The sequence below is a fragment of the Triticum urartu genome, chromosome 6A (assembly GCF_056163025.1).
Source record: "Triticum urartu cultivar PI428250 chromosome 6A, HENAU_Tu73, whole genome shotgun sequence".
NCBI classification, from domain to species: Eukaryota; Viridiplantae; Streptophyta; class Magnoliopsida; order Poales; family Poaceae; genus Triticum; species Triticum urartu.
In genome coordinates this window covers 602,552,589-602,624,677 of record NC_141878.1, presented here as the reverse complement: position 1 = coordinate 602,624,677, position 72,089 = coordinate 602,552,589, and the positions used below count along the sequence as shown (strand labels likewise).

The window sequence follows — 72,089 nt, the reverse complement described above, 5'->3', positions numbered from 1 at the left end:
CCCTTGCTGCTCCCCTCCCCCTCCCACCAAGTGCATATAGATGAGTGTGTCAGATAATCGAATCGCAAAAGTACAATCAACACATTTTCTTTCTTCGATGATTCTATTATTGAACCCAACTTACAAGTCACATATGTTATGGCCTAGAAGTTTCAATAAATATTGTTGCCCTAATATATACTAGAAACCACTATCAGAATATTTCTTAGCATGTATATGATTTAGAAAAATATAACATGATATTCAATAATATTAGAATATATATGTATATATACATATGAACACACAAATATATATACAAATACATGTGTATATAATATAGAGTTTATGCAATATTAGAAAATTAATTCGAAGAATTTTTTTAACAAGAGACTTTTTGGTACATTATACAATTTAAATTTACAGAATCAAAATTTTCAATGATATATATTACAAGTGTATAAAAAGGAATAATATAACTATAATTTGGAAACATTGTTATTTGGATAAGTATCAAAATTATATTAATTCAAAATTTAATATGGTATACATAGTTTCAAATAAGTATAAAAGTTTAGTATAAAAAAACAATTATTTAACGTCGTGATTACGCTGTTTACATGCAATTTTGCTGTTTTAGCGCACATGATAGAATATCTTACAAATAGAAAGTTTTTAGAAAAGCAAGGCTATTAATTAAAACCACAACCAAAAATTATGGTTGCGAGCAATCTACAGAATTCATTTGCTTACAGAAACAAAAGCAAGAACAGAATTGGTGCCAGACTGATTGTGTTGGTACAATACAACAACTACAGTATTTTCTAAAAGAATTGGAAATGCCCAGTTCTTAATGAAATTAATGAAGCGCCTCATGTAATCAGTAATTAGGTTACAAAAGCATGAAGGAATTTGAAACAAATTCAATTTGAAATGACCCACTATTTCGAACAATACTTACTTTGAGGTGGGAGCCTGAAGAACTGGACGTGTTTTATTCTATGCTATTTTGGCTTGCCCCGTCCGAGCCTGTTGAAGAATTGGTATCAATGCCCCTTTGGATTGCCCCTTTTATGGTCTGCTGCTGCCCCACCCTTCCCGTTGTTTCCATCCAGGGAGGCGTCCATACTACCGCCTGCTGATGCCACTCCACTGAGCAGATGACAAGACCTTACACTGACCTGCCGATCAATTAAAAGAGGCTCAGTTAATTTGGAGTAATAAATAAATAACACCAAAGAATATTTAAATAACAAAAAAACTAGTGGAAATAAAATTGAATATATCTCCAAAACAGAGAATCAGAACCTCAAAGTGGTACCAATACAATTGTGCCCAAGTCAAGTCTTCAACCAAGTTAGATTTCTTTTGACACCTGATTTTGGCAAGATACAGAGTGAAAGGGTTTTCAGCATGAGAAAGTTTCATATCGTTGAGTGGAACAACTTTTATGTTTAGGCTATCGCCATTCGACCTCATCTTAGTGGCCGAAGCTGTACTCCGAGTGACAAAATTTAATGTTCTGAGTGCTTTTCGGCCGATTACACCCTCAATATGACCTCAAATGAAGGAGTGCTCTAAAGGAATTGTCTTCGTCTCGTCGAGACGATCGATTTTCATAAATAAATCATCTCAATCCGAGTTCATATGCAAAATTTATAGTCAATACGGTCTGGACAGGCCAGAGACCAAAATATTACGCTTGACACCAGACACATGTTGATGAGTGTCTGATGCAATGCGTGAGCAATTTGGCCCTCAAGACGGCCTTGAATCGGAAAACCTTCAACACAGAAAAGTTTCGCCTCGTCGAGCCGATTGATTTTCATATATAATTCGTCTCAATCCGTGGTCTTATGAGGCCTGGAGAGACAAGACAAGATCAGGCTGTGTTTTCAGTCGGAAATCCGAGTGAAAAAGTTTACCATCCGAGTGAAAATTCATGGTCGAGTGAAAATTTACCGGTCGAGTGAAAGTTTGCTGACCGGATGAACTTATTATTATCCAAGTGGAAATATAGTCATCCGAGTGGAAATATGGTCATCCGAGTGAAATTGTCCTCCAGGTGAAAATATTCCGAGTGAAAGAATTACCATCGGGACGAAAACTAGCCGATTGAGTAAGATAGTGCCTTCCGAGTGGAAATTGTTGGGATTCGTAGTAATTTCATAAAATTTCCTACGCACACGCAAGATCATGGTGATGCATAGCAACGAGAGGGGAGAGTGTTGTCTACGTACCCACGCAGACCGACTGCGGAAGCGTTGACGCAACGTAGAGGAAGTAGTCGTACGTCTTCCCGATCCGACCGATCCAAGCACCGTTACTCCGGCACCTCCGAGTTCTTAGCACACGTACAGCTCGATGACGCTCCCCGGGCTCCGATCCAGCAAAGCTTTGGGGATGAGTTTCGTCAGCACAACGGCATGGTGACGATGATGATGTTCTACCGACGCAGGGCTTCGCCTAAGCACTACAACGATATGATCGAGGTGGAATATGGTGGCAGGGGGCACCGCACACGGCTAAGGAACGATCACGTGGATCAACTTGTGTGTCCTAGGGTGCCCCCTGCCCCCGTATATAAAGGAGCAAGGGGGAGGCCGGCCGGCCCTATGGGGCGCGCCAAGGGGAGGGGGAGTCCTCCTCCTAGTGGGAGTAGGACTCTCCTTTCCTAATCCAATTAGGAAACCCTAAGGGGGAAGGAAAGAGGGGGAGAGGGAGAGGGAAAGAGGGGCCGCGCCCCCCCTCCCTAGTCCAATTCGGACTCCCCATGTGGGGGGGCGCCACTTCCTAGGCCGCAGCCCTCTCTCTCCCCTAAGGCCCAATAAGGCCCATTACTTCCCCGGAGGGTTCCGGTAACCCTTCCGGTACTCCGGTTTTCTCCGAAATCACCCGGAACACTTCCGGTGTCCGAATATAGCCGTCCAATATATCAATCTTTATGTCTCGACCATTTCGAGACTCCTCATCATGTCCGTGATCACATCCGGGACTCCGAACTAACTTCGGTACATCAAAATGCATAAACTCATAATAACTGTCATCGTAACGTTAAGCGTGCGGACCCTACGGTTCGAGAATAATGTAGACATGACCGAGACACGTCTCCGGTCAATAACCAATAGCGGGACCTGGATGCCCATATTGGCTCCTACATATTCTACGAAGATCTTTATCGGTCAGACCGCATAACAACATACGTTGTTCCCTTTGTCATCAGTATGTTACTTGCCCGAGATTAGATCGTCGGTATCCAATACCTAGTTCAATCTCATTACCGGCAAGTCTCTTTACTCGTTCTGTAATACATCATCCCGCAACTAACTCATTAGTTGCAATGCTTGCAAGGCTTATGTGATGTGCATTACCGAGAGGGCCCAGAGATACCTCTCCGATAATCGGAGTGACAAATCCTAATCTCGAAATACGCCAACCCAACATCTACCTTTGGAGACACCTGTAGAGCTCCTTTATAATCACCCAGTTACGTTGTGACGTTTGGTAGCACACAAAGTGTTCCTCCGGTAAACGGGAGTTGCATAATCTCATAGTCATAGGAACATGTATAAGTCATGAAGAAAGCAATAGCAACATACTAAACGATCGGGTGCTAAGCTAATGGAATGGGTCATGTCAATCAGATCATTCAACTAATGATGTGACCTCGTTAATCAAATAACAACACTTTGTTCATGGTTAGGAAACATAACCATCTTTGATTAACGAGCTAGTCAAGTAGAGGCATACTAGTGACACTAAGCTTGTCTATGTATTCACACATGTATTGTGTTTCCGGTTAATACAATTCTAGCATGAATAATAAACATTTATCATGATATAAGGAAATAAATAATAACTTTATTATTGCCTCTAGGGCATATTTCCTTCAGTCTCCCACTTGCACTAGAGTCAATAATCTAGATCACACCGCCATGTGATTTAACAGCAATAGTTCACATCACCATGTGATTAACACCCATAGTTCACATCGATATGTGATCAACACCCAAAGGGTTTACTAGAGTCAGTAATCTAGTTCACATCGCTATGTGATTAACACCCAAAGAGTACTAAGGTGTGATCATGTTTTGCTTGTGAGATAATTTTAGTCAACGGGTCTGTCACATTCAGATCCGTAAGTATTTTGCAAATTTCTATGTCTACAGTGCTCTGCACGGAGCTACTCTAGCTAATTGCTCCCACATTCAATATGTATCTAGACCAAGACTTAGAGTCATCTAGATTAGTGTCAAAACTTGTATCGACGTAACCCTTTATGACGAACCTTTTGTCACTTCCATAATCGAGAAACATATCCTTATTCCACTAAGGGTAATTTTGACCGCTGTCCAGTGATCTACTCCTAGATCAATATTGTACTCCCTTGCCAAACTCAGTGGTAGGGTATACAATAGATCTGGTACACAGCATGACACACTTTGTAGAACCTATGGCTGAGGCATAGGGAATGACTTTCATTCTCTTTCTATCTTCTGCCGTGGTCGGGCTTTGAGTCTTACTCAATTTCACACCTTGTAACACAGGCAAGAACTCTTTCTTTGACTGCTCCATTTTGAACTACTTCAAAATCTTGTCAAGGTTTGTACTTATTGAAAAAACTTATCAAGCGTCTTGATCTATCTCTATAGATCTTGATGCTCAATATGTAAGCAGCTTCACCGAGGTCTTTCTTTGAAAAACTCCTTTCAAACACTCCTTTATGCTTTGCAGAATAATTCTACATTATTTCCGATCAACAATATGTCATTCACATATACTTATCAGAAATGCTGTAGTGCTCCCACTCACTTTCTTGTAAATACAGGCTTCACCGCAAGTCTGTATAAAACTATATGCTTTGATCAACTTATCAAAGCGTATATTCCAACTCCGAGATGCTTGCACCAGTCCATAGATGGATCGCTGGAGCTTGCATATTTTGTTAGCACCTTTAGGATTGACAAAACCTTCTGGTTGCATCATATACAACTCTTCTTTAATAAATCCATTAAGGAATGTAGTTTTGTTTATCCATTTGCCAGATTTCATAAAACGCGGCAATTGCTAACATGATTCGGATAGACTTAAGCATCGCTACGGGTGAGAAGGTCTCATCGTAGTCAACCCCTTGAACTTGTCGAAAACCTTTTGCGACAAGTCGAGCTTTGTAGACAGTAACATTACCATCAGCGTCAGTCTTCTTCTTGAAGATCCATTTAATCTCAATGGCTTGCCGAACATCGGGCAAGTCAACCAAAGTCCATACTTTGTTCTCATACATGGATCCTATCTCAGATTTCATGGCTTCAAGCCATTTTGCGGAATCTGGGCTCACCATCGCTTCTTCATAGTTTGTAGGTTCATCATGATCTAGTAGCATGACTTCGAGAATAGGGTTACCGTACCACTCTGGTGCGGATCTCACTCTAGTTTACCTACGAGGTTTGGTAGTAACTTGATCTGAAGTTACATGATCATCATCATTAGCTTCCTCACTAATTGGTGTAGTAGTCACAGGAACAGATTTTTGTGATGAACTACTTTCCAATAAGGGAGAAGGTACAATTACCTTATCAAGTTTTCTACTTACCTCCCATTCACTTCTTTCGAGAGAAACTCCTTCTCTAGAAAGATTCCGAATTTAGCAACAAAAGTCTTGCCTTCGGATCTGTGATAGAAGGTGTACCCAACAGTCTTCTTTGGGTATCCTATGAAGACACATTTCTCCGATTTGGGTTTGAGCTTATCAGGATGAAACTTTTTCACATAAGCATCGTTGCCCCAAACTTTAAGAAACGACAACTTTGGTTTCTTGCCAAACCACAGTTCAGATTGTGTCGTCTCAACGGACTTAGATGGTGCCCCTTTTTAATGTGAATGCAGCTGTCTCTAATGCATGATCCCAAAACGATATTGGTAAATCGGTAAGAAACGTCATAGATTGTACTATATCCAATAAAGTACGGTTATGACGTTCAGACACACCATTATGCTGTGGTGTTCCAGGTGGCATGAGTTTGTGAAACTATTCCACATTGTTTTAATTGAAGACCAAACTCGTAACTCAAATATTCGTCTCCGTGATCAGATTGTAGAAACTTTTATTTTCTTGTCACGATGATTTTCCACTTCACTCTGAAATTCTTTGAACTTTTCAAATGTTTCAGACTTATGTTTCATGAAGTAGATATACCCATATATGCTCAAATCATCTGTGAAGGTCAGAAAATAATGATACCCGCTGCAAGCCTTAATATTCATCAGACCACATACATCAGTATGTATGATTTCCAACAAATCTGTTGCTCTCTCCATACTACCGGAGAACGGTGTTTTAGCCATCTTGCCCATGAGGCACGGTTCGCAAGTACCAAGTGATTCATAATCAAGTGGTTCCAAAAGTCCATCAGTATGGAGTTTCTTCATGCGCTTTATACCGATATGACCTAAACGGCAGTGCCACAAATAAGTTGCACTGTCATTATCAACTCTGCATCTTTTGGCTTCAACATTATGAATATGTGTGTTACTACTATCGAGATTCATCAAAAATAGACCACTTCTCAAAGGTGCATGACCATAAAAGATATTACTCATATAAATAGAACAACCATTATTCTCTGATTTAAATGAATAACCGTCTCGCATCAAACAAGATCCAGATATAATGTTCATGCTCAACGCTGGCACCAAATAACAATTATTTAGGTTCAACACTAATCCCGAAAGTATAGGGAGTGTGCGATGATGATCATATCAATCTTGGAACTATTTCCAACACTCATCGTCACTTCACCCTTAACTAGTTCTTGTTCATTCTGCAACTCCCGTTTTCGAGTTACTACTTTTAGCAACTGAACTAGTATCAAATACTGAGGGGTTGCTATAAACACTAGTAAAGTACACATCAATAATCATGTATATCAAATATACTTATGTTCACTTTGCCATCCTTCTTATCCGCCAATCACTTGGGGTAGTTCCGATTCCAGCGATCAGTCCCTTTGTAGTAGAAACACTTAGTCTCAGGCTTAGGACCAGACTTGGTCTTCTTCACTTGAGCAGCAACTTGCTTGCCGTTCTTCTTGAAGTTCCCCTTCTTCCCTTTTGCCCTTTTCTTGAAACTAGTGATCTTGTCAATCATCAACACTTGATGTTTTTCTTTAATTTCTACCTTCGTCAATTTCAGCATCACGAAGAGCTTGGGAATTACTTTTGTCGTCCCTTGCATATTATAGTTCATCACGAAGTTCTACTAACTTGGTGATGGTGACTAGAGAATTCTGTCAATCACTATCTTATCTAGAAGATTAACTCCCACTTGATTCAAGCGATTGTAGTACCCAGACAATCTGAGCACATGCTCACTAGTTGAGCGATTCTCCTCCATCTTTTGGCTATAGAACTTGTTGGAGACTTCATATCTCTCAACTCGGGTATTTGCTTGAAATATTAACTTCAACTCCTGTAACATCTCATATGGTCCATGACGTTCAAAACGTCTTTGAAGTCCCGATTCTAAGCCGTTAAGCATGGTGCACTAAACTATCAAGTAGTCATCATATTGAGCTTGGCCAAACGTTCATAACGTCTGCTTCTGCTCCTGCAATAGGTCTGTCACCTAGCGGTGCATCAAGGACATAATTCTTCTGTGCAGCAATGAGGATAAACCTCAGATCACGGATCCAATCCGCATCATTGCTACTAACATCTTTCAACACAATTTTCTCTAGGAACATATCAAAATAAACGTATGAAAGCAACAACGCGAGCTATTGATCTACAACATAGATATGCTAATACTACCAGGACTAAGTTCATGATAAATTAAAGTTCAATTAATCATATTACTTAAGAACTCCCACTTAGATAGACATCCCTCTAATCCTCTAAGTGATCACGTGATCCAAATCAACTAAACCATAACCGATCATCACGTGAAATGGAGTAGTTTTCAATGGTGAACATCGTTATGTTGATCATATCTACTATATGATTCACGCTTGACCTTTCGGTCTCCGTGTTCCGAGGCCATATCTGCATATGCTAGGCTCGTCAAGTTTAACCTGAGTATTCTGCATGTGCAAAACTGGCTTGCACCCGTTGTAGATGGACGTAGAGCTTATCACACCCGATCATCACGTGGTGTCTGGGCACGACGAACTTTGGCAACGATGCATACTCAGGGAGAACACTTCTTGATAATTTAGTGAGAGATCATCTTATAATGCTACCGTCAATCAAAGCAAGATAAGATGCATAAAAAGATAAACATCACATGCAATCAATATAAGTGATATGATATGGCCATCGTCATCTTGTGCCTGTGATCTCCATCTCCAAAGCACCGTCATGATCACCATCGTCACCGGCGCGACACCTTGATCTCCATCGTAGTATCCTTGTCGGCTCGCCAATCTTATGCTTCCACGACTATCGCTACCGCTTAGTGATAAAGTAAAGCATTACATCGCGATTGCATTGCATACAATAAAGCGATAACCATATGGCTCCTGCCAGTTGCCGATAACTCGGTTACAAAACATGATCATCTCATACAATAAAATTTAGCATCATGTCTTGGCCATATCACATCACAACATGCCCTGCAAAAACAAGTTAGACGTCCTCTACTTTGTTGTTGCAAGTTTTATGTGGCTGCTACGGGCTTAAGCAAGAACCAATCTCACCTACGCATCAAAACCACAATGATAGTTTGTCAATTTGACTCCGTTTTAACCTTCGCAAGGACCGGGCGTAGCCACACTCGGTTCAACTAAAGTTGGAGAAACAGTCACCCGCAAGTCACCTATGTGCAAAGCACGTCGGGGAAACCGGTCTCGCGTAAGCGTACGCATAATGTCGGTCCGGGCCGCTTCATCCAACAATACCGCCGAACCAAAGTATGACATGCTGGTAGGCAGTATGACTTATATCGCCCACAACTCACTTGTGTTCTACTCGTGCATATAATATCAAACCGTAAAACCTAGGCTCTGATACCACTGTTGGGATTCGTAGTAATTTCAAAAAAATTCCTATGCACACGCAAGATCATGGTGATGCATAGCAACGAGAGGGGAGAGTGTTGTTTACGTACCCACGCAGACCGACTGCGGAAGCGTTGACGCAACGTAGAGGAAGTAGTCATACGTCTTCCCGATCCGACCGATCCAAGCACCGTTACTCCGGCACCTCCGAGTTCTTAGCACACGTACAGCTCGATGACGCTCCCCGGGCTCCGATCCAGCAAAGCTTCGGGGATGAGTTTCGTCAGCACAACGGCATGGTGACGATAATGATGTTCTACCGACGCAGGGCTTCGCCTAAGCACTACAACGATATGATCGAGGTGGAATATGGTGGCAGGGGGCACCGCACACGGCTAAGGAAGGATCACGTGGATCAACTTGTGTGTCCTAGGGTGCCCCCCTGCCCCCGTATATAAAAGAGCAAGGGGGAGGCCGGCCGGCCCTATGGGGCGCGCCAAGGGGAGGGGGAGTCCTCCTCCTAGTGGGAGTAGGACTCTCCTTTCCTAATCCAATTAGGAAACCCTAAGGGGGAAGGAAAGAGGGGGAGAGGGAGACGGAAAGAGGGGACGCGCCCTCCCTCCCTAGTCCAATTCGGACTTCCCATGTGGGGGGGCGCCACCTCCTAGGCCGCAGCCCTCTCTCTCCCCTAAGGCCCAATAAGGCCCATTACTTCCCCGGAGGGTTCCGATAACCCTTCCGGTACTCCGGTTTTCTCCGAAATCACCCGGAACACTTCCGGTGTTCGAATATAGCCATCCAATATATCAATCTTTATGTCTCGACCATTTCGCGACTCCTCGTCATGTCCGTGATCACATCCGGGACTCCGAACTAACTTCGGTACATCAAAATGCATAAACTCATAATAGCTGTCATCATAACGTTAAGCGTCCGGACCCTACGGTTCGAGAACAATGTAGACATGACCGAGACACGTCTCCGGTCAATAACCAATAGCGGGACCTGGATGCCCATATTGGCTCCTACATATTCTACGAAGATCTTTATCGGTCAGACCGCATAACAACATACGTTGTTCCCTTTGTAATCGGTATGTTACTTGCCCGAGATTCGATCGTCGGTATCCAATACCTAGTTCAATCTCGTTACCGGCAAGTCTCTTTACTCGTTCTGTAATACATCATCCCGCAACTAACTCATTAGTTGCAATGCTTGCAAGGCTTATGTGATGTGCATTACCGAGAGGGCCCAGAGATACCTCTCCGATAATCGAAGTGACAAATCCTAATCTCGAAATACGCCAACCCAACATCTACCTTTGGAGACACCTGTAGAGCTCCTTTATAATCACCCAGTTACGTTGTGACGTTTGGTAGCACACAAAGTGTTCCTCCGGTAAACGGGAGTTGCATAATCTCATAGTCATAGGAACATGTATAAGTCATGAAGAAAGCAATAGCAACATACTAAACGATCGGGTGCTAAGCTAATGGAATGGGTCATGTCAATCAGATCATTCAACTAATTATGTGACCTCGTTAATCAAATAACAACACTTTGTTCATGGTTAGGAAACATAACCATCTTTGATTAACGAGCTAGTCAAGTAGAGGCATACTAGTGACACTAAGCTTGTCTATGTATTCACACATGTATTATGTTTCCGGTTAATACAATTCTAGCATGAATAATAAACATTTATCATGATATAAGGAAATAAATAATAACTTTATTATTGCCTCTAGGGCATATTTCCTTCAGAAATATAGTCATCCGAGTGGAGATATAGTCATCCGAGTGGAAATATAGTCATCCGAGTGAAAAGTTCAGTCGGAGGATCCGAGTGAAAGTATCTAATATCCGAGTGGATGAGCTCAAATCCGAGTGAAATTGAACATATGCTCAAAAGTTTATCAAAATGACCTCAGATGAAGAAGTGTTCAATATAGAAGTTGTGTGTATCATCAAGACGGTAAACTTTGATTTTGGAGTTATCATCATCACAGATAGTATATAGCCTACAAATTCACTACGAGACTCGGATAATCCAGTCTACCGCAAGACCGAGTCCGACTGAGAGATAAAGATGACCTCAGAAAGTATTCAAGATGGCCTTATTTGAAAAAGTGATCAACATGAGAGTTGTTCGTATTGTCGACACGCACAAGTTTGATATTTGGGCCATCTTGACCAGAGATCATATGCAAGCCCGGCGGCCCAAGCAAGAAGATAGACAAAGTTTGGGCCAGATTCAGACTGAATCCGAGTTGGAATAGAATTAGGACTCTAGGACGTGAATTGATGTAATTTTTCTTGTAATGAAAGCCTAGACGAATCCTTTACTTGTACGGGAAGTCCAGCCGCCTCTTATATATGTTGGGGGTGATGGCCGATTGAAAAACACACAATCGAACAAATCAATATACTACTTTTTCAGTCTACGTTTTATCTCTCCACCATTTTTCTCTCTCGTTCTTCGCTGTTCTTCGTGTTTGAGAGCTGCGAATCCCGAGGCTCTAGGGGCGAGCGAATCGACCTAGGGCAGCCCATAGCCGCCGCACTCCCTGACGGGGTCCCTCCCGGGGGTGTGGGGTTTTCGGGTCTGCAAAAGCGCCTGTCGACTGTCTTGCGTATCGCGCTGTCGGTCGGGTCTCCTTCGACGTGAGCTGCGTTGCATCACCCCCGGTGTCGAGGGTACACGTGATGTGTTCTTGTGTCAACACACTTTTTGGCGACTCCGCTGGGGAACGAAGATCAATCATCATCATCCACCATGTCCGATCTTCCCAAGCCATCTGAGGTAGACGCCGATAACATCATTAAACCCAGTCTTGATGAGGTGTCGGCCGATCATCGCCAAGTCTATGAGGAGTACAAGAAGGCACGTGAGGAGAAGGACCTGCAGGAGTTCCTTGCAAAATTCAAGAAGGATCGCCAAGGCAACATCACTCTGATTGAAGAAATCAAGTTCCCTCCTCTTCAAGCCGAGCAGGTTAAACCCTCTGTGAGTACTACTTTTTCTCCTGAGCAGTGGGCTGAGATTGAGAGTCGTATTGCTGATGGTAACAATCTAGTCTATCAAACTTTCATAGAAAATACTAATGCTCAGAAGAATATATCTCAATCGTCTAGTGGTAATGATGGTGTAGCTGCTAATGTGCAAAACCCTAATCTGTCTTTGCCCATCTCATTGGCTCCTCCCATGCCGATGACTTATTATCCTACCCAAACAAATCAGATTGTGGCTACACCCATTAATCCTATTATGAGCATGCCAGGTTCGGTGGCAACACCGAACCAAACCCTACCTACAGCTACATCCACTCGACCATTACCAAATTATGGGTCGACGTACATGCCACAATTCCTACCTACAGCTAGTAACCCTGCTCCTCCTATGCCATTGCCACAAGCTTCATCGTCCACTATGGATGATGGTCTAGCTAATCTTAGAGAGGAGATGGCTAAGATGCTTCGAGAGAATTTTGGAGTTGAGTTACCTCGGAATCGGATTTACCAAAAGCCGTACCCCGAGTACTTTGATGCCATCCAGTGCCCTCCAGGATATAAAATTCCAGATTTTGTTAAATTTAATGGAGAAGGCACAAAAACCACATGGGAGCATGTTAGTCAATACTTGGCACAATTGGGTGAGGCAGGCTCATTGAATGAATTGAAAGTGCATTTATTTCCTTTATCATTAACTGGTACTGCATTTTCATGGTTTTCTTCTTTACCCCATGGTTCCATTCGAGTTTGGTCGCAGCTAGAGCAGAAATTTCATGATCACTTTTATAGCGGCGACAATGAACTCAAGTTGTCACACCTAACATCGGTTAAACAAAAGCATGATGAATCGGTCTCCGATTACATCAAGAGATTTAGAGAAACAAAAAACCGGTGTTTTAGTTTGGTGATAACTGAGAGAGACTTGGCAGACCTAGTGCTGAGTGGTTTGAGAACTCCCATCAGAGAAAAGCTAGAAGGCTATGAGTTCTTAAATATCAACCAAGTCTTACAAAGGGCTTTGGCTCAGGAAAGCCGAAGCAAAGACCTCAAAGAAGTGCATAGATACAAAGCCGATCGTCCAAAGATGAATATGGTGGAAGATGATAGTGATCACTCGGACGATGAGGGTGATGTTTTTGCTACTGAATTTGTTTGGCCATCTAAGGCCAAACCCTTTACTTGTAATGATTTGAAACCGATTCATAAGAATCGTGATGAAGAGATGAAGTTTACTTTTAACATTGCTAAGTGTGATAAAATATTTGATGCTTTGCTGCAGGCTAAGATTATTAGAATATCTCATACTTTACCGCCGTTCGAAGAGCTAAAACGGCGTGCTTATTGCAAGTATCATAATTCTTTTTCTCATGCTACTAACGATTGCAATGTTTTTCGACGACAGATACAATCGGCCATTAATGACGGATGATTGAACTTTTCTAAGATGCAAGTTGATAAACAACCTTTCCCAATGAATACCATGGATTTGGAGGGGAAGAAACTACTCATTCGGCCAGAGGTAGCCGAATCTGCTAATAAAGCTAATGTCATTGTTGGTGAGCCCAGGAAAGACAAGGAGGTCAACAAGGTCTTGGGGAGACAGGTTGTGCTTGATAAGCAACCCGATGGCAAGGAAGTGATCAAAATCACCATCAAGAATCCTACACTCAGGGGGCAACCGCAAGTGCAAGAAAATACTTGTGTTAAATTTGTCAAGCCCAAGAGTCCAGAAATTGGCAAGTGGAAGAAGAATGAAGCTAAAGTGCAGCGCAAGCGGATCAAGCCAACTTTTGATATGTTGCTATCCAAGTATGCTAACCAGTCGGCCGGTTCTAGTTTCAATCGACCGACTCATCTGAAACAACCAAGGTCACCATCAACTGATATGTTCAGTCGGTATACAAAACAGAGTGGACCAAGGGCGCAGTTTTCAGAAGAGCAGAGGCAATCTGTGTGGGATCGACTTGATTACTCATATAATGGCCGACTCAACATCGGTGACTATCAGTCGGTTGGTCAATATATGCAACCGAGTGAAAATTATCCGAGTGTAAGAATGCACCCAGGTGGAAGCTATCCAAGTGAAAAAATGTGGCCAAGTAGATTACATCCGACTGACTTTCATCCGAGTGGATTCCATCCGAGTGAATTCCATCCGAATGACATCCATCCGAGTGGATTCCATCAGAGTAAAAAGTTGCGCCCGAGTGGAAATTTCATGCATCTGGAAAGTCAAAAAGAATGGCGTGTTAAATCACCAAGTGTTGCAACAGTTGAGTCGGGAAAAGGCAAGGAGAAAATGAATGCCGACTCACTTATCTTGGGCACCGAAACATTCGCCATACGGCAGCCGATTGTCCCTAGCAATCCGACTGAGCCGATACTTGCTATCGCGCCAAAGCACTCGGCTAATGACCATGAAGCAAGCACCAGCCAGGTAAAAACGAGAGATCCTAAATACACTCAGCCAAAGTGGTGTCCTCCAGGGCTAACAAAGACACAAAAGAGGAAACTACAGAGGTTAAGGAGTCAAGATGGCAGAACAAGAGGCTGAGAAGCAAAGGGATAAGTTGTTCAATGACATTCGTCCTATGGTACCTACAAAACAAGTGTGGAGGCCCAAACAAATACAAGATACAGTGGCCTCTACACCTATCACAGCAGCACCTACACTACCAAAAGAGGACGACGCAATCATTGCATCGTCTACGTTACCTATTGCTTCCTCTTCACTCGGACAAATTTCTGAATCGGTGGATGCACTTGAGGAGGAGGCTGATATGTTGGACTATGAGTCTACACCGGTTCATGAAGGTATGGATATCAATATGGTGTATTACTTACCTGCTGAGTTTCGTGCTGTAGATGAGGAAGGGGAGGTGGCTCAGCTGGATTTTGGCCCTAAAAACGCGATATTCGAGAAGCCAAAAGAACCAGTAACGCATCTGAAACCATTATATCTCAGAGGTCATATCAATGGGTCACCGCTCACTCGGATGCTTGTTGATGGTGGTGCTGTGGTAAATCTTATGCCCTATTCGGTCTTCAAGAAATTGGGTTTGCCTGATGAAGAATTGATCAAGACCAATATGGTGCTCAACGGATTTGAAGGCAAAGAGAAAACTGAAGCCAAAGGTGTGATGTATGTGGAGCTTACAATCGGAAGCAAAACTTTGGCTACTGCATTCTTTGTCGCTGAGGTGCAAGGTAACTACAACGTCATACTAGGCCGCGATTGGGTTCATGCAAACCAGTGCGTGCCATCCACTATGCATCAGTTTTTGATTCAGTGGGTTGATGATGAAGTAGAAGTCATTCATGCGGATAACTCAGCCTGTGTTGCTTTGGCCGATGCATCGGTGGATTGGCAACATCCCAATGCTACTTGCTTGACGGGACATGACTTATCAGAATTTGATTTTCTCAGCGCGACCAAGAATGGTTTTGTGCTCGTCTCTTTAAAGCCGACTGAATGCAATCGGCTCCAAGGTATGATATGTTTAAATGGATCCTAATTCCGAGTGGTAACAAAAACGTCTTGTAAAGTATCGGTCGAGTGAGAACGATATGTATGAGTCTATAGAGGAGTTGGATGACATGGATAAACTTGGACAAGGTTTTACATCAGCCGATCCGTTAGAAGAGGTAGATATTGGAGATGGTTCCGTCACTCGACCGACATTTATAAACAAAAATTTGAAAGCCGATTGTAAGGCTAAGTTAATCGAGCTATTAAAAGAATATGTTTGTTGCTTTGCATGGGAATATCATGAGATGCCAGGGTCAAGCCGAGAGCTAGTGGAGCATCGGTTGCCTATAAAGGCCGGTTTTAGACCTTACAAAGAGTCGGACAGAAAATTTAATCCGAAAACATATGACCGGATCAAGGAAGAGATCGGTCGACTGCTTGAAGCTAATTTCATTCGACCTTGCAGGTATGCCGAGTGGATTTCTAACATTGTCCTAGTGGAGAAGAAAGGATCCGGCAAGTTGAGGGTGTGCATTGATTTCAGAGATTTGAATAGGGCTACACCCAAAGATGAGTATCCTATGCCAATAGCCGATATGCTTATTAATGATGCTTCTGGACATAAGGTTATTAGCTTTCTAGATGGTAATGCCGGATACAATCAAATTTTTATGGCCGAAGAGGACATGTACAAAAAGGCTTTCCGATGTCCTGGTTTCCTTGGTTTATTCGAGTGGACAGTGATGACATTCGGATTAAAAAATGTTGGAGCCACATATCAAAGGGCCATGAATTTGATTTTTCATGATTTACTCGGTATCATACTTGAAGTTTATATTGATCATATTGTTGTCAAATCGGATGCTTTCGAATCTCACTTGGCCGATTTGCGTTTAGCTTTTGAAAGGATGAAAAAGTATGGACTGAAGATGAATCCTTTGAAGTGTGCTTTTGGCGTGTCAGCTGGCAAGTTTTTGGGTTTCATTATTCATGAAGATGGCATAGAGATTGATCCCAAAAAGATAGAGGCTATACAGAAAGTGGAGGCTCCAACATGCAAGAGAGATATGCAAAAGTTCCTTGGCAAGGTCAATTATTTGAGAAGATTCATAGCTAATCTATCAGGGAAAGTTGATGCATTTACTCCTATCCTTCGGTTGAAGAGTGATGCTGATTTCACTTGGGGGGCAAAACAGCAAGAAGCATTTGATATGATCAAGAGTTATTTGTGCACTCCTCCGGTGATGAAAGCACCCAAGCATAGGGAACCCTTCAGGCTTTACATTGCAGCGGAGGAAGGAGTTATTGGTGCTGTTCTAACTCAAGAGACCGAAGGAAAAGAGCATGCCATCACTTATTTGAGCCGCCGCTTATTGGACGCAGAGACAAGGTATACATTTATTGAGAAATTATGTCTATGCTTATATTATGCTTGCACAAAACTGAGACATTATTTAGTGCCGAGTGCTTGTGTAGTAGCTTGTCAAACCGATGTCATTAAATACATGTTGCATAGGCCAATTCTTAGTGGTAGAATTGGCAAGTGGGCTTATGCTTGATTGAATATGATTTGGCTTATGAATCTCTAAAGTCCATGAAAGGCCAAATTGTTGCTAATTTCATTGTTGAACATCGGATTAATGACAAGCATGATGTTGATATGAACCTTGTTTCATTAGTACCATGGAGATTATACTTTGATGGTTCAGTTTGTAGCAATGGCCAAGGTGTTGGTATTGTTTATATATCTCCTCATGGTGCTGTTTTTGAAGCCTCATGCCGCTTGGAATATTTTTGCACAAACAATCAAGCCGAATATGAAGCATTGTTATTCGGCCTAGAGATGTTACTTGCTATAGGTGTTACACATATTGAGGCTTATGGTGATTCGTTACTAGTGGTGCAGCAAATATCCAAAGTCTTTCAGTGTTTGGATGAATCACTTAATGTTTATCTTGATAAATGTCTAGATATAATCTCTACTTTGGATTGTTTTAGCATTGCACATATATCTAGACATGACAACTGGAAAGCAAATGAGTTGGCACAACAAGCATCTGGATACCATGTTGATCATGGCATGTTTCATATTTCTCAAAGTCCGATGTCTTGTCTTACCAGTGTAGAAGAGGCCGAACCAGAACCCACTAATTCGGTCATTGACAAAAAATCTAGTGCATATGACAATCCCGACTGGAGGAAGCCCATTGTTGATTACTTGTGCAATCCGAGTGAAAGGGTGGACAGGGCTGTTCGGCGTATGGCTTTCAAGTATACAATGAGAGATGATGGTCTTTATCGCCGAACAGTCGATGATGTTCTTCTAAAGTGTTTGGACGAGGACCAGGCAAGAGTTGCTATGGGAGAAGTACATGAAGGTATTTGTGGCACTCACCAGTCGGCTCCCAAGATGAAATGGTTATTGCGACGTGCTGGGTTTTATTGGCCGACTATGATTAATGATTGCTTCAGATATTATAAGGGGTGTGAAGCTTGTCAAAAGTTTGGTGATATTCAATTGGCTCCTGCTGCTATGTTACATCCTATTATCAAACCGTGGCCTTTCAGAGGTTGGGGTTTAGATTTCATTGGACAAATCCATCCGTCTTCCTCAAAAGGGCACCGGTTCGTATTGGTGGCAACTGATTATTTCACTAAATGGTCTGAAGCGGTACCTCTCAAGAACATGACGCATATGGAGGTAATTCAATTCATAACCGAGCACATTATTCATAGATTCGGTATTCCTCAAACGTTAACTACAGATCAAGGTTCATCTTTTATGTCACACCAAGTCAGAGAGTTTTCCGAATCTTATAATATAAAGTTGCTCAATTCCTCCCCGTATTATGCCCAAGCTAATGGACAAGCCGAGTCTAGCAATAAAATTTTAATCAAGCTCATCAAGAAGAAGATTGAGGATAATCCGAGGAGATGGCATGAGTTGTTGTCTGAAGCTTTATGGGCACATAGAATCTCAAGGCATGGTGCTACGAAAGTGACTCCATATGAGCTAGTATATGGTCAGGAGGCTGTTTTACCGGTGGAAGTAAATTTGAATGCTTTGAGAATAGCCAAACAAAATGATTTATCGGCAATAGACTTCTATAACTTGATGATGGACAACATTGATGAGGTTGCTGATAAACGTTTGGTTACTTTGAATGCCATAGAGAGAGATAAGTTGAGGGTGGCAAGGGCTTACAATAAGAAAGTTAAGTTGAAGAATTTTCAAGTTGGCGATCTCGTCTGGAAAGTGATTCTGCCGATTGGTTCAAGAGATAGAAAATTCGGGAAGTGGTCTCCAAGTTGGGAAGGTCCTTTTAGGATTACAAGAGTTGTTCCCGGAAATTCATATTTGGTGGAATCAATACAAGGGGCATTGTTACCTCGAGCTCTCAATGGCAAATATTTGAAGAAGTACCACCCGAGTGTGTGGCAGGAAGCCTAAGTAGGCAATGGCCGATATACAATTATCGCCCTTAGCACAAACATGGACGATACATAATTATCGCCCTGAGAAAAATAAATGGCCGATGGAGTGTTGACATCGTCCTTAGAACGAACACTATGCATATTATTTTTCGGCATGCAAGCTTTGCCGAAAAACAGGGGGGCATGTGTTGACACCTGATTTTGGCAAGATACAGAGTGAAAGGGTTTTCAGCATGAGAAAGTTTCATATCGTCGAGTGGAACAACTTTGATGTTTAGGCTATCGCCATTCGACCTCATCTCAGTGGCCGAAGCTGTACTCCGAGTGACAAAATTTAATGTTCTGAGTGCTTTTCGGCCGATTACGTCCTCAATATGACCTCAGATGAAGGAGTGCCCTAAAGGAATTGTCTTCGTCTCGTCGAGACGATCGATTTTCATAAATAAATCATCTCAATCCGAGTTCATATGCAAAAGTTATAGTCAATACGGTCTGGACAGGCCAGAGACCAAAATATTACGCTTGACACCAGACACATGTTGATGAGTGTCTGATGCAATGCGTGAGCAATTCGGCCCTCAAGACGGCCTTGAATCGGAAAACCTTCAACACAGAAAAGTTTCGTCTCGTCGAGCCGATCGATTTCCATATATAATTCGTCTCAATCCGAGGTCGTATGTGGCCTGGAGAGACAAGACAAGATCAGGCTGTGTTTTCAGTCGGAAATCCGAGTGAAAAAGTTTACCATCTGAGTGAAAATTTACGGTCGAGTGAAAATTTACCGGTCGAGTGAAAGTTTGCTGACCGGATGAACTTATTATTATCCAAGTAGAAATATAGTCATCCGAGTGGAAATATGGTCATCCGAGTGAAATTGTCCTCCAGGTGAAAATATTCTGAGTGAAAAAATTAGCATCGGGACGAAAACTAGCCGATTAAGTAAGATAGTGCCTTCCGAGTGGAAATATAGTCATCCGAGTGGAGATATAGTCATCCGAGTGGAAATATAGTCATCCGAGTGAAAAGTTCAGTCGGACGATCCGAGTGAAAGTATCTAATATCCGAGTGGATGAGCTCAAATCCGAGTGAAATTGAACATATGCTCGAAAGTTTAGCAAAATGACCTCAGATGAAGAAGTGTTCAATACAGAAGTTGTGCGTATCATCAAGACGGTAAACTTTGATTTTGGAGTTATTATCATCAGAGATAGTATATAGCCTACAAATTCACTACGAGACTCGGATAATCCAGTCTACCGCAAGACCGAGTCCGACTGAGAGATAAATATGACCTCAGAAAGTATTCAAGATGGCCTTATTTGAAAAAGTGATCAACATGAGAGTTGTTCGTATTGTCGACGCGCACAAGTTTGATATTTGGGCCGTCTTGACCGGAGATCATATGCAAGCCCGGCGGCCCACGCAAGAAGGAAGACAAAGTTTGGACCAGATTCAGACTGAATCCGAGTTGGAATAGAATTAGGACTCTAGGACGTGAATTGATGTAATTTTTCTTGTAAGGAAAGCCTAGACGAATCCTTTACTTGTACGGGAAGTCCAGACGCCTCTTATATATGTTGGGGGTGACGGCCGATTGAAAAACACACAATCGAACAAATCAATATACTACTTTTTCAGTCTACGTTTTATCTCTCCACCGTTTTTCTCTCTCGTTCTTCGCTGTTCTTCGTGTTTGAGAGCTGCGAATCCCGAGGCTCTAGGGGCGAGCGAATCGACTTAGGGCAGCCCATAGCCGCCGCACTCCCTGACGGGGTCCTTCCTGGGGGTGTGGGGTTTTCGGGTCTGCAAAAGCGCCCGTCGACTGTCTTGCGTATCGCGCTGTCGGTCGGGTCTCCTTCGACGTGAGCTGCGGTGCATCACCCCCGGCGTCGAGGGTACACGTGATGTGTTCATGTGTCAACAATTTCAAGTGCTACAAATACAATTATTCAGATTTCGAAGTAAGCAGATGAGTAGAATATCTTACAAACAGAAAGTTTTTAGAAAATCAAGGCTACTAATTAGAACCACAACCAAAAATTATGGTTGTGAGCAATCTACAGAATTCTTCTGCTTAAAGAAACAAAAGCAAGAACTGAATTGGTGTCAGACTGATTGTGTGGGTACAATACAACAACTACATTATTTTCTAAAAGAATTGGAAATGCCCAGTTCTTGATGAAATTAATGAAGCGCCATATTGCATCCTAATCGAGATGCAACAAGATGAACGAGCAGAAGGAAAGAAATAAATGATGCATCAGTGTGCTTGACATGTACCATTAGAAATAGCTTATTACAGCATAGTCAATCAAGTATAGAACTATGCTGAAAGCGCAAATTTTTCTAGGAAGCAAACATGCATATTTTAGATTCTAGTACTAAGCAGGAGGTCATGGAGAAGATGGCGACCAAACAGATTATATCCAAACTGCTGGACATCAAGATGCATATGCAGTTAAATAAGACTACAAGTAACAATAGCTTGTGATTTGATTTTGGATGTTACAAATTCTGCCAAACCCTTACTGGCATGGCTACTTTGACGGAAAAATCAAGGTATACAAATCAATAGATCTACAAACGAGACAACAGAACATAGATCTACCAAGCTCGTCCCCTGCATCTACAAATTTGGTCGTGAGCTCGCTCTGCAAATCCAAGAACCCTAGGAGAAGAGGGAAAGAAGAATGGGAGGAGGAGGTTCACCTAGCTCTCGCCGATCGTGGCTGGGAGGGGAAATGCTGCACCGGTATCCTCTGCTTGGTTGTGCCCCCTGCCCTTCGTCCTCGCCGCCTTGCCGCCCAATTGCACGAGAGACAGAGGAGTGAGCCCGAGCCGTTTCTTTTCCAACGAGGCGAGGGGAATTTGGGTAGACCAACGTTTGGCCCCGCTTGGTTTGTAGCAAAGCTGGCCACATGGGCCGGCCCGGCACGGCATGGCCCGGTCGAAGCGACCCAGTCCAGGTACGACACGGCCCACTACGGCACGCTTCCTTCACGGTCGTGTCGTGCTGGCACGCGGGCCTCACTTCCAGGCCCAGGCACGCCCATCTGCTATATGGGCCGGCACATTGGCCTGTTAAGCACGCCAGCCCGCCTTTTTTTGCTATTTAGGCATTTTATAGCTATGTTACGCCTTGGGCGTTATATAAAAGTATAAAAAAATAAAAACTAAACGGGTGTTTCGTGCCGGTCCGCGTGCCCAGCCTCCAGGCCCAGGCACGGCCCTTCAATAGTAACGTGCCGGCACGGCACGGCCCGTACCGTGCCGGGCCAAACAGTCGTGCTAAAGGGCCGGCACTCTAAGGCCGGCCCATATGGCCAGCTTTGGTTTGTAGGGATCTTTTAGGAATTTCACAGGATAGGATTTTTAAAGGAAAAAAAAATCCCATGAATCCCTTTGATTTGTACGAATGGATTCCTATTCCTTTGTAGGATAGGAATGAATCCTTCATTTCAAAGGAAAAAACATTAGCCTAGACTAAATGGAAAATTTTCTATCCTATGTATAGGATAGCTAGGAATTGAGATGCATGCCGTCTCACTTCCTATGGTTTTCCTGTTCCTATGATATTCCGATCCTATGAACCAAAGGAAGCAATGTGTTAATCTTTTTTAGTTAAATTTGACTTTCCTTTTGTGTAAAAAATTTGCGTTGAAATATTTGTTTGCCACCAAGAAATACATAGGCACAAATCATATTACTTTTCATGATTAGTTTCGTATCTTTCACGATATGTGTGTTGACTTTCAATGTGGGTTTGCCTTTATGTACCGAGGTGTCCTTCGCAACATGAAAGTTGCAATAATGGTGATCACACCTGACCCCATATTGTACACCCCTCAGATGCATGAACTACGGGAGCAAAAGAAGAACAATAACCCTCAAATAAGAACAACGGGTAATATAAGTAGGGTACTACAAGGAGCTGATACTGAGGAACCTCATAGAGCCAGTTACAAAATGGTCTGATCAGCAAGTTTGCAGCATGCATGATGTTGTTCACTCATTTGCTCAATTTGTGGCTAGAGATGAGGCACTAGCAGCTCACAGTGGAGATATTGGTTTCATTAGTAAACTTAGTGCACACAAGTTCCTTCGGTTGTCTATGGAAAAGAAAGTATCAGAATCAGATGGGTTGGACTGGAGTTCCTTACATGCACAAAAGACACTGAGAACACTAATATTAGTTGGCCCTATATCTATGAAGCCTAGTGATTCGATTGTTGATTTTCCCTGCCTACAAACTCTACATACAGAATCTGTAGATGTTGCTGTATTGGTTGAGTCTTTGGGGAAACTCAAGCACTTGAGGTACTTGTTCATATGGAAATCCGATATATCAAGTTTGCCAGATAACATTGGAAATATGAAATTTCTGCAGTTCATTTGCCTTGTAAAATGCCAGCAATCTGTGAAACTTCCACATAGCATTTTGAAGCTAGCGCAACTCAGGTATCTTAACTTTCATGACTCTAGTATAGATGGTATACCAAAGGGGTTCAGTGTTCTAACAAATCTAAGGAACCTATGTGGGTTTCCAACCCAGACAGATGGTGTCTGGTGTAGTTTGGATGAGTTTGGCCCTCTTTCTGAGCTCAGATCTCTTGGAGTGCAGAGATTGGAGAATGTGTCCGTTACCTCGTCTGCGGCAAAGGCAAAGCTTGGTGAGAAAGTTCATCTGACCCACTTGTTTTTATACTGCAGCAGTAGATTGGGAGATGACGGGCTGATTAAAGATGAAAAGGGTGTCTCTGAGGAAGAACAGCGACAAATTGCGGGTGTGTTTGATGAGCTCTGCCCTTCGCCTAGCTTAGAGTATCTTGATATAAATGGATTTTTTGGCCGACGGCTCCCAAGGTGGATGATGTCAAGATCAGCACCGGTCTTCAAGAGCTTGAGGATTATATTCATGCTTGATCTAGCTTGTTGCACCCAACTACCAGATTGCTTGTGTCAACTCCCATGTTTGCAGGACATTAAGATCCGTCGCGCTCCAGCCATCAAGCATGTTGACCTGAATTCCTGCAGTCCTACCAGACACCGGCTGCGTTTCCGAGATTGAGGGAGTTGGAGTTAACTGGAATGGTGGAATGGGAGGAGTGGGAGTGGGAGGAGCAGGTGCAAGCCATGCCTCTTTTGGAGGTGCTTGAGCTCGAAAATTGCAGATTGAGGTGTCTTCCTCCTGGCCTCGCCTCACATGCGAGGGCTTTAAAGTCTATATCTGCACAAAATAACCAGCACCTCATCTCACTAGAGAACTTTGCTTCTGTTGTTGAGCTGGAAGTGGCTCAAAGCCTGACTTGGAGAGGATCACTAATCTTCCCAATCTGCGGAAGCTTGAGATCGAGGCTCGTATTGGAGGATTATGCCATGGAAACACTTCCTGAATACATGCAAGATGTAAACCCAAGGCATTTTGAGTTATGCTGCAGCCTGACGTTGCTCACTTCCATAGCCGCGGGACAATCTGGCCCTGAGTGGGATAGGTTCAGTCATATCGACCATGTCAAGGCATATGCACCTGATGAGAACAATAAAAGGAAATGGTACGTGTTGTACACGAGGGAGCCCTGCAGCTTGGACACAAATGTCCGCCACTCCATATCTGCAGGTAAATTAACACAACGGTGTCACCTTATTTGTTGTTCCACTCTTAGTTGTTGTTCCACTCTGTTCATTTAACTCGTTCAGTTTATTCAGGGGATGAACAGGAGGACCAGCAAGTAATTTCATGAGGAATGAAGAGCAACAAGAAGTAGGCAGAAGATTTCAGCATTCTTTTGCATGGATCTTCATCAGATCTTGTGGAGGTGCATGGAGAGAGGTAGGTTCATTATTCAGCTTCGAACTAATAGTATAATTTTGCTTCCGTTGATGTATTTCACTTTAGTGTTGGCAGTTGCATGCCAATTTACTCTGTAGTCCTCATGATTTCGACGATGAAGTTAGTAGCTATGCTATACATGGAAATGAAAAACCTTATCCATGAAACCCAGGTGCATGGTCATATTTTGATGTGTGTTAAACATTGATGCAGGCAGGTTGAACGCAAGCAAGCTAGACGGGCCTTATAACCATCTTCACCTTGTTGGTTGGCCATATCAAGTGCGGTGCAGTGCGATCCTCCTACAACAAAACTCTGCAGCAAGACCAGTACTTGTGTGTTGATGCAACTACAAAATACACACCATAGACTGTGCCGGATCAAATGGTTCTGTTTTGATAATTACCGGAGTCATGCAAAGGAACTAATTAAGCGAGGAGCACAACTTCTGGCTATTTGTACTAGTACTTTTCAAGAAGTTATTCTTGGTACCAGCGGTAGCATTTGAAAGAAAAATACATGTAACTTACTACTCCTATTTGATTATGTATTGTGTGCATGCGCACAGCAAAGAACAGAGGTGACTGTCTAGGCTGTACCTGTGATAGATCAACTGATTTGACTTTATACCTGAATGTTCAGAACATTTTGCCTTGGAAATTGTTATCCATGCCAAGAGATGTGGTTTAGTGGTTGAATTCCACAATATTTTACCACGATAAATTTAGGAAAGCATGGTGTCCTACCAAGATGAGCCACAGAAATTTAGTCTTGTCAGTTGTGAATTTATGAGTATCTCAAGTGAGGGCTGGCGAGAGAGGCTACTGCGACCTACCTGTCTCTTGCGCCAGCGGCCACTCACTCTGTTTTTCTACTGTGTTCTGGTGAGCAGAGTGGGTTTCCGGTGAGCCCACCCGGTCATACGAGTCTGCGGAGATCACATTGTCACGTTGAGAACTACTATGGCAGGATAAAACCAGGGTTCCAATCTCCAACACCATTGGAAATAAGGACCAGCGACCAGACTCCAGAACCAACATCATGGTCTGCTTCAGTTATATGCTACAGTAGAAGATCTTCAAAACTAAAATGTCTTATATTTTGATACAGAGGGAGTACTTGATTGGCTGGCTGATGATCTTCCTCGAGCGTGGACACCGCTCCTCCTTCTCGGCCTGGGACATCTCTGCTGACATTATCCTCGTGAAATCATACTTGTTGAGGTACTCGATTCAGCAGCCGCTTGTCAAGGATGGGTACATAACTGAATGTTGCACCAGAGAATGAACAAAATGTGGGCATCTTTCACTTGGCATAACAAACCTTGACTAATTAAGACATTCCATTTTTCTAAACTCTTCGGTTACTAAATCGAAGACGTGTAGTTTCTTTTTTTTCTTGACATTAATGCCTTTCCTCTGACCCATTTTCCTCTGACGTAAACTACCTAAGGTTGCTCAGAGTTGAGCATGAAGGTTGCTCAGATCTGATTATGCAAGAAGAATGCTGCTTCAGTATCATGGTACAAACTATGGAAAAAGAAGAAGGCATGAAAAAACAGTACACCCAGAAACTCATGATGTACGAGTGTTACTGTTGCAAAAGGTACAAAACTGAAAACTCTCATTGTCAGTGGCATTGACAAGTGTTGCTAGCCAGTGACGCTGCATTTTGACAGACCATCAGCTTGTTCTTTGTCAGTGGCATGACTACTTGATGGACCAGCAGATTGTGTCATACTGATGGTATAGACTACAGAGAAAGAAGAAGGCCCCGAAAACAGAGCAACCAGAAACTCATATTATACAAGTGTTTCAGAAGGTACAAAACTAAAAACTATTTGCCAGAAAGCCTCCATGGTAAAGAAGAGTTTCACTAGTAGAAAAAGGGTCAAATGTGAAGCACATTAGTGCCGGTTTATAAAAAAACCGGCACTAATGTGCTCAATAGTACCGGTTCGTGGCGGCGATCAATAGTACCGGTTCGTGGCGAACCTTTAGTACCGGTTCATGCCATGAACCGGTACTAAAGAGGTTGTGGCAGCCTGCGGTCAGGCTATGGCCCCACCATCACCATTTAGTGCCGGTTCGTACCACGAACCGGTACTAATGAGGTTATGGCAAGTTGTTTTTAGTCCCACCTCGCTCCCCTAGCTAACAAGGCTTTTACCACCTTAAATATGTTTATTCTCAAACTATCACAAGCACTTGGTCTTCATTGAACTCTATGTGTAGAATTTGTGGCCGCAATATGAGCCTTCACCGGTTTATAAATCGTTGAGGACTCATATTGACAATTCAGATTGTACACAAAAAGATCATTGATGATCAAAGTATTTTTGATGTATAAGATCATATTGACAATTCAGACTATAAAGAAATATAAGATCATGATTTAAATGCTCTTATATTTTTTGCGTTCAGTATGCACCATTCAAAGCGACGCCATCAACTTTCAACCATTTCTGCCTTCATTTGCTATTTTTCATGCATTTAATGATTTTTTTGAGAACTAAATGACCTGGAAATTGAAAAGCACTACAAATGAACTCTGAAAAAGTTGAAACTTGGCATGGTATCATCATTTCACCCACATAGATTGTTCAAAAAAGTAGAAAGGGTTACGGCAAAAACTGGATGCACTTCATTTACAAACTGGACAATCTCTTTCGAAGTATTCGGGTTTCTGACGAAATTAAACTCATCTGTTACAAAGGCATTTCATTTTTTAAACTTATTACAACTCCAGACTTTCTGTGCATTCAGTATGCACCATTCAAAGCGACGCCATCAACTTTCAACCATTTCTGCCTTCATTTGATATTTTTCATGTATTTAATGATTTGTTTTGAGCTAAATGATACTAAACTTTGTGCAGCCAGCGCACCACCTTTAGTACCGGTTGGTGGCTCCAACCGGTACTAAAGGGTGAATGTACTACAGTTTCTTAGTAAGATGTTTTTTAGTCCCACCTCGCCAAGAGAGAGGGACTAGGAGCGGTTTATAAGCCCTGAGTGGAGAGACGATGAAGAAGAGGCTCAATGCTCACGTTGCTTAGCTTCAAGCCTTGAGGAATATGGTAGACTGCACGGAGCTATGTGTAGTGCAGTTTACACTATTCCGAAAGGCTTGAAGCTAATTAACGAGCATTGCAACTCTTTTTTATTTTTAATAACTTATTACAACTCCGGACTTCTTCTGTTATGGCAAAAACTAGATGTACTTCGTGTACAAACTGGACAATCTTTTTCAAAGTATCAGGGCCGGTTTCAGACGAAAACTCATCTGTTACACTGAAAGGCATGGTATATAAAAATAAATGAATAAAAGAAAATAAATAAAGCAGAAAAGAAAAATAGCAGAAAATAAAAAAAAACTATAGTAGAAAAGAAAAAAACTATATAAAAAAACTATTCAGAAATAAATAAAAGAAAATAAATATAACAGAAAAGAAAAAAACTACTCAGAAATAAATAGAAGAAAGAATAAAGCAGAAAAGAAAAAAACTATATCAAAAAATTTGGGGCGCTGCCCTGTGGGCCTGATAGACCACGGGCGTGCAATTTCAGGCCCACAAGGCCCAGCAGACTCACAGGACATCGCGCCGTAGTTAGGCACAGAAGCCTGCTTATAGAGGAGTTCGAAAGGGCAGCCGCGGCTGGGTTTATAAACCAGTGCGACTGCCCTTCACCCGTGAGGTGGGACTAAACTTTGTGCAGGCAGCGCACCACCTTTAGTACCGGTTGGAGCCACCAACCGGAACTAAAGGCCAACTTTGGCCAGGCCAAGAGGGGGGAAGAGCAGGCCTTTAGTACCGGTTGGTGGCTCCAACCGGTACTAAAGGCCTCTCCTATATATACAACACTTGTGAAAAATTTCAGTTAGTTCATGTTCCGTCTTCGTCGCCGCGCGCCCCGTCCCCGTCGCCGTCGTCGCGCCCCGGCCGTCCCCGCCCCCGTCGTCGCGCGCGCCCGGCCGTCCCCGTCCCCGTCGTCGCGCGCGGCGCCCCATTGCGTCGTCCCCTTCGTCACCCCCGTCGCGCCGCCGCCCGTACGCCGCCGTCCCCGTCGTCGCTCCCGTCGCGCCGCCGTCCGTACGCCGGCCGCCCGTACGCCGCCCCCCCGCTCGTACGTACACACATACACACACACACACACATTTTTTTACTTATTTTCTGTTTTTTAGATTAATGCATGTCAAATTATTAATTAGATGAATGTCAAATGTTAGATATGAATTAGATAGAAAAGTTAAATATTAATTAGGTATATGAGATTTGAACTAGTTGAATTAATATAACTAGTTTATTTTTAGTAAATTCTTAGTTGAATTAATTAATAGAACTTGTTGAATTAAGAGAACTAGTTGAATTAGTTGAAATAATAGAACTAGTAATGTTTCACCTATATATATAACTTAACTAGTTTATTTTTTCTGTTTTTTTAATTTTTTATATATATTTTTAGTTTATATAAATGTTAGATTAATGTCAAATGTTAGATGAATTAGATAGAAATATATGTTAGATATTAATGTCAAATGTTAGATGAATATTAGAATTAGTTAGATATTAATTAATGTTAGATAATAAGTGTTTAATGTTTCACCTATATGAACATAGGAAATGTCGTCTAACGATGAAAAAGATTTTATTATGTGTGAACACTGTGAAGACTAACGCGGCCTGTGCGACAGAAATTTCTTTGTTGATAATAGGCGCTTTAGCATCAAGCTGGATGAGACATTCGAAGTGGATACAGTAAGTCACAGCAGCAAGTATTTTTTCGTAATAAAGCATGACTTATGCTTCATTTATTTGAACTTATAATTTTAAATTTTCACTATTTTACTAGCGCATCCCCTGCCATGCTCGAATTTTTGTCTTGGATAAGATAGGTTTCAGTGCGATGAATGATATGGAGGTAAAGAGAGTTTACTTGAAGACCGAGCATGGGTATACTTTCAATGTCAAATTATACAATGCAGACACATACACCCATTTTGAATGCAAAACTTGGCAAGCACTATGCAAGGCTTATGCATTTGAGCCTGATATGGTTATCACCTTTGATATTCGTCCGGAAGATGATATTGAAGGTAATAGAGACATCTGGGTCGATGTGCAGACGCCTCCAGTTCTATCATTATGTGAGTTTTTCTCAACCATGTTTATGTCGTTGATATTGTTTATTCAAAAATAGTTGACAACTAATTTCTACTGTCAGCTTATTTCGGTTCAAGCAAACATGTCCGGCGCTTGGTAGACAGGACCTACTACTGTCTCGGGGCTGAACTAAACTGCGAGGAGATAAGTCATTATGTTTCATGGCTTTAGGATCTTCATATTGTCAAGACAAATTTTCTTCCTGCATGTAGAAATGTTAGTACTCAAAATGTGCGACCAACAGTGATCGTATTGAACTACGATCACATCTATAATGGAAAGATGGTAAGATTTTTACTATTTGTCCTTAGTGCATCTTTTGCATACATTATTTTTGAAGCTAAACTTTCATTGCTAAGTATATTAATTATTATATGGTGTTCTTCAACAGGGACTCCCGATGACAGTTGTGCCTCAGTGGATCGAGACAAAAGGTCGCATGTCAATGGTTAGCTTACGACCAAGATATCCTACATTGCACATGAGTGCATTCAGGATTTCTGAAAGCGATGAATGCTTAATAGTGAAAGATTGGAGCAAAATTGTTATCGATCGCAGAGAAGTACTAAGGGGCAGCAAGGAGAAGCGCAACCCACGATTAGGAGACAAATTTATCTGCATGCTCCAGTATGATGAATCAGGAGAGCTATACATGTTGTATGCTATTTTACCTGAGAGGGAGCAGCAGGAGTGATTTAGCCAGTTCATGCTCTTAGTACTTGTCCTCTCACGTTTGTATTCTCGTCATGAACTTAATTAATCTTAAATAGTGATTTGCTTGTGAACGCTTATAATATCATGACCATGTTGAACTCGATGATATCTTTGCTTCTGTTACAAGTGAATGTTTCTTCTTTAAGCTAGTGTTGGTGGTGATTAGATAGCGGTAATGACTATGACGATAAATAGTGGTAATGACGACTACGATGATTTTTAGCTAGTATATATATATATATATATATATATATATATATATATATATATATATATAGAGAGAGAGAGAGAGAGAGAGAAAGTCTATTTAAGACCCAGGGTGAGGAATAATTTATTCCTCACCCTGGTCGATCGACCGAGCCAGACCTTACACCCAACCAAGCCGCCACCGTTCTGCGATTGGAAGAAAGGCCCATCCCTCGCTGTAAATTTACATCAGGGCAAGGTAATTTTACCTTTTATGCGTTGAGCCAAAACACAGCCCACCTCTCCGTCCTTTTCTAATTTGCTGCGAACAGTTTTTGATACAATACTTTTTAGAAAGCCGCGAACCGTTTTGGGACTAATGACAGCGAACGGCGGCGTGGTGCTTAACGTTGCCAGGTTGGCTAGGTCTTGGGCGGTGCCCGTGGTTGGTGATGGCGGTGTAGGCTTAGCGGCGTGGTACTCGGTGGCAGTTGGTGGCCTCGGCGTTGTGGTGAGCTCTCCGGTTCCTCGGTGACGGGCAACGCAGCGGGTTATATCGACTGCGACCGCTTCGTGCTCTGCCCCGGCCACGACGGCGCCGCTCCATCTCGCGAACTACGACAGCATCACGGTAAGCTCTCCACACTTTGGTTTTTTGCCTGGATTTATGCCCCTGTATTTTTCCTCCTGTCCTCACCCAATCCATTGAGGAACTTAAGCATAATCGTGGGCATGTCTTGCCGGTTGTGGCGGCTGCCATGGTGCGAGGGTGTGGCCCTTCACAGATTCGGCGTGTATTGAACAATTGGTGCATCCCTGTGCTAGGTTCCTGAAGTTTTACTGGTTTCAATTTGGGTGCACAAGTTTTGGTATGGCCTTCGGCAGATTTGATAATGTGCGCCTTCTTCCTATATCAACCAAGATTGAACAAAAAATTGCATGGCCGTGGTGATCTGGTCCACGAGATAGATGACTAGATGTTGGGGGCAAATAAAGAAGAGCTTCTCTCCAGATCTGACCTACACAGACCTACTAATCTCCAATCTTCCATAAATAGAGCTACCAATGCGTTTGTGTCTAATGACTCCTCAGGTTCAGTGCCTTTTGTATAATTACTCCTCAATTTAGCATGCCCATATGCTGCATTTTCTATCTGCCGTGGTCCATCAAATGTTAGTTGTTAGATTAAGAAATAAGAGCTACTTAGTGTAATCATTATGGACCTATGTAGGTTTGAGGTCTCTGGGTCTTGAATTAGGCAATAAAACGTGGGCTGTAAGATAATTGGGTTCATAAATTGGTCTTGGGATTTATAATTTTGTTTTTTGAATTGGAACCTCATGATTCCATGACTTAAACTGGCTCAGCAACATCGCTGACCAAGAGTACAGATACATCGTTCGGCAGGTCGTCCAACCACAGCCGGTGGAGCACCTGACCACTACTACCCATTGCAGCAAGGGTGTTGGCTACCTTATTACAATCACGAGGAGTAAAAGAAAACATCACATTGGTGAAGTTCAACCGAATAAACATCACATTGGGATTTATATTAGCTTCAAGAGTAACAGTTGAGCTCAAAGAAGACGAAGCAAACATTATAACTAGTACTGAGATGAGAAGTATCTCAGGTCTGTGGTTGCAGAATCAGGATGGATATTATAATGGATTTTCCCATTTGAATTGGGTTTCAAAGATGAGTTGTTGCGATATGTAAGTTTTATCTTCTTTTATTTCAGTTCATAAAACATATAGGGTAATTAGTATTACTTCTATATTTCAGTCCACTTAAACTCTTACTGATTTATTCCAGTTTCTGTTTTTACAAAAACCATTGTTGTTTGTGTTTGTGTTGTAGCCTGCTGTGGTCTAAGATGAGCTCAAGCCTGAATCCTTTAGTTTAGATCATATTACTTTTCTCAGATTCCGTGGTCCAGTTTTGGTTTGCGTTGCTCCAAACCTAGCACTTGCTGTTGCTTGTTTCAGAAATCCAAGTTATATGTCAGATTTCGGCCGTCGAGGTAAATCCTTCCAGCTGATGGATATTATCATTATGTGCTTAATTACTACATGTGCAGTCGTCTCATAATTATCGCGACCCTAATTTTTATGGAATTTTCCTTCATTCCCCAAAGTGGTCGGACCCTTCCCCAGACCCTGCGCAAGCGGGAGCTACATGCACTGGGGCTGCCCTTTTTTTCCTCCATTCAGCCTTTTTAATTTCCTTCAGAAATACATTCAGCTTGTTTGGGAGGGTACACTTATAAGGATTTGTGTATAAAAGGTTAATGTTCTAAAGACGCTCTTGCTGCAATACAACGTTGGCATGTAATGTGCTTAGCTATATTACTAACCAATGACTAGTTATGCATCTTTTCATGTGAAAAAAAGAGAAAAATATGGCTTACTTTCTGCATGTGTGTGGCCAAGGCATAATTTCTGATCCATCATAGAATGGATATTTTTTCTTCTAATCATGTGAGGCCTTTGTTGCTACCAAAATAGAATACATGTATCAACCATTTACTACTAAAACAATAATCATATTTATCGACTTTCTACTTTGTACTGAAGCTTACCAATTTAACATCTGTTTTGGTACATTCTTGAAACAAACATAATTTTATGTTTCTTGCCCAGCCATTGTTTCTATACGGATCCATATCAACACTTTTTGCTTCAGATTCATATAAACTGTAAGGCATTGCTTTTGGTCTTCTTTAACATGTTTTCTTGTCTTTCAGAGGAATCCACTCAGATATGACTAATTTGTTTCCTTTCACCTTTTACTACTCTACCACTGCCAGATTTATTTATTTTCCATTTTTTACTTATTTATCTACAGATTATCTGCATGATTTTCCATCAATTGCATAACCAGTCTGCTGTTGAGTATTTTGATTTTGTCATTGGGTAGCTGCAAGCGAGTCGTTACTGCTGAAACTCTACCTAGAAGCTATATTGTTTTGGCAGGCAATGGTACCCAGGTAGATGGACTAGCTGCTTGCTCCGTGCCCGTTCTAGTGCACGCTACATCATATATACATGTACATAGTTCAGGGAATGAGAAGTCAATACATGCAGGACCGAATCTGGAGGTAGGCACCAAGACCCAGTAAAGAACAACTCCTGATGGGTTGTAATCCATCGCCTCCTCCAGCGACTCCTGCTGATCAGCGGTAATGAGCAGCCACGGCGGAGGAAGCCCCAACAAATGGAATGGCGCTTCAACCACACTCTATGACGTGCAAGTGTCAGCCGCCTGCAAAATGATGCTCTTGGCACAGAACTGTGAAAATTAGAGCTTTTGGGGGGTTCCTGGGTTAGTAGTGTTGCGCTTTTGATCCGTTCCATCTCTTAGTGTGGTGGATTTAATGATTTTTAGCCATTAAAATATATCAGACGAATTATGATGCATTTGATTGTGTCAAGTACATGGGGACTGCAGAGTAGTATGAGTATCATTAGTGTAATTTGTACAGCAAAAATAGTTCGTATCGTCAAGAAAATGTACTTACATGTTAACTCCCTCTCACTTTTAGTTGTTCGAAAGTACTCCCTCCGTCCCATAATATAAGAGAGTTTTTAAACGCTCTTATATTATGGGACGGAGGGAGTTGGTAGCTCCAGCTTGAATTGCATAACCGAAAGATTTGAGTACAATTATCCACATTTTTTATGGAGAAAACTTTCAGTGTTATTGACATGGCTCATGGTGTAAAATGTAAAAGTATGATTTTGTTTGACTGGGTACACTGGTTGTAAAGGCCTTCCTTAAACCTACTTTGTGTAGTTATTAACATCTCCTGCTGAGTATGTATGATTTATAATAGCTTGTCCTTATGGATGGTAACAAAGCTGCAGTACCGCCAATATGACATTGCACCATTATCTTCTTGAAGCGTTCTAGAAGATGGACATTCAAAAGGATGAAGGCTATGGTGATTCCAGCTATTTCACATTTGTTAGATGCATAATTCCACATGCGACGATTGCTCCTTCTACATGATAATTATTGTAGAATGGAATTTGTTTTTATGTTTATATTTAAGTTGGTATTAGAGCAAAAAATAATAATTAAGTTAGCAGATCATAATATTTTCTACCATCACACACCGACCCTTGGCCTTAACTTACGTGCTAAGGCGCAAGTAAATTTGCATGGCCATTTTTCCTATGTTGGCCGACAACAGTTTTTCCAAGTCTGTATCTCTACGAAATAAAATTTTGAAATGAAGCCTTATCCAAAAAGAGAAGTCAGGAATGTCTCGTAACACTACGACAACATCAATACTGAGACTTTGATACGCTAATAGTCCCTCCACATGCAGCATGTAGCTTACTTGCATGCAAGTCGTAAAATTACCTCACTCCCTTTTGTTTACGGTGGGAAAGCAACCCCTTTCTCCATGCTGTAATTTTACCTCAAGAGCTTTGCTTCTTACAGCTTCAACTTCTGTCCGTGTGATTGGACTGGGGTGAGGAATAAGAATTCCTCACTCAGGGTGACGAATAGCGCGATCATATATATATATATATATATATATATATATATATATATATATATATATATATATATATATATATATATATATACTGTTGTTGGTGATGATATGATGCAACAGTTTATTTCTATATTAATATGTGATGATGATGATGATGAGTTATTATATATATCATTTATGAAAAAAACCGCAAATTAGTTTGAACTAGATGGATCCTAGCTAAGTGATCAAGTATATATATATATATATGCCATATTCATATCCATATCAAGTATAACAACTCATTATAACGTAAAACAATCCTAAATTAAATTGATAACACAAATTTAAAGGAAAAATAAAAAATAAAACCAAAACCCACAAACATTTAGTATCGGTTGGTGTTACCAACCGGTACTAATGATCTACCGCACTCGTGGCCTGGCTCGTGCCACGTGGTTGCCCTTTAGCACCGGTTCGTGCTGAACCGGTACTAAAGGTGGGGGGGGGGGGGCTTTAGTGCCCACACTTTAGTGCCGGTTACCGGACCGGCACTGAAGGGCCTTACGAACCGGTGCTATTGCCCGGTTCTGCACTAGTGTTTTCAGAGTTTTCACTGAATTCAGCAGTAGAAATTTCATAGCCTCAATGGAAAGTTCCTTTTACTGCTTGCTACTCGCAGAGCATCCCTATGGTTCCATTTACATGCCTTATACATGATACTCATTGTTATTGATGCATAAAATACCTTGGTTATTAGAGCACATGTAGTTATGTCATAAGGATGTTGTTAATCAGAAAAATTTGTTGCAATTACTAGTTAGAAACCGTAGGTTGGTCTTTTGACAAACGAGCATGAAAGAAAACCCCATCTTTCACATGGCTGGTGAGACACAAACAATAGCAGGAACTGACACGAACTTAATGAACAACTAACAGAACAACTCTCTTCACGGTACAGGCTGCAGAACAAGTTAGGCCCTGAAAACACCAACACATAGAAACACAACACACATAGCACCGGTAATCAACAGAAGAAAAAAAGTATTAGCACACATATAAAAGCAAACAGAGCAATGCGAAGATGAGACAGATTGGCATCCAGAAACATCATGGTGAATCTGAGGATTTCTTCCACTATGTCATCATCGCACTGGTATAACAGGCGGTGGATTGACCTTTGGCATGTTCTTCTTCAGCGGCTCCACCACTTGATCTTGAAGGATCGACAGCTTCCTCTTGGGCAGTGGCAGCCTTGCTGGCACGCCAAGTTGACGGATCATCCCCATGCTCGCCTCTACCTCCACTGCGACGATGCTGATGATCTCCCTCTGCAGTTTGGCTGCCAAAGTCTCCATGTCCATGTAGTATTGCATAGACATAGGTGAGGTACTCCAGACCTGTGCCCAAACCCTTCGCGTTCAGGCAGACTAGACAACACTTTGGCAATGCTCCAAGCATCATGGAAAATACCTTGCCGGGAACCATCCACTGCAGCAATTATCAACTGTGTAAGCTCTCTTTCCTCCAGCGGTGCCATATTGACGCCCTTCAGTTCATCATTAGCAGTCGTGCAAAGGTTCCTTATGGTGCCTGCCATTAACATGTCGTGATTCACAAACAGTAGCTACAAAGCTTCCAGCATCTCCCTATGGCATGCAGGAACCATCTGCATCTAGCATCACGGAAGCACAAATGAGGAACCAAAACCATCATCTTTCTTCTAGTTTTTTTTTCAAACAAGGCAAAAGATTTGCCATTTTCATTGATTAAGAAGAAGAGAATTGCCCGGTTAATTGGCGGAAAGCCGGGTTAAAACCGATACAACTCAACCCACATGACATGGACACCACCGGCCAACCTGGCCACCGACATGCGATCGCAGAGCTACAAACAACTGCACAGAAACCATGACGGCACATGCCAACAGAAGGCCACACGCGTGAACAACCGACAGCTTCGACTTTGACGATGATCATCACAAGGGAAATATGCAGGACTTGCACCGACTGTGCCCTCCGTAACCGACCACCGAGCGCCTGTCATCGTCATCGCATGGACACACTCCACCGCAGCTCCGACTTCAAAGCAACCAAGCAACCAACGGAAGAGCACCTCGGACACGCCGGGAAGATCCGACTACCGAAGCCCGAGCCGCGACCAAAGCTCCTCACAAAGCCATCATCGTTGCCAAACAGAAATCCACGCCCCCGAAATGGCCGCCTCAGCAAACTACGCGGCAAAGATGCCGCAAACCACGCGGCGAAGATGCCACAATCCACACGGCGAAGATACCGTTATTGTTAGCAACCCTGGTGCTATAACGACTACATAGCCAGAGGCATAGGAGCAATCAGGCCCAGCATCCCGGCCCCGGGTGTAACAAGTGTTGCTGTGTACTTAGCCTAGGTCGTGTGTGTGTGGGGGGGGGGGGGGGGGGGGGGGAGGGGGAGGTGACTATCTGTTTTAGATCACGTCTGTAGTGTTGGCGTTGTGCCAACTATCCCGCATCCTCTTTTCCTCCCCATTCCCCTTTCTGCAATTGTATCCAGACCTGAAGTATTCTATCAATTGATATCGAGTGTTTGCCGGTCAAAATGGTAGTGAATCCCTGGAGATTATGACACAATCAACAATTCGATTCAGTCTTCCAGATAGCTGGAGAGTGAGACAAACAATAACAAAACAGAAGAAAAGTAATCTAGGATGGGAACTTCATTTCACAGTATTAGCACATATTCTTGATGAATAACAATGAATAGAACCTCCTGAATCCGCGAATGGAATGCTCATTCAGTAGCGTCCATGGGACAGACAACAGAAAAATTATAAACCGTGAAAAAAGAGAAATTCACACGGTATAGGTGTTATTATCGAGGGAACAAAACTTAAAAACTCTTTTGCCGGAAATCCTCAATGTAAAATTAGACATTGCAAGCCATTTATTGAATTCACACAATCAAAATTAAGAAATCTACCCGCGCAAACTATGCGGGCCACTTTGCTAGTTCACTTGACATTTCAACATAATAGTCGATACAGGGTTGCAGTAGATTACAGTAGAGGTGGATTACAGTAGAGGTGGCACACGATCAATCTGGTGATGTGGATGCATTACATTACAGGCACCTCCTGACCTCCATGCCATCAATGATGAGGCCGCTCATCTTGTTGTGGGGGTCCTCACGTAGGAGCTCTACAGTCACCGCTTTCTCGTTAGAGAACTCACCCAGTCTAAGCTCCAGCCAGCCATCGCCCCTGGTGACGGGGTAGGTGACACCTTGGGCACCACTGGCCCCAGGTGCTTTAGGGTGGAGGCTAACCTTGTTGGTAGGGGCGGTACTGTCGAAATGGAGCGTGCTTGCTGTCTGCACGGTGTATTTCAGGCCTGGCGTGCTGCCAACCAGCTTGTACACGAGGTAAGCCCTGTAGCTTGTGGCCGCAACAGGTAGGTCTTCGGGTGCAATCAACCGAGAGACCTTCAGATAGTACACACTTAGGAGTTCAGCGCATTCGCCAGAGCTTGTATCAAGAAAAGAAGCAAAAATGGTGCATCAGGTTTAATATATGTCGTTTAAGAAATTCGCGAAAAGTTCATTTCAAAGATGGATTGGTGAACCTGGCGTCGGGGTGTGCAATCCATCTCCAGTACTCGGGATTCTCAACCCATGCAATAGTTAATGATCTCGATGGAATCTTGACGTCGGCACTCTCCAGCGAAATAGGAAGACTCTGCGTTCCTCAGCAAAAAGTTCAAATATAAGTGCCAAGTATGTAAATTGTCAGTAGGGGGTATAGCCTACCGGGGCTACAAAGTCTATACTCGTTTACTATATATGCATTATTCTCCCGATGCTCATCTGCATAATTGTAAATGTTCATGTGTTCACATCATGTGAGTATTAATTAGGGAGTGCATGTGTGCCTGGCTGAGTAGAGTAGGTAATTACTGCATGCATAGTGGTCTACTGGAGTGAGTCCGAAGTTGTCTAGTGGAGTAAGTCCAGGAGTTAGCCCGTACTTGCATGACATTCGTTTGGTGCAGGTAGTAGCTGAATGAGTCAAAATTTAGTTAGTTGAGTAAAATTCACAGAACCACCATATTTGTATCACAGAATGCAAAAAACAACCACTTTATAAAATGTTGCAAAATGCACCACACCAAAAAATTGACAGTGACAAGAAACACTGATGGTAGATGCTAAGTGTTTGGATGGCATCACAAATTGGCCGGGCCCACCCATCAATGTGAGTTGGAAGGAAAAAAAATGCCACATGGGCAAATTGGACTTAGTCTTCTTCTTTCTCCTGCCCTCTTTCCTTAGGCATTTTTATCAAACACGATATATGCATCACTTCTAAATGGGCACAAGAAGAAGCCGCCGGCGCCTCACCCGCCCTCCTCCGTGCCCGAGGACTCGTGGCTACCGCGCCGGCGCTGGGACGCCTAAGAAGAGCCCCGCCCTGGCCGCGCTATACCGCACCGCGTGGGCCAGCGCGGCCACCGAACAGCTGGCTGTGCTCGTCCCAGGTCGCCCGCGGCCAAGGGAGGTAGAGCAGGTCGCAGACGCGCGCAAGGCATGGCCGCGACGCTGGCGCGGGAAGAGGCCGGAGGCCCGAGCTAGGTGTACGCCGCACGTGAGTCAGCCACATCCGCTGGGTCGTCCGCATGCTTGTGCGAGTGCGCCGCGTGGTGGTGATGTCCTCCCCGGCATGGACGTGGACGAGCTCGTAGTGGCTGGGCACGACAGGCTGGATTTTCTGGACGATGACGTGCAATGGAGGTTAGTCCACGACTCGGTACCACTCTAGGTCCTCCTCGAGGAAGACGGTGACGCCGGCAGGGTTGAGTGTGTGCCAAAGCAACGAGCCGTGGCCAGGGTCAAACTCCAGCAGCCGCAGCGGCGCGTGGCGGCGCAGCACGCCAAGGGAGAGCGAGAGCTCAATGCGCGACTGCCTTCGTCGAGCTGACCATGCTCCTCCTAGCTAGTCGGCCTCCTAGTCGCTGTCGTGCTCCCGTCCGGAGCAGGGGGGCGCTACCTGCTGCTCCTGTCATGTGCTCATAGTTCCGCCACCACCTGATGCTACTCCCGGCTGCTCGCAGCACGTGTTGAGCGTCCCCTGCAGCGCCTCAGCTTTGCGGCAGAAGCGGGCTGAGAGAGAAGGGCCTGGGGAAGAGGTTCTACTCGCATGCGGGGAGGCGCTGGTTAGTGCCGCTGCTCCAGCTTATGCGCCACGTTCGCCATGTCGGACGCGCGCATCTTGTACCAGATCCCTGCCAGCAGCTCGCCAACAACCTCCTCCTGACACCATCATCTTGTCCTTGGACGAGCCCATGTCGCAACCGCTGCTCCGGCCGATGGCTTTGGACGAGCCACACATGAGGTGTTGGATGTAATGCCACACATAAAGAGAGGAGGAAGAAGAAGACCAAGCAAATCCGTCCTCGTGCCATTTTTTTTGCCAACTCAGCCCAACAGACGGGCCTGGCCAATTAGTGACATTATCAAAGTCATTATAATTTTTCATCAGTGTTTTTTGCCACTGTTAATTTTTAGACGCGGTGTAAAATGCAACGAATCGTAAAATCTTGGTCTTTCGGTAATGATGACACAAATGTGATGGTTCTACGTATTTTACTCTACTTATTAGCTGCATTCAACATTACCGTTGTGTGGATCATGGAAAGGTTAGTGGATTATTGGGCCGCCTGTTACCTTGTGGGACCCACGAGGCTTCGCTAACCCTAATCTTAACTCCATAAATACCATCTTTTCGAGAGAAAAAATAAAAGAAAAAATTTCATCATGTTTTACGAAACAGAACTGCTGTCACCTTCTGTTCTTCATTGGGAGGGCTCTGGTCTAAGTCGTGGCGTGTGTTATGGCCTTAGTGCCTACCATTCTGTGTATATAGTATATATAGCGCTTTGAGTAATGAGAAAAAAGTCTGAGGGCTGAAGGAAAAAATGTAGTCTTTGTGTCACCGAGTAGGAGAGCCTCACGGCAAAGCTAGCTAGTTTTCTTCTTTCGCGTATGCGTGTGTGTAATTTATGTGTTTCTTATGTTGTGTGAGACAAAAGTGTGAAGCAGTTTGAGAGCTGATAAAGATTGTGAGACATAAGAGAAGTGCTGCGAGATGCAGTGCCAACATTGTGTCCTATATACCCTCATAGTGGGGCTTAACTAATGGGCGATTACAGGCGTCAGTCGACCGATTACTCCTCCGATCGATCACAACCTCAGCCAAATGATCCCTCGCGCATGTACCAATGTAGGTCTACGATCATCACAGTGGACTCGGGACATCCTCCCGTCGACCTCCCGCAACGCATGCCTTAAAAATCTCGCCCGCTTCCCTTCCGCATGCATGTAGAGCTAGACACCGGCGTCGCTCCTTGCAGCACCGGGACGCCTTCCTCGCACAGTCGCACATTGCAGCACGCCTCGCCGTTAGTCGTGCATACTTCTCCCAAGGCTTGCATCACCCCGGTAGCTCCTGTCGTGACATGCGGTAACTGTCGTGTCCTAGATCCCGCCAACCCCGCTCGTCACCGTGCCAGACACCGGTAGCACGTCGCTGGCACTGGTTAGAGCATTGCAGGACAGTCGGGCATTGGTCGCCGCAGTTTCCAGTGCCGGTCATACCATTCACCTTGGCGGATCGCAGCACTTCGTCCAAGCTTTGCAGCATGGTTTTCACTGGTCCCAGCAACCGTCGTCGCCAGTCCTAGCAGTCGCCGTAGCAGGTCGCAGCATGCTATTAGCATGTTGCAGCTTGTAACTTCAATTCATTTGGTCCCAACAACCATTGTCTCCGGGCTAGGCAGTTGTCGTGGCGGGTCTCAACATCCCATTGCATGCTGCATCTTGTGGCATCGATGCAGCTGGTCTCGACAACCATTGTCATTGGTACACGCAGTTGTCGTGGCGGGCCGCAACATCCCAATAGCATGCTACATCATGCAACATAGGTGCGACTTGTCCTAGCAAATGTGGGCGTCGATCGCAGCAAATGAGACCACCACTCCCTGATCGTAGTATCTTGTATCACTAGTTTCAGTAGTCAACAAAGCCGGTTCCAGCAGTTGAACTCGCTGGTCGGAGGACCACGCGGTCGCGGTCCTCCCCTCGCTCATAGCATCCCGGGATGCAGGTCCCAACAGTCCACATCGCAGTTTCCAACAATTGATGTCGTATGTCCCAATAGTAAATGTCGTGGATCGCAGTGCCCCCATAGTCCACAGTAACAGCTGCAACATTGCCGGGTGCGACGCTTCCCTCCATGGCGTCACAACACAACAACCACACTCGAAGAAGGATATGCACCCAGTGACGCTATTGTCGAGGACGAGGAAAGTGAGGCACATGTGCATGGTGGTGGGACATGTGCACAGCTGGGCAGAGGGGCTTTGAAAGCCGAGGACGAGAATGATGGGGAGGCGTCGAGGACTGATCACAGGGGCTTCCGGCATGGACCAATGATGGTCGCAATGACCGTTGTTTGCTGGGAACAAGAGAGATAGAAAGAGGAAATTTTTTTGAAGGCGAAAGAGGAAGATTTTTTTGAAGGCGAAAGAGGAAGATTGGTTCGCTGAGAAGAAAGGAAATGCGGTGTGGCCTGGAAAAAAATGTCTGGACCTGGTGAGGACAAGCTAGGTTGCGGCTCTTCTCACGTGGGTCCCAGGGAGCACGCCGCGCGCTACGTATGTGACTGACACGCACTTGAGATCGGCTTGCCAATTAGGAATGTGAACCTTAACTAATTACATATGTGCTCCACCCAGCCATATACTATATATCATGATAATAGGGCTTAACTAATTAAAATCACATGTTTATATGAACATATAGTGTAATTGAAGCTCATTTTTGCGGGGCGGCGTTGCTAGCTTCAACATTAACACCCATTCAACTAATTTAGTTAACACATCACAATATCATCTATTAAGCCCCAATAGGTGCCTCTAGGCCTCCATCGGATGACCGGTCATGGGAGAAGCGTCTGTTAGGTTGCTCAACCGCACGCGTCTTCCGGATGCCATCTTGGGGAGGTCGATGTTGACCCTCTTCTTTGCTGCCGGTGACTATGGAAGCATAAAAACGGGTTTTTGTCAAATGCATGGCAACTCCCCCCACCCCCTCTCGCACATTTTTGAAGCCTTTGCCACACGGGCATTGTCCTTTGGCGGCAATGGTTGCCCTTGTCCGTTAGGGATGATGTGGACGCCTGGCTTATCTTCTTGGTGGTTAGATTAAGGTAGTCCCTCCCACCCACACCTCCTTACGTTGTAACCTTCCCTTGTAAAAATCTAGGGTTTGTGGGAAGCGACCTTTTGGTGGACGGGGGCATTGGCTCCAATTTTTTTTTGAAATGATTCAACAATCATATTTCCAAGTTTCTAAAAAAATCCGAAATAAACTGTGGAAACTTACACATATTCACGAAAGATCTGTGAATTTTCAATTAAAAATATTATGATTTGCAAGCTGCACAAAAAAACAATATCCTAGCCCAAGGATAAAAAATATTGGCCCATTTTCATTTATGTATTTGTTATTTTTGTCTATGCCATGTATGGAAGTGTACTGTTATGAAACTTTTCTTGAATGTGATATATGTGTGTTTTGTGTTAAAAACGTGTTATATGTGTATTTTTGTGTGTGCATTTTTTTTGCTTTTTTTGCGTCGTGGAAATATGGTTTTTAATGTCCACCAATGCACCCACCACCAAAGGGCATTTCCGGGGTTTTATGCCCCTTCATATAAATGAAGAACGGAAATGATTCAGGTGGGCAACCCCCACCCTCCCGGGTTGACCTTTCACATTATCATCATTAATTTTGCCGTCTACTATATAGTATGCTCTGCTCTTACATATGGGGTTTAGTATATGCATATTGTGTACGGGTGGAATTTGCACAAATAATCCTTGCCAAAGAAGACCAACTTTGTCATTAATTAATCATATGTACCTGGCTTATGGAAGACCATGGATGCATGCTCTCCAACTTATCCAGGTCAGTAATTACATCACGCATTGTGGGCCTGTTACGTTTGTCAAAGTCCGTACACTGTCGAGCCATTTCGGAGCACTTCCTCCTTCGTGGACAGTCCATGTCTAACGATTCATCCCACTGTAAATAAAGTTCAAAGACGCGTGGTAACAGCCCTTGGCCATATTTATTTAAAATATCAAAAAGAAAATACACAACATATGGCGTGGTTTACTTGACCAGTAAGTAAATTGGTAGCTTCCTGAAAATTAATAGTTATATCAAAACCGACACATGTAAATGGTGAATTTTCCCATTATAGGTCTGATGTAAGCATAAACTATGTAGTAACATTCTTATTTCTAACCGGGTCGAGATGCACCCTGTATGTATCTTCCTCTTCACACACTTAGAAAGCCGTATTTTGGAAAATGAAATCCAATGTTTATCATGCTATTATATGTATACTTGCAAGCTTTGGTGCAAAAATACGTTCACATGCAACCCTGGAAAATAGAAATAAAATTTGGAGGATAGCACACTGCTCAATAGATGAATTTTGTTATGCAGGATGCATATAGACATACTTTTTGCATCAAGTCTGCAAGTGTACTTGTCATATGTAGATGAATAGGGGAAGACTAGCGTAAAAACAGAACCTAGTGTGCAAGAATGGAAAAACTCAATGACATCCGTCGGATCATGAATGGATGCCTCACATTCAATGCAGGGGAGTGGGGAAGCTTCATGCTTATTTTATGAAAACCCCCCTGACTAACAGTTATGTATAAACTGGTCCTTCCACCATGTCACTTAAGTTGGATCTGAGACATCCATTCGGCATCCAACGTATGTCGTTGGTTTTTCTATTTTTGTATCCTAAATGTTGCTTTTATACTAGTCTCTCCCAGATGTGAATATCCATGATAGTTTTTAAGAAATCACAGCTTCTGAATATAATTAAGTTGCAAATTAGCCGAGTTGAGTGTGGTAAAACCTGATTTATATGTATGTATGTACTACAACACAAATACATAGATCTTACAAAAAATGTATGAAATAGAGTAGTCTATGCACACCATTTCTTTGGAGTAAATTGATAGATACAATATAGGATTAAGTTTATCAAGGAAAACTTTTTGCAGGAATGTGAGCATTAAAACTTGTATACCTTTTACCACTAATTAAATTGAAACCCTATATAAGTTAGATGCTAATATTATCATTATTAGTACACTGATTTCACAACATATTCATCAAAAGTAGTGGTAAAACCTATAAAATGAAGACTGTGCAGAGTAAAAAAATACATTTTAATGCAATGATAGTACAAGTGAATATTTTCTTCCCATAATTCAACAAGTTGACTAGCCGGTTAATTAAGTTACTCCTTACATTCTCAAGGCTTATCATACTCTTCCCAGTCAATAGTTCTATGATAATAATGCCCAAAGCATATACATCTGTCTTGAATGATAGATGTCCTTTATTTATGATTTCTGGTGCAATATATCTCCTGTATGCATTGGTGTAATAGTTAATCTGAAGTATCCTTGCACATAGCCAATTTAACAAATATCAGATGTCGACATGATAGCTTAATTAACTTACGGTGTTCCAATTATGTGCTTAGTAACCATGGTGGACGTTCCTTGATCTAAGAATCTTGACAGACCGAAATCTGTAATTTTTGGTTCCATCTGATCATCCAACATAACATTTTCTGGTTTCAGGTCAAGATGGTTAATTTTCCTGTCATGAAGATAATTCAAACCGTGACAAATTCCCCTAATAATTTTGTAGCATGCGGGCCAGTCGACTCCTTGAGGATTCTCTGCAATAGCAAGCAAAATATCTATCAGTCTTTGTAATTTATTCCCCTTTCATGTCCCTGTGTGTTTGGCGTGACAATTTAATTAGTATATGTAATGGGATTAGTGGTCGTTTATTGTTGATCACACAACAAGTAGGCAAAGGGCGATTGACTCTCATATTCACCATCTCTATGCCAACCCTACCTACCCCCACCGTTGTACAAATAAAGTAGTGTTATAGTACTATACTTTGGCCTGCTCCCTATAAACACATAAAACATGTTACATGGAAATGTCCCGAACGACTGCAGACCATATACATTAAATATTCAGGAAAGTTATAGTGTGATTATAAAGGAAAATTTCCTCAGTGCATGAGGGTCGTCCCAGCCAGAAATCTATTTTTTCTGCCATAGAAAGAGTTTTAAGGTACTGTTGAGGTAATAGACCCAATGTTGGATTTGAACCTATGATAAATTCAAAATTGGCTATAACTTTGATAAATAAAGTTGTAAGATCAATGTACCTTTTGCAAGATATTGCCGAATATTTCCATTAGGAACATATTCAAAACACATCATCCTGATCGGTTTCCCTGCCATCACCAATGTTCCACCATACGGCGTTATTTCTTCGTCAGTTTCCGCACAATAGCCTAGAAATCTAACTATATTCTTGTGTTTTGCACTTTTTAAACACTTGATCTCATCCATGAACTCCTTATCAGAGATAGTATGCACATTGGAGATCTTCTTCACAGCGACCGGCAAATTTTCCCGACCTCCCTATTTACACATGTCATAATTAACACTTTTTTGCAGCATAAGGAGAAAACGTGGAAAAATATCCAAGGCAGCCGAGATTAAAACATACCCGATACACATTTCCAAACGAACCATGACCAATCTCATTAGAAAAATTTCTTGTAATGGTTTTCAATAGTCCATAAGATATCTTGAATGGTTCAGCACTTGCATCACCAAGTATGCCTTCCAGGACTTCCAGTTCACGTACTTGATCATGATCCATTACTGCAATGCAAAAATATTGTATCAAGTAAGACCAAATACATTGTCTATTGTTTGAACACATGGTAGCAACGATCAAACTACCTAAAGCATTGCATATCCCTACAAATCTGTTACATTAATTGTATTATTATATATGTAACAAACATTTCACACACTCGCTTAATATATATTTAGGAGCACCGTTATGGAAGAGGTCAAGCAACAATTATACAACAAAAATGTGTTATATATTATATAATGTGTATGGCTTAGTTGACCTATAGTTCGGAAACATTGACAAGTTTTGTAATACTAATATCACACATGTGCTCTCGTAGGAATTAGGATGTTTTATGAAATGTTTGTTGGTATAGTAACTACCACATGGTACTATTTTAAACATGGGGATAACTACCCCTCGCTGGTAGTATGTATTTTTCCTATATATAGACACACCCACGCACATACAAACATATATAAAATGGCATTGTATATGCACATACATATGTAATAATGGAATCTTATATACCTAAATAGTTGATTAACACCACCTCTATTTCTCTCGACATGCACACATGCCATCATACCACACATGCATGCCACCTCATCACCCTATTAACTATTTATCTCACCATCCATGTGCTATTTATTTTCACTCTCAACATTTACACATTTCAATTCACCACACATGTTATCTCATCAATCTCACTATTTCTTTCTTTTCAACATGCATGAAAAATGCTACTTATATTCTACAATAATTATAGTTGTATAATAAATCATATGTGTTTTCAATATTAATTTTCACATATAAATTTCAAACAACCAAATCATATTAAAATATATTGCAACACAAGTTCCCTAGAAACGCGTTGGGTGTCATCTAGTTATATATGTAGGTCAACTACACACACACACATGTATATGGAAAATACATCCTACAACGAGATGTAGTTACACCCACATTTCATTTTGACTATCTTCATATACTATTTGTAAGATACTTCAATAAGAACTACGTGAACAAATTGCAAATAAGTCCATAATTTTTTAGTTTTTAATATGTTTGTATTTGTACATAAAAGGGAGTATGCTAAAATTTGATATATTTATATTTCAGTAAAATGGATTCATGCCATGCAAAGATGGAGTTCAATGTAGAGTGAAATGTGTCTACAACCATCAAACTAGTTGAGGAGGTGCAATCTTGTCATCAAAACTCAGAAACGACTCCGCTTTGTCCATCAAATTTACCAATGTGGAATGCTTTATAAATTCTAGCAAGTTTGAGGACCAAAGTGAAGGAAAAAACAACACATAAATTATCCAGCTCACTCGGATATCATTTGAGACCTCCTGTAATTTCAATTTTGTTATTGATTTGACTTAGATTTGAGTGTGCTTATTTTTTTTCTTATTTGGCCGAGTCTAACACCAAAATTTGCACAATTCTTGTGCTTATCAAATCTCCATTTTTCACATGAATTCTTGTTCTCTACCTATGTGTTATTATATCTTCCATATTTTAAAATCCTCAAAATCAAATAGGCTTTTATAGGGATAATTATTCAAAAAACAAAACATTCCAAGAATCGAATATGCGCTTAAAGTAAAATCAGTTATATTATAAAAGCACACTACAACAACAAATAAGAGAGGTTGCTAAAAATTCCCACAAAAAATTCATCCATACAATGATTTAGTGGACCATTTTATATAGATGGATCCCATAAGCTAGATTTTTATTAGATATCAGCCATTAGATCTTCAGAAGTGTATCTGTATACAGTAAGGCCATTAGATCTTCATAGATGTACATAAGTAGATTTTCTTAAAAATACCTAAACACATCACAGTGTTACTATTATGACTTATATTTTCCTTAATTATGCGATAAAAGTTAGGGCTTCTTAGGCCATGTCAAGTGTTGGGCACCATTTAGTGCTATTCAATCAGAGCACTACCTCTAGTTGGTGCTAAACATTGTCAAATGCTGTTTTAAAGGAAAAATGGTTGGAATCAGTTCTAGTACTAGAATTGAGTTCTAAAAATGTGTTGATCATATGTGGGGCCCAATCTAGATCAAATTGCAAGAGGAATGTAAATGATGATGAAATGCAATGTTCTGCTTGTGGGCCCAAAAGTAGGTGACAATAAAAGGTTAAGTACATGATTGGTTAGTGGCAAACAGTTCGCTTGGCAATATTTTGATATGTTAATATTTTGAAACTCCAAGACTTGCCAATTTTGACAAATTTTGTGAGATGTGCGAAATAAGTTGGTAGCTAACCAATTGATAGCCAATTTTTTAGGACATTGCTAGGCAACGCATGGGCGCTCGTTGGACTGCTCGAGCATACTCACCATATTAGGAAATTGATGTGACATGTCATTCTAGCCAACTAAAAAAGGAAAGTGCATAGTCTCCTATCCTCAGGTTAGCTCCGCCAGAGACCACGTGCATTTATATGTGGTTTCAATTTTTTTAAAGAAGTCATAACTTTTGATTCGAATGTCAGAATTTAGATCCGTTTTCACTATTGGGTTTCTCGCAACGAGTTCTTCAAAACTAGATCTCATATGAGTAGGTTTCAACAAACTTTTTTTGAGCAACGTTGTGTTCTACAGAGGCAACTTTAGTGCTATAGGAAAGCAACTCCTTTTTCGCCCTAGGATGGCTACCTATCAGTGGAGGATACTTTTAAGTTGGTTACCATGACTACTAATTGACTAGCTTCACCTCTAAGTTGCCTACCATAAGGACACCCAATCACCCCAAATGTGAGGATCGGCCTCCCTAGACACATTTAGCCATCCAATGACGGTCGCCTAATTTATTTGAACAAGTCCATACGTCCGACATCTTCCAGACCAAACGACGAGCGGGTGTTCCCAGGGCCGCTCAGCATCCATTGCTCCCTTCGACATCAAGCCAGATCCCATCTCCTCAGACAACAAGAGGAGCAAAATCCGCCATGTATTTTTGATCGTACCAAGGGATCCACCCCGAGGAGATGAATTATTGACGCATCTCTATGACACAAACATGAAAGGTATCTAAAACCTTCACATATTTGCCAAATTATGTTCTTGGTAATGTTTTGTTCATGAGAACTGGGCAACTAGACACATGGTTTTAGACAACTGCATGGTTGATAGTGGGCAACTGGATACATGATTTTAAATAATTGTATAGTTGATTGTGGGCAACTAGATACATGATTTCAGACAACTGTATAGTTAATTTTGGGCAACTGGATACATGGTTTTAGACAATGGCATCGTTAATTGTAGGAAACTATGACACCTAAAATAATGGATAAAGAACAGACACGTATTCATTTTTTGGAGGGGGTCACATGTAAACTTAATCCCCTAAAAACACTTCATGATTTTAGTTATGTCCTCATGGCCATCTCCACACCGCTCCCCCTCTATGATCAGTCGCCAAGTATTTTACGAGCATACCAAGGGATCCCACCCCGAGGAGATGAAATTCTTGATGCATCTCTATGACACAATCTTAATTAAAAGGTATCTTAAACCTTTACAAATTAGCCAAATTATGGACTTGGTAATGTTTCTATTCATGAGGATTGGGCAACTAGATACATGGTTATAGGCAACTGTATAGCTAATTCTGGGTAACTATGACACCTGAAAAAGGGATAATTAACGACCATACACATGTTCGTTTTTAGGGGTTCACAGATAAACTTAATATCATAAAATAAACTTCATGGTTTTAGTTATGTCCCCATCACGAGCTCCACCCCATCACCCACTATGATCATCCGCCAAGTGTTTATTATCATACCATTGGATCCCACCCGAAGAGAAGAAATTCTTCACACACCACTTTGACACAAACTTAATTGAAAGGTATCTAAAACGTTTAGATATTGGCCAAATCGTGGTCTTGGTAATATTTGTTCTCATGAGGATTGGCCAATGGGATACATGGTTTTAGGCAACTGTATGGTTAATTGTGGGCAACTATCTTATCTTTCATGTATTGCACATAAAAAGGTATCCAAGTATCTTTTTCTGTGTGTTTTTGTTGCTTTTGTTGTGTGATAGTTTTTCTGAAATCCATCTGTGGTTTGTGTGGTCGCCAAGGTTGCCTGTTGCCTCCCTCCGACGGCGAAATCCGAATTCCGATACTTGAATCAAGAGTTATGGCTTTTTAAAATTTTATTAAGCCCAAATAAATGCACGTACTTGTTCTTTCTTAACTGATTTATGCAAAGTAGGGAGAGTTCGATGGAATGAGGAACAAATACTTTCCTTTTTTAGTGTAATGATGACACAGAATGCTAATTACCCTTTTTGTAGTGTGAGTTTTTTGTCGTGTACCGCGTGCGCTCGTCAAGCCCAATTAGTGCAGATGCACTATTAAGCATTTAGGAAATTTTTTAGCATGCAAATATGTTGGCTAGCCAACTTTTGGTGACCAACCAATTATGTTTTTGAATCTGAGGAAACTTCCTAGAACCAGGTTCTACAATTTTTCTTACTACCTAAGACATTCCTCATGCTCTAATATCAAAGAAGAGAACAATGACTAGAGGCCTGCCATGTGTAGGAACATGCATGGCAACAACAAGAGGGAGAAGGCAAAGCTCTTTTTGATCTAAGCATGTTCTCTTCATAGATTTCTAGACATTCCGGAGGAGCTGTGGATTCCATGTTTCTTTTTTCCTTTTTTGCATTCGTTCCAAAGAAACCAGCTATAGTATACGAGAAATAATGATTGCTAATAGTGTCAATTCCACAAGAATCGGCACATAACCAGAACACTAGGCCCGCAAGGGATCAATTTTTCATGTATTTTGAACTTTTTTTTACAGCTGCTACGAATGCCACGCGCGTGATTTAGTTTGCTTGTTCATTGTTCTTTTAGCGGCTAACATTTTGCACATTTGATTTTCCCCGCAGCCTTGACTGGGTTATTAGATCATGGGCCAGGTAATAACTGACGCGTGTAGACACCTGTTTCGCCCAAATTCGCCCGCATGCCCCATTCTCGGCCTCTCACCTCACCTCCCGGCGTGTCCTCTTCCCGTACCTCATCTCCATCGGTGCCATCAGTGATGCATTATCGAGGGAGCCCATGACCGTCATGATCGGGGAAGGATAAACTTGTTGACGACAACACTATTCAAGGAGGAAAAACAACTGGAGTTCATGTTGGAAATATGCCCTAGAGGCAATAATAAATTGATTATTATTATATTTCCTTGTTCATGATAATCGTTTATTATCCATGCTAGAATTATATTGATAGGAAACTCAGATACATGTGTGGATACATAGACAACACCATGTCCCTAGTAAGCCTCTAGTTGACTAGATCGTTGATCAATAGATGGTTACGGTTTCCTGACCATGGACATTGGATGTCGTTGATAACGGGATCACATCATTAGGAGAATGATGTGATGGACAAGACCCAATCCTAAGCATAGCACTAGATCGTGTAGTTCGTATGCTAAAGCTTTTCTAATGTCAAGTATCATTTCCTTAGACCATGAGATTGTGCAACTCCCGGATACCGTAGGAATGCTTTGGGTGTGCCAAAGGTCACAGCGTAACTGGGTGGCTATAAAGGTACACTACGGGTATCTCCGAAAGTGTCTGTTGGGTTGACACGAATCGAGACTGGGATTTGTCACTCCGTGTGACGGAGAGGTATCTCTGGGCCCACTCGGTAGGACATCATCATAATGTGCACAATGTGATCAAGGAGTTGATCACGTGATGATGTGTTACAGAACGAGTAAAGAGACTTGCCGGTAACGAGATTGAACAAGGTATCGGGATACCGACGATCGAATCTCGGGCAAGTATCGTACCGATAGACAAAGGGAATTGTATACGGGATTGATCGAATCCTCGACATCGTGGTTCATCCGATGAGATCATCGTGGAACATGTGGGAACCAACATGGGTATCCAGATCCCGCTGTTGGTTATTGACCGGAGAACGTCTCGGTCATGTCTGCATGTCTCCCGAACCCGTAGGGTCTACACACTTAAGGTTCGATGACGCTAGGGTTATAAAGGAAGTTTGTATGTGGTTACCGAATGTTGTTTGGAGTCCCGAATGAGATCCCGGACGTCACGAGGAGTTCCGGAGGTAAAGATTTATATAAGGGAAGTCCTGTTTTGGTCGCCGGAAGAGTTTTGGGGTTTATCGGTAACGTACCGGGACCACCGGGAGGGTCCCGGGGGTCCACCAAGTGGGGCCACAAGCCCCGGAGGGCTGCATGGGCCAAGTGTGGGAGGGGACCAGCCCCAGGTGGGCTGGTGCCCCCCCCACAAGGGCCCAAGGCGCATGGGAGAGTGGGAGGGGGCAAACCCTAGGTCCAGATGGGCCTTAAGGCCCACCCTAGGGGGCGCCCCCCTCTCCCCCTCTTGGCCGCCCCCCTTTCCCATCTAGGGCTGCCGCACCCCTAGGGGTGGGAACCCTAGAGGGGGCGCACCCTCCTCCCCTCCTCCTATAAATAGTGAGGCCTAGGGGCTGCCCAACACACGATTTGATCTCTCCCGTTGGTGCAGCCCTCCCTCTCTTTCTCCTCATATCTCGCGGTGCTTGGCGAAGCCCTGCTGGATCACCACGCTCCTCCACCACCACCACGCTGTTGTGCTGCTGCTGGATGGAGTCTTCCTCAACCTCTCCCTCTCTCCTTGCTGGATCAAGGCATGGGAGACGTCGTCGGGCTGTACGTGTGTTGAATGCGGAGGTGCCGCCCGTTCGGCACTAGGATCTCCGGTGATTTGGATCACGACGAGTACGACTCATTCAACCCCGTTCTCTTGAACGCTTCCGCATAGCGATCTACAAGGGTATGTAGATGCACTCTCCTTCCCCTCATTGCTAGTCTCTCCATAGATAGATCTTGGTGACACGTAAGAAAATTTTGAATTTCTGCTACGTTCCCTAACAGTTCAGCATTCCCGTGGTTCGCCTTCGCAAAAGCCATGGGGGTTGGTCAGCGTGCTAGGTGCCCAGCTGCCTCCAACTTGCATCATTGTCGTGGACGAACGAGCTCCAAAATGTATCAACCTTTGAACCTGAAGAATTGGCACTACTATTTGTCGCAGTGTTGGAAGTGTATTGTAACATTACTGTGCTTGCCATCACTATCGGTATCTGGGTATGTTCTCAACTATAGAATATCAGGTCAATGCAAGTCTTGCAGGTGAAAAAAGATGAAGAGTGGGAGAGATAAGCTATGTCATTTTTTTCCAAAATGGAAGATTCATATTGAACTTTAGATCCTAGAACTACTAATTAACTTGGTAATCCCTTGTGACCTTTATCATGTGAGAAGTTATGAAAAGGTGACACATGGTGGATATTTTTTTATATTTGTGTCATCCATATTTCTAATATGTTGAACATAAACAAACAACTAGATCATAATACTCCTCTGCAAAGACATATTCACAAAAAACACACAACAAACTCTCAAAATCTCAAACAAGGAAAAACTCTCAAACCAGCCAATGAAGCGCGGCATGCCGCCGTGCACTACCCGTTAGCATACCCTAGCCACTTTTTTGTGGAAGCCCGAGGGTACCAACCTGATAAGTTGAATAAAACATACTATAGCATGGATTGACACGTGGCTAAAGTCCTTTCTAAAGGTAAAGGTATGTACTATAAAAATATCCACCACTTAGTGACTTTAAGATATGTATACCAATGACCCTACCTGAAAAGTATTCTTTGTATTACCCATTCTTCAATTCTTTTTTTTTGCGATGAGCCCATTCTTCAATTCGTAACTCATATACAAGTAGCAAGCACTTCGCGTGGTGCGCGTCCAGCATGGGGAGAGGCGGCTTGGCGAGGCTGGGCAGGGAGGCTCTCCAGGCGTGTGCTGGTGGTCTGGGCAGCGCAGATCTGCGGCAGGAGGGCCGAGGCCCGTCGTGGTGGTGCTGCTCCAGTGGAGTGCATGGTGGACGAGCTTCGGTGACCTATACAACACTCGGGTAGCAGCTTCGGGGGTCCAGCGGCAAGGAGGTTCCATCATGAAGTCGCGCAGCGGCACGAGAGTGCTTGCTGCTACTTGGATCAAGGCATGGGAGACGTCGTCGGGCTGTACGTGTGTTGAACGCGGAGGTGCCGTCCGTTCGGCACTAGGATCTCCGGTGATTTGGATCACGACGAGTACGACTCCTTCAACCCCGTTCTCTTGAACGCTTCCGCATAGCGATCTACAAGGGTATGTAGATGCACTCTCCTTCCCCTCGTTGCTAGTCTCTCCATAGATAGATCTTGGTGACACGTAAGAAAATTTTGAATTTCTGCTACGTTCCCTAACAGTGGCATCATGAGCTAGGTCTATTGCGTAGATTCTATGCACGAGTAGAACACAAAGTAGTTGTGGGAGTTGATTTTGTTCAATATGCTTACCGTTACCAGTCCAATCTTGATTCGGCGGCATTGTGGGATGAAGCGGCCCGGACCAACCTTACACGTACGCTTACGTGAGACCGGTTCCACCGACTGACATGCACTAGTTGCATAAGGTGGCTGGCGGGTGTCTGTCTCTCCCACTTTAGTCGGATCGGATTCGATGAAAAGGGTCCTTATGAAGGGTAAATAGCAATTGGCATATCACGTTGTGGTCTTTGCGTAGGTAAGAAACGTTCTTGCTAGAAACCCATAGCAGCCACGTAAAACATGCAAACAACAATTAGAGGACGTCTAACTTGTTTTTGCAGGGTATGCTATGTGATGTGATATGGCCAAAGGATGTGATGAATGATATATGTGATGTATGAGATGATCATGTTCTTGTAATAGGAATCACGACTTGCATGTCGATGAGTATGACAACCGGCAGGAGCCATAGGAGTTGTCTTAATTTATTTATGACCTGCGTGTCAACATAAACGTCATGTAATTACTTTACTTTATTGCTAACCGTTAGCTGTAGTAGTAGAAGTAATAGTTGGCGAAGCAACTTCATGGAGACACGATGATGGAGATCATGATGATGGAGATCATGGTGTCATGCCAGTGACGATGATGATCATGGAGCCCCAAAGATGAAGATCAAAAGGAGCAATATGATATTGGCCATATCATGTCACTATTTGATTGCATGTGATGTTTATCATGTTTATACATCTTATGTGCTTAGAACGACGGTAGTAAATAAGATGATCCCTCACTATAATTTCAAGAAAGTGTTCCCCCTAACTGTGCACCGTTGCGACAGTTCGTTGTTTTGAAGCACCACGTGATGATCGGGTGTGATAGATTCTAACGTTCACATACAACGGGTGTAAGACAGATTTACACACGCGAAACACCTAGGTTGACTTGACGAGCCTAGCATGTACAGACATGGCCTCGGAACACAGAAGACCGAAAGGTCGAGCATGAGTCGTATGGTAGATACGATCAACATGAAGATGTTCACCGATGTTGACTAGTTCGTCTCACGTGATGATCGGACACGGCCTAGTTGACTCGGATCATGTAATCACTTAGATGACTAGAGGGATGTCTATCTGAGTGGGAGTTCATAAGATGAACTTAATTATCCTGAACATAGTCAAAAGGTCTTCGCAAATTATGTCGTAGCTCGCGCTTCAGTTCTACTGTTTAGATATGTTCCTAGAGAAAATTTAGTTGAAAGTTGATAGTAGCAATTATGCGGACTAGGTCCGTGAACTGAGGATTGTCCTCATTGCTTCATAGAAGGCTTATGTCCTTAATGCACCGCTCAGTGTGCTGAACCTCGAACGTCGTCTGTGGATGTTGCGAACATCTGACATACATGTTTTGATAACTACGTGATAGTTCAGTTAAACGGTTTAGAGTTGAGGCACCGAAGACGTTTTGAAACGTCGCGAAACATATGAGATGTTTTGAGGGCTGAAATTAGGATTTCAGGCTCGTGCCCACGTCAAGAGGTATAAGACCTCCGACGATTTTCTTAGCCTGCAAAGTAAGGGAGAAAAGCTCAATTGTTGAGCTTGTGCTCAGATTGTCTGAGTACAACAATCATTTGAATCGAGTGGGAGTTGATCTTCTAGATGAGATAGTGATGTTTCTCCGAAGTCATTACCATCAAGCTGCTAGAGCTTCGTGATGAACTATAATATATCAGGGACATATATGATGATCCTTGAGATATTCGCGATGTTTGACACCACAAAAGTAGAAATCAAGAAGGAGCATCAATTGTTGATGGTTGGTGAAACCACTAGTTTCAAGAAGGGCAAGGGAAAGAATGGATACTTCATGAAACGGCAATTCAGCTGCTGCTCTAGTGAAGAAACCCAAGGTTGAACCCAAACCCGAGACTAAGTGCTTCTGTAATAAGGGGAACAGCCACTGGAGCAGAATTACCCTAGATACTTGGTAGATTAGAAGGCTGACAAGGTCGATAGAAGTATATTGGATATACATTGTGTTGATGTGTACTTTACTAGTACTCCTAGTAGCACCAGGGTATTAGATACCGGTTCGGTTGCTAAGTGTTAGTAACTCGAAATAAAAGCTACGGGATAAACGGAGACTAGCTAAAGGTGAGCTGACGATATGTGTTGGAAGTGTTTCCAATGTTGATATGATCAAGCATCGCACGCTCCCTCTACCATCGAGATTGGTGTTAAACCTAAATAATTGTTATTTGGTGTTTGCGTTGAGCATAGACATGATTGGATTATGTCTATCGCAATATGGTTATTCATTTAAGGAGAATAATGGTTACTCTGTTTATTTGAATAATACCTTCAATGGTCTTACACCTAAAATGAATGGTTCATTGAATCTCGATCGTAGTGATACACATGTTCATGCCAAAAGATATAAGATAGTAATGATAGTACCACCTACTTGTGGCACTGCCACGTAAGTCATATCGGTATAAAACGCATGAAGAAGCTCCATGTTGATGGATCTTTGGGCTCACTCGTTTTTGAAAAGTTTGAGACATGCGAACCATGTCTATTGGTGTATATGCATGAAGAAACTCCATTCAAATGGACCGTTTGAACTCACTTGATTTTGAATCACTTGAAACATGCAAATCATACCACATGGGCAAGATGACTGAAAGCCTCGTTTTCAGTAAAATGGAACTAGAAAGCAACTTGTTGGAAGTAATACATTTTGATGTGTACAGTCCAATGAGTGCTGAGGCATGTAGTGGATATCGTTATGTTCTTACTTCACAGATGATTTGAGTAGATGTTGAGTATATTTACTTGATGAATGACGAGTCTGAATTATTGAAAGGTTCAAGTAATTTCAGGGTGAAGTTGAAAGATCGTCGTGACAAGAGGATAAAGTATCTATGATATGATCATAGAGATGAATATCTGAACTACGAGTTTGGCACAGAATTAAGACGTTGTGGAAATTGTTTCACAACTAATACAGCCTGAAGCACCATAGTGTGATGGTGTGTCCGAACATCATAAATGCACCCCATTGGATATGGGGCATACCATGATGTATCTTATCGAATTACCACTATCCTTCATGGGTTAGGCATTAGAGACAACCACATTCACTTTAAATAGGGCACCACGTAATTCCGATGAGATGACACCGTATGAACTATGGTTTAGAGAAACCTAAGCTGTCATTTCTTAAAAAGTTTGGGGCTGCGACGCTTATGTGAAAAAGTTTCAGGCTGATAAGCTCGAACCCAAAGCGGATAAATGCATCTTCATAGGACACCCAAAACAGTTGGGTATACCTCCTGTCTCAGATCCGAAAGCAATAAGCGATTGTTTCTAGAATCGGGTCCTTTCTCGAGGAAAAGTTTCTCTCGAAAGAATTGAGTGGGAGGATGGTGGAGACTTGATGAGGTTATTGAACCATCTCTTCAACTAGTGTGTGGCAGGGCACAGGGAGTTGTTCCTGTGGCACCTACACCAATTGAAGTGGAAGCTTATGATAGTGATCATGAAACTTCAGATCAAGTCACTACCAAACCTCGTGGGATGACAAGGATGCGTACTACTTCAGAGTGGTATGTAATCCTGTCTTGGAAGTCATGTTGCTAGACAACAATGAACCTACGAGCTATGGAGAAGCGATGGTGGGCCCGGATTCCGATAAATGGCTCGAGGCCATATAATCCGAGAGAGGATCCATATATGAAAACAAAGTGTAGACTTTGGAAGAACTACTTGATGGTCGTAAGGCTGTTAGGTACATATGGATTTTAAAAGGAAGACAGACAATGATGGTAAGTATCACCATTAAGAAAGCTCAACTTGTCGTTAAGATGTTTTCCGACAAGTTCAAGGAGTTGACTACGATGAGACTTTCTCACCCGTAGCGATGCTAAGAGTCTGTTGGAATTATGTTAGCGATTACTGCATTATTTATGAAATCTTGCAGATAGGATGTCAAAACATTGTTTCCTCGACGATTTTCTTGAGGAAAGGTTGTATGTGATACAATCGGAAGGTTTTGTCAATCCTGAAAGATGCTAACAAGTGTGCAAAGCTCCAGCTATCCTTCTGAGGACTGGAGTAAGCATCTCGGAGTTGGAATGTATGCTTTGATGAGATGATCAAAGATTTTGGTGTATACAAAGTTTATGAGAAACTTGTATTTCCAAAGAAGTGAGTGGGAGCACTATAGAATTTCTGATGAGTATATGTTGTTGACATATTATGGATCAGAAATGATGTAGAATTTCTGGAAAGCATATAGGGTTATTTGGAAAGTGTTTTTCAATGGAAAGCCTGGATTAAGCTACTTGAACATTGAGCATCAAGATCTATAAGGATAGATCGAAACGCTTAATGGTACTTTCAAATGAGCACATACCTTGACATGATCTTGAAGGTGTTCAAGATGGATCAGTCAAAGAAGGAGTTCTTGCCTGAGTTGTAAGGTATGAAGTTAAGACTTAAAGCTCGACCGCGGCAGAATAGAGAGAAAGGACGAAGGTCGTCCCCTATGCTTAAGACATAGGCTCTACAGTATGCTATGCTGTGTACCGCACCTGAAGTGTGCCTTGCCATGAGTCAGTCAAGGGGTACAAGAGTGATCCAAGAATGGATCACAGGACAGCGGTCAAAGTTATCCTTAGTAACTAGTGGACTAAGGAATTTTCTCGATTATGGAGGTGGTAAAAGAGTTCATCGTAAAGGGTTACGCCGATGCAAACTTTGACACTAATCCAGATTATTCGGGTAGTAAACTGGATTCGTATAGTAGAACAGTTATTTGGAATAGCTCCAAATAGAGTGTGGTAGCTGCATCTAGGAGATGACATAGAGATTTGTAAAGCACACACGGATTTGAAAGGTTCAGACCCGTTGACTATAACCTCTCTCACAAGCATAACATGATCAAACCCAGAACTCATCGAGTGTTAATCACATGGTAAATGTGAACTAGATTATTGACTCTAGTAAACTCTTTGGGTGTTAGTCACATGGGGATGTGACCTTGAGTGTTAATCACATAGCGATGTGAACTGGATTATTGACTCTAGTGCAAGTGGGAGACTGTTGGAAATATTCCCTAGAGGCAATAATAAATTGATTATTATTATATTTCCTTGTTCATGATAATCGTTTATTATCCATGCTAGAATTGTATTGATAGGAAACTCAGATACATGTGTGGATACATAGACAACACCATGTCCCTAGTAAGCCTCTAGTTGACTAGCTCGTTGATCAATAGATGGTTACGGTTTCCTGACCATGGACATTGGATGTCGTTGATAACGGGATCACATCATTAGGAGAATGATGTGATGGACAAGACCCAATCCTAAGCATAGCACTAGATCGTGTAGTTCGTATGCTAAAGCTTTTCTAATGTCAAGTATCATTTCCTTAGACCATGAGATTGTGCAACTCCCGGATACCGTAGGAATGCTTTGGGTGTGCCAAACGTCACAACGTAACTGGGTGGCTATAAAGGTACACTACGGGTATCTCCGAAAGTGTCTGTTGGGTTGGCACGAATCGAGACTGGGATTTGTCACTCCGTGTGACAGAGAGGTATCTCTGGGCCCACTCGGTAGGACATCATCATAATGTGCACAATGTGATCAAGGAGTTGATCACGGGATGATGTGTTACGGAACGAGTAAAGAGACTTGCCGGTAACGAGATTGAACAAGGTATCGGGATACCGACGATCGAATCTCGGGCAAGTATCGTACCGATAGACAAAGGGAATTGTATACGGGATTGATCGAATCCTCGACATCGTGGTTCATCCGATGAGATCATCATGGAACATGTGGGAACCAACATGGGTATCCAGATCCCGCTGTTGGTTATTGACCGGAGAACGTCTCGGTCATGTCTGCATGTCTCCCGAACCCGTAGGGTCTACACACTTAAGGTTCGATGACGCTAGGGTTATAAAGGAAGTTTGTATGTGGTTACCGAATGTTGTTCGGAGTCCCGGATGAGATCCCGGACGTCACTAGGAGTTCCGCAATGGTCTGGAGGTAAAGATTTATATATGGGAAGTCCTGTTTTGGTCGCCGGAAAAGTTTTGGGGTTTATCGGTAACATACCGGGACCACCGGGAGGGTCCCGGGGGTCCACCAAGTGGGGCCACAAGCCCCGGAGGGCTGCATGGGCCAAGTGTGGGAGGGGACCAGCCCCAGGTGGGCTGGTGCGCCCCCCCCCCCCCACAAGGGCCCAAGGCGCATGGGAGAGTGGGAGGGGGCAAACCCTAGGTCCAGATGGGCCTTAAGGCCCATCCTAGGGGGCGCCCCCCCTCTCCCCCTCTTGGCCGCCCCCTTTCCCATCTAGGGCTGCCGCCCCCCTAGGGGTGGGAACCCTAGAGGGGGCGCACCCTCCTCCCCTCCTCCTATAAATAGTGAGGCCTAGGGGCTGCCCAACACACGATTTGATCTCTCCCGTTGGTGCAGCCCTCCCTCTCTTTCTCCTCATATCTCGCGGTGCTTGGCGAAGCCCTGCTGGATCACCACGCTCCTCCACCACCATCACGCCGTTGTGCTGCTGCTGGATGGAGTCTTCCTCAACCTCTCCCTCTCTCCTTGCTGGATCAAGGCATGGGAGACGTCGTCGGGCTGTACGTGTGTTGAATGCGGAGGTGCCGTCCGTTCGGCACTAGGATCTCCGGTGATTTGGATCACGACGAGTACGACTCCTTCAACCCCGTTCTCTTGAACGCTTCCGCATAGCGATCTACAAGGGTAGGTAGATGCACTCTCCTTTCCCTCATTGCTAGTCTCTCCATAGATAGATCTTGGTGACACGTAAGAAAATTTTGAATTTCTGCTACGTTCCCTAACAGTTCAGCATTCCCGTGGTTCGCCTTCGCAAAAGCCATGGGGGTTGGTCAGCGTGCTAGGTGCCCAGCTGCCTCCAACTTGCATCATTGTCGTGGACGAACGAGCTCCAAAATGTATCAACCTTTGAACCTGAAGAATTGGCACTACTATTTGTCGCAGTGGAAGTGTATTGTAACATTACTGTGCTTGCCATCACTATCGGTATCTGGGTATGTTCTCAACTATAGAATATCAGGTCAATGCAAGTCTTGCAGGTGAAAAAAGATGAAGAGTGGGAGAGATAAGCTATGTCATTTTTTTTCCAAAATGGAAGATGCATATTGAACTTTAGATCCTAGAACTACTAATTAACTTGGTAATCCCTTGTGACCTTTATCATGTGAGAAGTTATGAAAAGGTGACACATGGTGGATATTTTTTTATATTTGTGTCATCCATATTTCTAATATGTTGAACATAAACAAACAACTAGATCATAATACTCCTCTGCAAAGACATATTCACAAAAAACACACAACAAACTCTCAAAATCTCAAACAAGGAAAAACTCTCAAACCAGCCAATGAAGCGCGGCATGCCGCCGTGCACTACCCGTTAGCATACCCTAGCCACTTTTTTGTGGAAGCCCGAGGGTACCAACCTGATAAGTTGAATAAAATATACTATAGCATGGATTGACACGTGGCTAAAGTCCTTTCTAAAGGTAAAGGTATGTACTATAAAAATATCCACCACTTAGTGACTTTAAGATATGTATACCAATGACCCTACTTGAAAAGTATTCTTTGTATTACCCATTCTTCAATTCTTTTTTTTTGCGATGAGCCCATTCTTCAATTCGTAACTCATATACAAGTAGCAAGCACTTCGCGTGGTGCGCGTCCAGCATGGGGAGAGGCGGCTTGGCGAGGCTGGGCAGGGAGGCTCTCCAGGCGTGTGCTGGTGGTCTGGGCAGCGCAGATCTACGGCAGGAGGGCCGAGGCCCGTCGTGGTGGTGCTGCTCCAGTGGAGTGCATGGTGGACGAGCTTCGGTGACCTATAGAACACTCGGGTAGCAGCTTCGGGGGTCCAGCGGCAAGGAGGTTCCATCATGAAGTCGCGCAGCGGCACGAGAGTGCTTGCTGCTACTTGGTCAGCGCGGCAGCCCGAGGTGGAGGAGCTCATAGTGCTGGAGTGGGAGCGCACTTGCGGTGGTTGGATCTTCTGCGTCCTCCGGCGGGCGCACGTGGTGCGCATGAGAGCTCGGTCAACACCACCGACCGCAGGGAACATGAGCAGCGGGTTGGGCCGGCAACACATGGAAAGTGGGCAGAGGAATGGGAAATCATGTTGGGGAAGGAAGTTGTTATTCTTCGTCTAAGGGGAAATATTTTGTGATAGAAGAAAGCCGTACAACTATTTGGTTAATATTTGATAAGTCACGGACGGCTCAGGGAAATCGGCTGGCCCATTTTGCTCTGGGCACTTAGGCAGTCCTAGACCATTATGTGTATAATTGGACACTAAATTAACTGAAGTGGGGAATGAGAGAGGTTGGACAAGTAAGATTCACAAGGAAGAAAAGACGCGGAGAGGGTTCATAATTCGAGACCGAGATATATAGATAGATAGATAGATAGATAGATAGATAGATAGACAGTGCTAGAAGAATAAGAAGAGTGACTCAACGATAACGAAAATGGTGTATGTTAGATACAATTATTATTTTTGAGGACTGATGCAATTGGCGTTGAAATAATAAAATATGCCCTATTGCAACATACGGGCCCCATTGGTATCTATCAGACGTCAATGCCAAAAACCATGATATTCAAATATTGGACATACTTGATGCTCTGGTCAAATGGAGTGACATTGCCACTATGATAACTATCCGTTATTTTTATGAGGGAATTTTACAATGCACTCAAAATAGCGCAACCCAGTTGGAATTCCTATATATCTAGATGTCAATGTATATTTCTGGCTGGCATTCTAATGAGCACAGACTAGTAAATTTATATATTTCATGATCATAAAATTCAAGATACAATGATTTATTTTTTATCACTATATTCAAGATAATATTAATTTATTCAATTGTAGGGATGTGTCTGACTATTTTGTTTTTTATTTCATGCTCTCATGGAACAGTAAAGAACTGGCTCGTCCAGTTTTCATAGTGAGTAATCTTCATTGCGCGTTTTTAGACCTTCCACGTGAAGTGTTTGTGCTCACTACCTATATTGCCTGTGAATGATGGTTATGTGTTGAGAAAGAAGTTTTCATTATACTTGCTCGATATTATGCGGATGAAACTAAAGACAACAGTCGGGAATTTCTTAAGCTCGTTAATTCCTACCAGATTATTAATTGGATTATCACTCTCTATGTATACATTGTCAGATTACCTTTTTGTATCAACTTACATTGCAAGTGAAGTAGATTTCAATTATTACTCGATATATTTTGTATACTATGAAATTTAACATGTACTATGTTCATATATAACTCCAAAAAAATATTTCAAATGCCCTGGCAACGCACAGGCATTCTAGTAGTTTTATTTGTTTCACAATTTGATTGAAATGGGAATGGATATCATAAGCGATACAAATATTTTTTAAATGATTTCACATAGTTTAGTTCTTTTCAATACTATATATTTTGATAACCCATATTTCACTGTTTCATAGATGGATTGAAACTGAATGTCATACTTTTGAATAATATACACATTTTCAGTACTAGATACATTTCAACACCATTTCCCTTGGTTACTTGAAGAATTACTGGATGCTTCACTACCAGATCATTTTGTTACCAAATCCATTTCAATACCAGCTGTATTTCAACTAGCAGATCACTTTCATAACTACATGCATTTCGAATAACATAAACCTGAAATACGAATGACAAATTCCACAATCTCAACTACTAGTGTGAACTGGAATTTGCATTTCAATTTCATTATCCACATATTTTAATAAAAAAAGTCCCTCTAAAATGGTTGTACTTAATTGTTTCCCAATTTGACTGAAATTGAAATGGGTGTCACAAGCTATATAAGGTTTTTAAGAAAATTTCACATATTTCCATTTTTTTCATCTTTCGATAACCCATATTTCACTATTTTAGAAATTGATTGAAATTAAATATAATATGTTTCCAGCACAAGATGCATTTTCAGCACTAGAAAAATTATAGAACCATATGTATTTCTATAACAAATCACTATATTACCAGATGCAGTTCAATAACAAATGATTTAATATGAGTTGCTTTTCAATTACCATATCACTTTCTCAACCACATTAGCTTCAAATAACATGTAAGTGAAATATGAATATTACATTTCACAATCACAACTATCAACTAAAATTTAAATATGCACTTTATTAAAAGATGCATTTTTTATTTCCTATAGCATATATGTCAATAACATAGTCCCTTGGAATTTCTTATAATTTCACCAAATTTTGCATATTTTAGTTTCAACAATAATAATCAGAAGGTGTCATTGGAATTTCAATTGCAGTTTTTAATACAATCTTAGTAAAATCTATGTGACCTACAAAATATAAATATAAACAACCTACTATTCAAACATAAAACCTGATCAAAGTGACATGAAGAGATTTATTGCGGAACCTATCCGATTAAAATAATTAGTATATGTGTTTAGGTAAAGTATCATTCAAATTTTGGGAATGCCAGCAAGAGCCACCACCTGATTTATTGAAAGGAATACAAAGAAAATAAATCCCACTTTAATCTAAAAATTAATGTCACGAATTATCAAACTAGTTAGAGAGAAATCATCGATTGGTTAATAATGAAGTAGATCACAGAAAATATATCTTCATAATCGTAATTAAATATATCAAAACCTTTAAAATTTCATCATGTATCATCTAATTATGAATGAACCGTAACAACTCGTACATGAAAGCTACACATGAACATGATTAGACCATCGGTCTACTCACTCAATTGTCGGTGGAAAACCACTGATTGTTACTCATAATTTACATCTCCTAGAAAAGCAATAACACATATCATGATGAAACAAATAACTATCAAATATTTTATTCCACGTAACAATATTGTGTACAATTGGCCTGTCAACTCATGAAAATGTAATGGTTCATGAAATCATCAATGCTAACTTATATTGCTTAATTTGTTCTTAGCATGACCAGATTTAAATTTCTAAATAGTACTATGCAATTCTATAATGATACTTTTATATTATATATTTATTTTTATGTGTGGCTATATGTTTGCACATTGGTGATCAAAGTACCATCTTAAAGATTGTGTCAATATCCTCAATGCTTATATTTGGTTTGTGATAACTATTGGATACTTCTAGAATCTCTGGAATAGTTTTTTTATTCATATAGAAAAATACACTTTTGATATCTGTAGTGATAAAAATTGTGTACTTGTAAGATACATGAGTCAGTCCCAATGCTAATAATCTTACTTATAGAAGAATTTCAGTGGTAGAAACAATGACCTATTAAGGTGATGCCCGCATTTGCGTGGGTGGGCTATTGATTGGAAAAAAAATAGTAATCCTTTCATACGAACGTTCACTCAAGTGCGTGCTGTTGTGATGCTATCCCATCCACTCAGAGTGTGCATGCGTCTCTCTCTCTCTCTCTCTCTCTCTCTCTCTCTTCAAGTTCATCGATGTCTTGAGCACCAAAGAGCAAGCTGCTGTTGATGATGTTGGGGGGGGGGTGAGGGGAAGATTCTACATGGCTGCGTCTCAGGGCTCACTTTCAGCGACATCACGGAGGATATCTGACATGATAGAAAATTAGATGTGTGTGTAGGGGTGGGTGTTAATCTTATCCGAGTCCTACATGTATCAGTGTTGTTAGTCGGACATGTGGCAAGCGTGTCAGGCTTGCACAGAAAGAGGTACGAGCTTAGGTCATGTTACAAGCTGAACCGTTGAAAATCAGAGGGAAAAAATAAATGGCATGATACGGGCCCTTGGATACAATGTTTTCGTGCGTGTGGCAGTTCCGCAAGAAAAATCAAAAGATAAAAAGTCTCATCAATTTCTTCATGCTTGTTCCAAGTTTGAAATACCTTTTTTCCAGAGAAAAACTCACTTGCAAGTGTTCGTCTACTTTGATGTATCGATCATGTGAGGAATTCCAACAACTGATATCAGATCAAGGTCGAAGATTTGAAGTCATGCATGCCCCGGGGTGGTGACCCGACTAGTGCCTCGGGGCATGCAATAATTGTTCGATGAAGTGACATAAGGGAGGAACGGGCGATCATCGTCCTATGGAGCAACAAGACGGGAGATAGTAGGCTGTCATCAGGAAGGTGGTGGAAGATGATCCTTGATGGGAGCGGTGGGGTGCCAAGGTGGGGTACCGTAAAGTCGTGAAGATCATCATCCGGGGAACTAGATAAGTCACGCGATTAAACACGTTAGGTCGTTCTCATTTTTGTGAGTCGTACCATAGCCAAGTGCTTGTCTTTGTGAGAATCCGCTGAAGATGAAGTGCACCCAGATCGTCTATGTGTCTCAAAGAGAGGGCTCCGATGGAAACTTCGTCAATCTCGTGATCTGCCGGATTAGTCACTTGAACGTGCTTGGAGGGAAAGGGTTACGTGCATATGTTCATAGGGATAAGTGTGCATGCGTGTTGTCAGTGTCTGAGTATGTATGATGTTTCTCAAAAAAAAAACTGATCATCAACAAGGAATGAAATCAATCCTCGCCCTCCGCTAGCGCCCTTGTTGGGCATGCCCTAAGGATGGCTGGTGGAACCATCCAAGGCATATCCTAAAGTGGAGCATGATCAAGAGGCACGTCCTCAAATTAAAGCTACTCCCTCCGTCCAGGTGCATAGGGCATCTAATTCACTATATGATGCGGGAGGAGCGCATTAACTAATTCACTTTCTTGAGAAAATATTTTGCAGTAAAATGAAGAGAAACGGTAAATACCTGGAAAATCCATGCCGGCCTGCAGGAGTGCTGCGTTTGAGATGTTGGCTAGTCTTGTGGAGGGGGCCAGGCGGCGTTATATCAGGGCATGGGGTACTTCCTGATGGGTGAGACCTATATATGGCATGTACCCAAACGAAAATGTTGAACCATTCCGTACGCGGTATGCTGGACAAAACATTATGAAACACTCCTAGTTGAGCTACGTCAGACATGTCAATTCGTAATATGTCAACTCTCTCTCAACCAATCAGCGTGCCCTGACGTTCACAAGTTTGAGCAGGTCGAGTCTCTACAAAAAGCTTCACGTTAAAGTAATTTTCCAAGATGACACACTAGTTGCAGCCAGCCAACCAATGCTTGGTGACGTTCCTAACGTTCGTCACTATGCCAGAGGTGACACGAAGTTTAACTTCAAGTTGCCCGGCTCTATTGTTGCTCACCCAATTGACGGCTAATTTCGGTACCCACTAGTACCTCTTAGTTGCATCACACGTATGCTACCTTCTGTGCACGTTACTGATTTGGAGAAGAACGTTTCACATTTTCAGAAGACGTGGTCGAGTTGCACTAGTCAATGCTAGTATTTTAAGATGATTTGGTATGTGCCATCCAACGATTTGAATACTGATCTGGATTGGTGTATTGTAAGCAAACCCAAATTGGAACGTGCAAGTCATCTCGGCCATTGGATCGATCCATTAGGTAGGTGTTTATAATTGGTGTTCATCATATAAACTTCTTCAGTTATATACATTTTTTCAATAAAGGGAATAATACATCGCGAAGATATCAATTACATCCGGCCTCTGTAACAACACAATACCCTAATGGCATTACGAATGCACATCCAAAAAAACGAAGAAGAAGCTAAAAAAGAAAAAGGCCCCACTACAGAATTCCAGTTCATGCGGCAACAGTACAACCACCACCAAAACAACACCTGAAGTCCAAGTTCTCCAAGAGTGACACCTCAAAGAAGAAAACACTGCACATGCACCGTCGTCACCTGATTATAGATCTTGGGTTTTCACCCCAAAGATAGTCCTCGCTCTCAAAACAATGTCTTCAACAAGACCATTGCCAGGCACAACCAATTAAGGCCAGACCTTGGATTTTCACCCTAAGAGGTAAGACTTTGAACTGCACATGTGCTGCCTCCACCACTTACATACCGCTGCTACAAAATCCGAAACTCCAAGCAAGTTCCTCATCGCCACAAAGGCTCCAATCACCATTACTAGTCCTCTGATCTCGGCTTCCATGACATTCTCCACCTCTGACTTCACCGTGGAACTAAATATCCCATGATGGCAACAGATAGCAGAGCTTCGCACCGCTCCCCTCCTTAACAGAGAACCAGTGGGCACGACTGAATCCCACCCGATCCAGCAATCTCCAGGCATAACGCGCCCATGGGAGTTCGCCGGCGGAGCCTTCCGGAACCCGACACTCTGGCCAGATCAAAAAAGACAGGCGTTAGGCAGATCTTCGTCTTGTCACTTGAGGAACCCTAGGACCGCCCCCTTAAATCAGGCCGAGCCTGCAGCCCACGCCGCCGCGGCACCCCGGATCAGATCGGGGCAGTGCGTGGATCTGGCGCCGCATCGGGAGCAGCAGGGGCGCCAGGAAAGGGCGCCTCGCCGGTAGCCAACAGCGTGCCGCTGTGCATGGAGGAGCAGACCATGCAAACGCCATGGCCGGCCGCTGCCTGTATAGAGTTTACCTTGTTGTCTAGGTATTCATCATGTTTATTTGTGTTTGCATGATTTTAGTTCTAGTAGTCGATTTAGTTCCAGCTGGTTGTATGCATGTAAACATGGCGGAGTGACCAGATCTGCAGAGAAGACAGCATGCAGCGACAGAGAGAGTGCAGTGTAGCGGGCGGACTGGCGGCCATTAGTTGAGTACATGCATTCACGTGTTGATGGGACTAATCATGTGTTCAGTGATCAGGGCATTAGTGCACGTAGTGAAGAGGTGGCCTACGTCGTAGGCAAGTACTGATGGTCAAGAGAGTTAGTTAGCGTCTAGCTACATGCATGTGAAGAAAATGGCCGAGCTGTATGGCCGTTGCGGGAGGTTCGGCCTGTTGGTGCTGGACGTGCGTGCATGCAGCTAGTGGAGAGTGAAATACGGATCAATCCGGTGTGTGGCTTGGCCGTGGGTGCATGTTTCCCTTTAAAAGCACTTGTAACTAGTTGCATCTAGCGAGAGGAAATACAGAAAAGTGGCACAAGTTGTGTGCGGTGCCTAACTCTGTGTATGCGTCTTCTTCAACCTCCAGACTTGTGTCTTCTTCCTCCTCGGGCTGCGCCAACAGCCTTGGCCTTCAAAATGAGGGGAAAACGTCTCGCCGCGAGAGAGAGATCGCCCCACCGCCGCCGTCCGTGGCACGGGCTTAGCCCAGTCGCCTCCTTCGGCGACGGTGAGGGGGCTTGAGGTTGCCGGCGGCTGGGTCTCCCCCCGTGTCGCCCGTGAGAGCGACGCGGGGGTCGGGCTGGAGAAGCGATCTGCCCCTTGTGGCACCAGAAAAGGCATACGCAAGATGCATCACGAGGATGCGTGCATCATTTCGACACAGCAAAAGGCCATAAGCTAAGGCAGTAAGGCTCCTCTTTTATATCAAACTAGACGATGCCACATGCGTTGCTACAGAAATCATACTAAAGCAAGTACATAAAATCGGTGCTTAAAATAATTAAAAATATCGAAAAGATAAATGTAAGAGTGATCTCGATTTTCATGGAAGGCGGATGAAGTGGGTTGGGCGACCCGTGAGGCCGTGACCCACGCGTTGCTCTCCCTTGAAATTTAGGGGGCGAAAACCTAGCGTCGTCTATTTCAGCACCCACCCTCCCTCGTCTCGCCGCCACCATAGGCTCCGGCCGACGAAGCTCACCTGGCGGAGGCGGGGCAACTCTCCGGCTGACGCGTGGTGGCAGGAAGCACTGGCAAGTGCACGATAGCGTGAGGTTTTAGGTCGCCCTGGGTGACGGTGAGCGGGAGATGTGGTCTACGGCGGTGATTTTCTATTTCGGCTGGCAGCTGCGGGGGGCGGGGGTGTGGAGGGGAGGGACACGAATTTGGGCTGCTCCCGGTGCTGCTCCTCATGTGCATTTGTTGGCGACGTGGAGCCCAGGGACTGACGCGGGTGGAGGTCCGTAGTGCCGGTGCAGCGGCATGGATCGATCCCCCTCCTTTAGCGTGGGTGCTCGAGGTGAGCCACAGCGTCTATGGGGAGCCTCCTTTTGGACCCAATTATGATGCTCTTGTGCTCATGTGCTTGCTGGACCTGGCGGCCAGCGTGCGGTGATGATGTGTGGGACGCGAGGCTTTGGGTGAAGGCCTAAGATCCTTCTCTGGATTGGACGACGACGACGTCTTTCATGTCGTTTTCCTCTTGAGGGCGTAGTCTTGGAGCCATGGATCCGCCGTTGGTTTTATCAGTCTTGCTAAGTCTCAGTCGACTGAGACTTCGTTAAGTCTCAGTCGATGCTATATCCGTGCGATCTTACATTAAGATATATGCAGAAATTTCTTTTCAGTTTTTTTTGTCTCTTACATGTTAGTATGTCACTTGATTGAGACTTAGTTAAATCTCAGTTGACTATGATCTAGCCACACCCTTGGTTTATTGGTGTCTCAGTTGGAGCATGATTAGTTTGTTGGTCTGTTTGATGGTTGATAGGACCAGTACCCGAGAAATTCGTCAGGAAGGAGGCAGTCATAACCTCAGTGTCTGAATGGCTGGTACGTGCA

General features: G+C 42.9%; 1 protein-coding gene and 1 pseudogene across 2 annotated transcripts; one reads left to right on the top strand and one right to left on the bottom strand.

The window, feature by feature from the left end:
* The first annotated feature begins 14,518 nt into the window (after nt 1–14,518).
* LOC125517098 (putative disease resistance protein At3g14460) lies at nt 14,519–27,613 on the top strand (annotated as a pseudogene).
* Nucleotides 27,614–38,182: 10,569 nt separating this feature from the next.
* LOC125515649 (putative serine/threonine-protein kinase PBL18) lies at nt 38,183–68,445 on the bottom strand. 2 transcript variants are annotated; one of them, XM_048681163.2, is made up of 8 exons: nt 68,328–68,445; nt 46,949–47,106; nt 46,602–46,860; nt 45,873–46,095; nt 45,657–45,777; nt 44,241–44,402; nt 38,885–38,997; nt 38,183–38,787 (listed from the first exon to the last, which is right to left on the bottom strand). In XM_048681163.2, exons 1-8 carry the CDS (start codon nt 68,338–68,340, stop codon nt 38,385–38,387), a joined length of 1,452 nt encoding a protein of 483 aa, XP_048537120.2. In that variant the 5' UTR covers nt 68,341–68,445; the 3' UTR covers nt 38,183–38,384. The 2 variants fall into 2 exon arrangements, with proteins under 2 accessions (XP_048537120.2, XP_087385422.1); XM_087529296.1 differs by lacking the exon at nt 44,241–44,402.
* Nucleotides 68,446–72,089: the final 3,644 nt, after the last annotated feature.

Bases quoted from the DNA above. Each gene is read 5' to 3' on its own strand.
- LOC125515649 (XM_048681163.2), bottom strand. The intron at 46,861-46,948 runs GTATGTTTTAAT...ATGTGTAAATAG, and splicing joins CGTTTGGAAATGTGTATCGG to GGAGGTCGGGAAAATTTGCC. The intron at 38,998-44,240 runs GTACATATGATT...TGAGGAACGCAG, and splicing joins CATGGTCTTCCATAAGCCAG to AGTCTTCCTATTTCGCTGGA.